Below are 72,089 nucleotides of genomic sequence, written 5' to 3' on the forward strand. Positions count from 1 at the left end.
ATTAACAAAACAGCACTGCCATATTAAGCTACCGGTCGATGATTTCAAAATTTGTATTATTTACTAATGTTACTATTATTGTGTACAATATGAAAAATGGGTACTTTTGACTAGTAAAAATTACCTTTTGACATTTACATTTCTTTGCACACAGAATCTAAGGTATTAGATATATAATCTCTTCTCAATAGATTTATTAATTATTATATTATTATTTAATATTATTATTTAATAATATTATTATTTAATATTATTATTTAATAATATTATTATTTAATAATATTATTATTTAATATTATTATTTAATAATATTATTATTTAATATTATTATTTAATATTAGAATTTAATAAAATTTGATGTTTTTTTGAAGTGAAACTTCTTTAGGCGCATGAGGGTAACATTTTTACAGATGTGACGTCACGCAGGAATGCAACGGAAGTGTCGAATAATTTTAATACAGCGCCATCTATGAGATTTTTTAATACTAACGTGCGTATGAAACCTCTTGTAGTGAATTTCAATTTAGGATTATACGTGACGTTAAAATATCGATTCACAGCGGGCGCTACCTCATACTATAAAAGGTGATTTACAATTATTTACTAATGACAAAATTTTACATATACTTAGACATTTAGGATAATTGTATTTTAATTTTTGAAGATTTCACTTCTAACACATGTGAATTGCACACATGTTTCTTTTTTTTTATTCCTGTGGTTTTGCGCATCATTTGTGGAATGGACTCGCCCGGTTAAGCTTAGCCTCTCGAGGTTACCAGCATCTTCAACCGATATGTATTTACCTTTTAGTTTTCTTCTATACAAGAAATTTGTGGCCTTTGGGACGCGCTGTTGCCATCGTCGCATGGATTCATTAGAACATATAATTGGAGTGTAGAAAAACTCACCATTACAGGCGATTTAATTTATTATATTTATATTAATTAAGTTTTATTTAAGCTAAATTCACTTAGGTGAAAATTATCTTCTTTATATGGACATCTTACAAATACAGCCCTGGTTCTCTTTCATTTACATGAATCCTACCTTGAACACAGATATGTTTAGAGTCGGAGCAATTTATTATTACAGTTTCTTTTATTTGTAGTATTTTCTTCGGTTTTCTATGATCACGAAAAACTGTAAAGCATTGAAAAGATCCGAAAAAAAAAAACAAATGACGGGAAAAACTCGAGTATACTCCAGAATTAATTTTAATTGTTTGTCTATTTATATGCACTAGAGGTCCCGCAGTAGTCGAAATTCGACTATCATTAATTGGAATTGTAAGTTTGTACACTATTATGATTGTATTTTATACTTCTATAATCACAAATTTCGCCAAGACTACACTATAAAAAATATTAACAAAGACAAACAATATTTAATCTATTCTCAATTTGACAACAGACGTCGAGAACAAAAATTTGACAATAAATGGTATGCATGCGTGTGTGCATGATATGTAGTGTGTGTAATGTTTTCTTTATTGATTAATGTATCTCTTATGCATTATTTTAAAAAAATATTACCATTGTGCACTTCTTCTCTATATTCTCTATAAGTGTGGAAAATTTCATACTGCTCCGTCCGCGCAATTTTCGTAAAAAGGGATACAAAGTTTTTGCTTCACGTATTAATAATATATGTACATATATTAGCAGAGCAGAAGTTCAGGAGAGGAATCAGGTTTCAAATCAGCAGCGCAGAGGCTTAGTCTTCGCTTGGAAGTTAGAAAGATACGGAATCACGCTCATTGATGATCACCTATACGTGTGTACACACGGCACACTTCTTACTGGATCTGCTAGTTAATTAATGTCTCAGTAATAAAATAGAAAAGCACATTTATTAAAGCAACGTCTAATCAATGATTTATCGTAAAAATAAAAAAAGATAAAATGCAGTCAAAACAGTTCATTGGCCCCAATTTATATTTTGTCAAAGATATTTTGACTAAATGTAGTTATAAATTATATTTACAGTTATTAAAACTTTTACTGATGAAGCGGCGTTAAAAACAGCTAACAAACGTCTAAAGATAAATGTTACGAGTATGAAGGCAATCATCGCGCGTGCTTCGAGTTTGATACCTTGAAGTTAGTATATTATGAGTAAACTTGTTTAATATATTATACATTAACCTGTTAATCTCACTTGTTAAAATTTGATAGCGGTTTTTTTGAAGGAATTTAAAATAACTGAAAATTACTAGTTCAATGATTAATTTCGTTTTTTTTCGCATCGATTTGTTGTAGCTTTTATAATTTCTACACTTCACAGTTGTATTACTGGTGGTAGGACCTCTTGTGAGTCCGCACGGGTAGGTACAACCGCCCCGCCTATTTCTGCCGTGAAGAAGTAATGCGTTTCGGTTTGAAGGGTGGGGCAGCCGTTGTAACTATACTGAGACCTTAGAACTTACATATATCTCAAGGTGGGTGGCTCATTTAGGTTATAGATGGGTTCCAGTAACTACTTAACACCAGATGGGCTGTGAGCTCGTCCACCCGTCTAAGCAATAATAAAAAAAAACTTCTCAGTTTTCTTGGTCAAGGACTAATAATAATTATTTTTATTGCCTTTGTAGGCAGTTGGCCCACCTGATGGTAAGTGGTTACCGTCGCCGATGGACGTCAGCAATGTCAGGGGCAGAGCCAAGCCGCTGCCTACCATTCAGTACTCTCCGCAAGCCTCGTTTGAAGAAGGACATGTCATAGCGTTCGGAAAACACCGTGGAGGGGAGTTCACTCCAAAGCCGGATGTACGTGGCAATTATATCGTAAGAGATTAGGTTAGATTACATCTATCAGCTGCAGGCCTAAGAAAATACTAGGTCTGTACTGCTTGTCTGACAAGGTATCGATCTCCTAAAGACTTATGTCCAGATGCAGAGTACCTAAGTCCTCCGCATCGATACCTTACCTATTTTTGCCTCGAAGAAGTTCTATTTCTTGAATTAAGCTGTGTGAAATTCGGTATGGGCATAGCGCAGAATCTATGTTAGTTACACATAACACCTGGTTAACTGCTCTATGACCTTTTGCTATGTACAAGTACTACATATTATTATATTATTAGAAGTGTTAGCATACTTAAAACTCGGACATGTTGCGAAATAGCGAACGAAACTGGTTGTGCGGCACTTGCTCATTACAAAATCATTGAATTTGTGAATTATTTAGATACGTACTGTACTTAAGTGGATCCTTTTTTAAGAAGCACAACACAGTAGAACTCAAAAGTGACTTGGGAGAGTTAGTAGGTTTTGTTAGACGGGTACAACCGGGCGCGACCCGCTTACCATAGGACCTTGCGCTCGGTAAGCCCTATTTTATAACTCAAGTTAAATTTGTGGATCCTGAACATTTTTACGACGCGTTTTCTTATCTATATTTATATATATAAAAATGAATTGCTGTTCGTTAGTCTCGCTAAAACTCGAGAACGGCTGGACCGATTTGACTAATTTTGGTCTTGAATTACTTGTGGAAGTCCAGAGATGGTTTAAAAGGTAGATAAATATGAAAATGCTCGGAATTACATAAAAATAACGATTTTGTTTTTCTTTTGATGTGTCGGACGGATTGTTTGTTTTAAATTTATTTTATACAAAGGTTTAGGCTTAGGCACTACGAAGTCTGCTGGGTCAGCTAGTTTACAATAAAATTTTGTATTAATAACATTCACAAATTAGTTTAGGTCATTTAAGGTAATTTAACTAGCTACTGAAATAAGTTTTTATTATTTTCATAATATACATTTTAGCAAAGCTCACAGGGAACTTACACTTTAGTGTGACTTATGCCTGTTTCTGCCATGAAGAGTTTTGGGTTATTAGTTATTTCAATGCAAAATTATTTATGGTTCTGTCTCACTGGCCCCACCATACATTGAGATGGTGGTGGCTCTGGTATCTTAACAGCATTTACCCTGTGCTCATTTATCTTTCTGCACATCACACTTCTTTACTTCTTCACTCTTACTATACCACAATAGTAAACATATGTATAAATTTAAACTGCAAAATAAATTTGATTATATACACAACAGTTACCTAGCTAACTATAGACAATTAATTCGTAATATTAAATAATCATAATTGTAAATTATATTATTATATTAATAGACAAAGCAATCAAAAGCTTTTTCAAGATTTTGAAATTAACAGTCCAACGTATGTATGTAGTGTTTATGTAAATTATATATTAATTTGACTTAATAAATAATTTATTTTTGGTTGTATTTTTTTTTGTTATTCAAGAACTTCCTTGTGGTTTGTATTGTAAAACAACGTCATATCTTATTATAATAAATATCTCATTTGGGGGACGAATCTATCATAAGGAAACTCTCGTGGTTAGTTTAGATGAACCTAGATGACCTTCATAAACAACACGTAAATAATTGGTCAATTTTACTGGCCTACTTCGGCTTTGAAGCCAACAGTTTAAAGTAACTTAAAAATAATAAATAAATAACTGGAAACATATTTTTTTGTTGCTTAGTAGGTGGACGAGCTCACGGCCCACCTGGTGTTAAGTGGTTACCGGAGTACATAGATATCTACAACGTAAATGCGCCACCCATCTCGAGGTATGAGTTCTAAGGTCTTAGTACAGTTACAACGTTTGCCTCACCCTTCAAACCGAATCGCAATACTGCTTCACGGCAGAAATAGGCAGGGTGGTGGTTGGTACCTACACGCGCGGACTCACAAGACGTCCTACCATCAGTAATTACGCAAATTATAATTTTGCGTTGACGTTATTCCTTCACCGTGGAAGTCAATCGTGAACATTTATCAAGTACGTATTTCATTAGAAAAATTGATACCCGCCTGCGGGATTCGAACACTGGTGCATCGTTACATACAAATGCACCGGACGTCTTATCCTTTAGGCCACGACGACTTCAAATCATGCACAATCATCCGGCCCCAATTTAGGATTATTATGGGTGTACCAGAGACTGACATACATTTATATACTTTTAAATATATGTAAATAATAAACACTCAGACAAAAAGCAAAAAAAAACCTATTGATCACACGAATGTTTGCCCGATGTGGGAATGGAACCAACGACCCTCAGAGCAACAGCCAGAGGCGCTAACCACTGCACCACAGAGTCACTTATTAATGAACGCATCATATAATTTATATACCCTATGATTTGCAAGCAAAGTAAATTGTCCCTTCGTAATAAGGTGACACTCTATAAAACTTGCATACGCCTGGTCATGACCTGTGCAAGTGTAGTTAGTGTTCGTTCACGCGGCCCGCGCTTATTTAAAATCCCATCAAAACAATTCTATCCCGTTTTTGCAGGATAGCCGTCAGCGAACAATATTTCCTAAGGAATGTGGATCTCCATGATGACCTGGAGCTTGAATCAGTCAGTAAGTATTTACAGTCGCCATCATTGCGCCACTTTGAAAAGGCGGCACGACATGAAAACTGTCGTAGCCGCTGGAAATTACATACTCGATTCTGTGGACGAATGGTAAACAGTCGTCGTCGTCCCAAACACGTCATTTCGGATCCTCCCGATCCATTAACGGTGGCTTTAGGTGCCACAAGCACCGGTCACCGTTCTTGTCGAACACGTCGCTTGCGACGAAGGGCTCGACGAGTAAATTAACCCATATACACAGCCCACTGAGTTTCTCGCTGGTGCTAGATCAGGTTAGAGTCCCGTGAGCTCACCTACTCATTCGGTGAATCTAGTGTGACCCCTCGAGGTCACTAGAATATGAAGCAAAAAAATAAAATAGAATTTAGTGAGATCACGTTTTAAAAGAGTTTTATTATTAGCGGTGTATTTAAATTATGGATTCTAATTAAGAAAATAAGTGTAATGAAGCTAATGAGGCTTGCTTTTCAACAATCTCCCACCGTACTTACTACCTGTACTGTAGATTCAAGTTAAGCTGTTTAGAAACTTTTATGCAATAAAGCATAGTATACATTCAGTGTGGTTATATTTTATACTGCACTACGCGAGAATGCCTAATGCGTTCGTTCCTTTTCGCTTTATTTAACTACTCTAATTATGTTATTAGTACAACTACATAATTGTTAGAGTGGCGATAAAAAATTTTAGACAAACTTGAGATGATTAAGCTCATTGCTTTTGATTTCCGGTTATTAGTGGTATGGCTGTTTGGAAGTAGTGGTCAAGATTATTTGGTATTCAATGACTACGCAAAACAATGTTGAGATATAAATAAATGACCTTGAATCTTAAAATATTTTTTTAAAAGCGATTTGTTGTAACTACGATTACAAACTAAGCCCACGTCATTTCGGATCCTCCCGATCCATTAACGGTGCTTTTAGGTATCCCAAGCACCGGTCATCGTTCTCGTCGAACCCGTCGCTTGCGACGAAGGGCTCGACGAGTAAATTAACCCTCAGACACAGCCCACTAAGTTTCTGGCCGGATCATCTCAGTGGGTCGCGTTTCCGATCCGGTGGTAAATTCTGCGAAGCGCGGCTCTTGCTAGGGTTCGTGTTCGCAACATCATCAGGTTTAAGCGTCGTGAGCTCACCTACTCGCCCGGTGACGCTGATATGGACTCTCAAGACCATCAGCTTAGGTAGAAAACAAAAACTAAACAATATTGACATGAAAAGTTATTGTTTCACAATTACTGTTACGTTTTTTATTGCCTTTGTTGGCAGACGAGCACACGGCTCATCTGATGATAAACAGTCGTTGTTGCTTATGGACATCAGCAATGCTAGGGACACAATCAAGCCGCTGTGTATTGCTGTGTAACATTGAATTAATTTACTTAAATAATATTTGCTATTGCCTTCTTCAGATAACTGTAGAATAGTCCTTGTTAGTAGGAGGCAGTTTGGCACTGTCCTTGGGCACTGTCGATTTTGGACGACTGGGACAGCTGACATTCACGGGAATTCAGAATTAGCTGCCCCCACTTATGAGAAAAACTAACTGTATGAAATTTTTGTATTTTTTTTAAATAAATTATTAATCTTACCTTAGATGAAATTTCGACACAATAAAAAAAACTTATTTAACACAATAAGAATAACAACAAAAACACATGGCCACTATTAGCGACAGCACAAATTTGAATGTGGACCTCAACTGAGGTTGTACTCCGTAGATGTTGAGGCCACGAAAAAAGCGTGCTTTAAATTTGCCGCTCAGACCTGCAACGAGGCGCCAAGTGGCTATCAGACCTGATGCACACCACGAGATCAACTCCGTTTTTGAGACATGAGGTCGAAGCTTCATTGGTATTCGTTTAAGAGCAAAAGGTCGGTACGATCATAATGTTCTTTTTGACTTTCTATTACTGAAAATTTTATTCAAAATTCAGAACTTAAGACCTAACATCTGTTTCTCAAGTGCATGGAAAGAAATGGCGATTGAACAGATATGTATGAGAGAGACAGATATATTTTTGTCATGAAGTCTCAGTTTCAAATGAATTCTTGAAACTAGAACTAATTGCTTCGAATTCTTGAAACTAGAACTAATTGCTTCGTTATACAAAAGCAGAATTGATTTTAATATTAAAACAGATTTACGAGATGTTCCATACTATTTTGCATTTATATCTCAACAAGAGCAATTGATTAAATTCCATTATAATATATTCTCGCCCGCGGTATGGCCACACCGCATGCACATAGCGGCATTCTATAAGCGTATTGTAGAAAGGCCACCACCGTCGATTGAACAGCGAGTCCTTCGATCATAAGTCGTGTATGCATAAAACACTTTTATTCTTATCATATTATTTACGTGTGGTGAATAATTTGAGGTTAAAGAATGACTCATGGCCTAGGTTTTGAGGTGAATTAGTTTATATAACTATTATAAAGTATTACAATAGGAGTATGTGTACAACCATTGTTTTTTTTTACTAAGCGGTCGTTGGAAATAATACATGATCGACGCCACTATGCTGAGATTCAAATGCATTAAAATATAATATCATAATATCGTTTACTTTTATTATCAATATAATTAAGTAAGACGTTTAATACATTATTTAGAATCACGTTCTAATTCATAGCAATATTCTAAATTTAAATCAAAATATGCAAATACAAATAAAGCTTTACTTTATAATTACAAAGTTTTTTTTCCTACCTAATCTGATGGTCTAGCTAGAGAGACCATATCAGCGTCACCGGGCTAGTAGGTGAGCTCACGGGGCTCAAACCTGACGATGTTGCTAACACGAACCCTAGCAAGAGCCGTGTTTCGCAGTATCTACCACCGGATCGGAAACGCGACCCACTGAGAAGATCTGATGAGAAGCTCAGTGGGCTGTGTCTGTGGGTTAATTTACTCGCCGGTCCCTTCGTCGCAAGCGACGGGCTCGACGAGAACGATGACCGGTGCTTGGGGTACCTAAAAGCACCGTTAGTGGATCAGGTGGATCCGAAATTACGTGTTTTGGGGCGACGTCTACATCACAGAGAAGACCATTCAATTGTGAATTCAACCTTATTCAGCTGAAATTATTTGAAATTGTTAGCGCTAACTAAAATCAGGTCGGTTTCTTCTTTTCGACGAGAGATGTCGCTACACGAACCATCATTTGAATAACGTAAATCATCACATCAAATCGAATTTGAACTGTGTATCAATCATGCGACGGAAATGGTTTTGTGCATACCAATGAGGAGTGTAGGGAAATCCGAAGGATTCCTATCGCTTCCTGCTGAGCGCGGCGAGGCTAATAACATTGTTACATTGGTATTATCGGGAATTTATGCGATTATGTCCTTCATGATTACAGTATTAGCAAAGCCACCGAAGATATTACTTTTGCGGTATGTGTGGATTGATAATTGTACTTATTTTTACGTATGTGAGTCGGAGAGATCATGCCAAGGAGTTTCCGAACCTTATAAACACAAAGCTACTATCCGTCCAACTTATTATACTTGGGCGAATGGCCCTTACAGTAAGTCATCCTGCAAGCCTGCAAGCAGACAAATGTGTCGGTACCACAGTGCCTTAACGCACAGAGAAAACTGTCTATAAATAGGCAAATAACAAAGTAGTCCAGTTCTTTCGTCTCTATTCTGTTTGCGAACCGATTTTTTTTTGTGTGGTATCTATTGACAAGATTTGGTCTTGTCAATAAGAAAATGAAGCGAGGTTAAAGTGACAGGGGGTAGGGCACACTGCTCGTAGAACAGATGACCGCTGAGACCAAAAAAATCTAGAATGGCGAACGGGTATTGGAAGACAGTGTGTCATCGGTCCACCTTGTGAGAGGAAGTCACAGGATTCCACTGGAGGTGGGCAGCGTAGGACTGGTGATAGGACCTCTTGAGAGTCCGCGCGGGTGGATACCACCACCCTGCCTATTTCAGACGTGAAGCAGTAATGCGTTTCGGTTTGAAGGGTGGGGCAGCCGTTGTAACTATACTTGAGACCTTAGAACTTATATCTCAAGGTGGGTGGCGCATTTACATTGTGGATGTCTATGGGCTCCAGTAACCACTTAACACCAGGTGGGCTGCGAGCTCGACCACCCATCTAAGCAATAAAAAAAAAAAAAAAGTCATTGTGACGAACCTCGAGAGAGGTCCATGTGTAGCAGCGTATGCCCGTGTGATGATGATGGTGATGGTGATAATATGTACATGCTCTCAGTATTCACTGATAAATGATGCGACTGTTTACCTCCTTTGCCTGTTACACATTTAGTGACAGTTTTATAGTAGTTTTTTTTTGTGTGGACGAGCTCACAGCCCACCTGGTATTAAGTGGTTACTGTAGCCCATAGACATCTACAACGTAAATGCACCACACGCCTTGAGACATAAGTTCTAAGGTCTCAGTATAGTTACAACGGCTGCCCCACCCTTCAAACCGAAACACATTACTGCTTCACGGTAGAAATAGGCGGGGCGGTGGTACCTACCCGTGCGGACTCACAAAAGGTCCTACCATCAGTAAAGTTCATGAGTAGTAAGTAGTTAAGTAGTTAATGAGTAAGCTCCAGTCCCATGTAACATTATTGCTATATCTACAAAAGAACCATGAAATATTATTTGAGCAAGTTAACAATGTACAATAACTGATTTGTTTTAGAGAAATGAAATATTTTTGGTAACACACAGCACAGTATTAAATAACCGTTTGATTAAAGTTCATTCTGTGCTCAATAACAGTGCATTATCTGATCCTCCATTTTTTAGTTCTTCAATTAGCTTAGTTGAGTACCAATATATGGGTTTTTACAGTATGTCCTACCGCCGGTACTGAAGACAGGATATAGGGAGAGCATTAGAGGTACTGAGGTTGGACAGTCAGGCGAGTACCACATTAATTTGCAAAACAAAATTCTGTTATGAGCAGTGCCAGGACGCTCACGAGGTCTCGAACTTCGTTTGAAGAACATTTGAATTCATTACGTTTCATTACATTAGTATGGGTCGCTAGTAAATAGGTACAGTACAGGGATCCAAGGAAAGGGTGTGATTAATATTGTTTCATGAGTAAAAAAGACAATCAGAGGCAACCTATTTAGGTCCATGAACGAACGATTTTATGCCAGGAAGAAGCATTTTTTATTTGAAATATGTTTTCTGTGGTAATCAGGAGGTTATGCCGTAGAGAGCCAAATCTTTAGCATAATTATGATTGCATGCATATGTTACGAACGTCTCCCAAGACGAAGGGATAAAGATCACATCTCGCAATGTAATATTGCAATAGCAGGTAGTATGTAGGACCAATTCTGAAACAGTCCCCTGGTTTTGAAAACGGTTATTTAGTTAGTAGATACGGCTATTCTAGTAAAAATACTGATAACTTTACTGGGAGACTCTAGCAGAACATTTGGCAATGTCTGAATTAAGCCGACAAGGAGAGTCGGATGTGTGGATACATTATTGTGAAAACAAAAAGTGAATTTGTTCATCTGGCATAAACACATTCTTAAAATCACAAATATTCTTATTCATGCAAATCCTTTTGGCCTTTTTGGTGCGAGCGCGGAGGTCGGGGCACCCAGATGGATTACATTCATTTTGATTAGCTCTCTATACATGTCGCCAATTAGTATTGAAGGTTGAAAACAATTCGTGTTTCTAGATATTAAAGTTAGTGTGAATAATTTAAGAGTTTCAATCTATACCGGTGTAATTGCTAAAAACGAAAAAGTAAGAATTTGTCGTTAAGGGGGTGACATGATGAGTACATGTATATTTGTCGGCTATTTTTTTTGACTATATAAATAGATTTACTCTTTTAGATAGACGAGCGCACGGCCCACCTGATGGCGAATGGTTACCGTCGCCCATGGACGTCAGCAATGCTAAGGGCACAGGCAAGCCGCTGCCTACCGTGTATTGGACAACACCTTATTACGAATCAAGATGACATGGTGATGTCAAAAAGAGAGTTGCCAAATGTACTTTTAAGCGTTCATACTGAATATTTAATGGACGTGTTAACAACGTCGTCTGGTTTGAGCCCCGTGAGCTCACCTACAAGCTCGGCGAATCTAGAATAACCCCTAAGGTTACTAGAATAGGTAGGTTTTTTTTTTAAGGAAAGTATAAAAATAATAATTAAATAGGTTAAAATAAACTGTACTGTTCTTATTTAGTGTATACTACATACATACACACGCCCGTGCATATGTAAATACAAAACAAGCGGCCGCAATATGAGTAAAATGACCAAAAGAACTAATACTTATATCCTTAATGTTTCTTGTGATCGACTAATACTTTCAATCAAAATCATCCTTCCAATTTCGTTTAAAACCTAAGTTATTTCAAATACGGTTCTAAAATACGTTGTGATTCTCACAGAACGACCATCAGGTGGGCTACGGATACAATTAAATAGAAAATGGTAATGAGAAATTTGGACCCCGAATTTTCTATTAGATAGGACCCGGTGACGACATCTGGCCGTGACGACTAGTGTTGTACCGAGTGGCGAATGATGTGCTTAAATTATTTCATTTCCGTCATTCATTTATTGCTACTTATTTTCTTTGTGACAAGCACAGCGCTAACTTCGTATGAAGTGGCAAAGTCCAGACAATCACACTATTATTACCACTCAGCTTGAGATATGTATATTGACTGGTCTGGTGGTTTTACGATGAAATAATCACGATGTAATTATACTCCAATTTTTTTTTCCTACCTAATCTGATGGTCTAGAGAGACCAGTCAGCGTCGCCGGGCTAGTAGCTGATGTTGCTAACACGAACCCTAGCAAGAGCCGTGCTTCGCAGAATCTACCACCGCGGGATCGGAACGCGGCCCACTGAGAAGATCCAGCGAGAAACTCAGTGGGCTGTGTCTGTGGGTTAATTTACTCGCCGAGTCCTTCGTCGCAAGCGACGGGTTCGATGTGAACGATGACCGGTGCTTGGGGTACTTAAAAGCACCGTTAGTGGAACGGGAGGAGGACTCCTGGGATAGCATGGAAAGACAGCATGGATGCTGCTACTCATCCTGTCATAAGACGAAGTCTCAGAAATCGCCGCAATATTACAATGATGGATAAGACACCTGGTATCCTCATATTGAGTTTACAAATACCACACCCCTATTTTTTCTAATCAAATACGTATTTAACTTATACCACTCACGTATCATTTCGGCGCTGAAGAAATTTATCGTGTAATCAAAATGAAATCCACAAAAACGTAATTACTGATGGTAGGACGTCTTGTGAATCAGTCCGGCTACCGGTCTACTCATAACGGGTATCCTTCAATCCGAAACGGATTGCTCGTCAGAAAGGATAAGGCTGGTGGTATCGATCCGCGGTGGCTTTCAATACGTTCTAATTAGAGACTGTTATTAATAGTTATAATAGTGATGTCTTAAATTATAATACTTTAAAATATTTAAAGAAAGGTCCCAACTCTAATTGAGTTTCATAGAAGTTTTCAGGAATTTGTGGGCTATTCCGAGCCGACCGTAATTATTGTATACCCCGCATTATGTTGATGAACTCCTTTAACTATTTTGATGAAAGTTCTGGACTAATGGATTTCATATCCACTGCGTTAATGGAATGTGTCCACGATCAAGGAACGATGTCCTGGGATGGAATGAAATTCGTTAATGTTGTACGTTCAAACAAGGTTTGACTGCTGAAGTTTATCTGATGGAATATTATCAGCATCATCGCTGTCCTGCTTATTTCTACAACGAATCAGTCATCAATTTTGGTAGCTTCATCTCATTTTCTCAATAGCCACAGCAATTGAGACTTTGACTTCGGTCAGGTAAGGACTTAGCACCAGGTAGACCCCTAGCTCGTCGGAGAGACGGGTGTAGTTAGGCGAGTAGAAAGAGTATATAATCAAAGTAAACACATGTTTAGACGTACTGTTAAACATGATGGTAGGCCCTCTTGTGAGTCTGCACCGGTAGGTACCACCACCCCGTTTATTTCTGCCGTGAAGCAGTAATGCGTTTCGGTTTGAAGGGTGGGGCAGCCGTTGTAACTATACTGAGACCTTAGAACTTATATCTCAAGGTGGCTGGCGCATTTACGTTGTAGATGTCTATGGGCTCCAGTTACCACTTAACACCAGGTGGGCTGTGAAAATCGCTACTGTGAACTCGTCCACCCGTTTAAGCAAAAATATGTGTTTGTGCAAGTCACACACGGTAGAAGTGAAACTTTTAAAATATAAAAATGATCGCAAGGGTCAACCACTCCGCATTGCAATGGAGAAATACGAGAACATCTATCAACTGTGTAACATCTCGTCACCGCGATTCAGGAATTGTTGAATTTACGTGCAGCGACATCTGTTGATAACAAACTAAATAGAAATAAAATAAACATGGCGCGTAACGGAAGAAATTAAGATGGCGCGTAACCGAAACACGTTACATACGTTTTTTCCTCCCTACGTCGATAAAGAAGTTTCACTTCAATAAAAAAAAACATGGATTTTCTTCCTCCTTTGAATTTGTTATAGTATTTCAACGACGTTAGATGACAGTAATGTACTCTTTTAATCCCTCGTCTTTATTGAGTAGCGTTTTCGAGCAGGACTAGAAATTTAATCGCGACTTTGACGTGTAAGTAACGTTATAATTATCGAAATTAATGCGCTGTAAAGACTGACGAAGCTTTATTTATATCTGTCGTTAAAGCTTAAGTAAGTTTGTTACCATAGAACTGTTGATGTGCAGAAGGGAAAAGTAAATTGTAGTGTAATTTGTCAAAATGTTGTGATCTGAGAAGCTGGTGTATTCGCACCGAGTGGTAGCAACCTTCTTCCGAAGCTGGGTATCAATTTTTGAAATAATCCATCACGGATTTTTTTATTGCTTAGGTCGATGGACGAGTTCACGGCCCACCTGATGTTAAGTGGTTAAAGGAGCCCATAGACATCTAAAGCGTAAATGCCACCACCTTAAGATATGAGACCTACGATCAAACCGAAACGAATTGCTGCTTCACGGCAGAAATAGGCGGGGTGGTAGTACCTACCCGTGTAGACTCACAAGACGTCCTAGCACCAGCTATGTGAGCTCGTTTCCACGTCGACAATAAACAGTTCAGGTTGTGCCTATTTGCGTCGGCACTGTGAAATATATGTTCACGGTTCTATAAAGTTCTCATTCTCTGTTTTAGGTTTATCCACGTAATGTCTTTATTGTAGGTGGGCGGGAAGATTATCTCCGTTTAGAAGTTTGTTATAACTATTTACGACCTCAGTATAGTTTATATTATTAATTTCGCTCGATTTAATCTCGATTTCCATTCATCAAGAAATAACATTTATTCAAATTATAATCTGCTTAGTGGATTTAGTTTATAGTTTGGAGAGTTCGTGATCATCATTACATGTAAATAAATAACTGAATTTACCTGTAAATGACTGAGATAGCCCCAGGGTTTGAAACTGGTGACTAGTTAACTTAGCGAGTATAACTTCATAAACAATAAATAAATAAATAATTTACAATTTTTTTTTTTTGTTGTTTCTTTTTTTGTTGCTCAGATGGGTGGACGAGCTCACAGACCACCTGGTGTTAAGTGGTTACTGGAGCCCATAGACATCTACAACGTAAATGCGCCACCCACCTCGAGATATAAGTTCTAAGGTCTCAGGTTCTAAGGATCAGTATAGTTACAACGGCTACCCCACCCTTCGAACCGAAACGCATTACTGCTTCACGGCGGAAATAGGCGTGGTGGTGGTACCTACCCGTGCGAACTCCCAAGAGGTTCTACCACCAGTTTATTTAGACAATTTTATTCAAAAAACATATTTAAAAAACCGACTCCAAGACTCCAAGAGTTAATTTAACTTAATATGACCACCTCGAGAGCTTAGCATTTATAGCTTTTATAGCTTTAGCGAAAATTATTTTCCGAACGCGTTCACAAATGATAGAGATTTGAACATACAGTCCAACATAGAATCACCTCTTTTTTTAATTCGATCTCTTCTTCTTCGTCGCTTCCTCACTACCGAGGGTCGTGACCACCTTGATCTTGTTTCTGCACCAGTTTCCTCCAACGTCACCTGCATTCGGCCTGCTTAATGGCGTCCGGGACGCTGGTGTTTGTGGCCTCCTGTACAAAGTCCGTCCACCTGGTTGCCGATCTTCCTCGACTTCTCTTTCCTTCCACGTGACCTACAACTATTAGTTTTTCCAAGTTGTCAGAATTTCGTCGGGCTACGTGTCCTGCCTTGATTGAACTCGGTAATTTATTCAAGATTTATCCAACGGCCCAAAAAGGAGGCAATCATAGCATACAATTAATAACTTAAACATAATGTAAAACTCAAAATATCCAACACCAACTAATGAGTCGTACGCCAAATTTGTGCACATTTCAAGCCAAGCACGTGTCGCATTACTTCGCTTGTTTATGTTCAATTGGTTTTGTTATATTATTTTCATATCTCTGTTGGACGTTCTTGATGTCTAAGGTTAAAATTACAGCTCTGAACCTAAAACACGAATTCTGTACTATTAATTTACTTGCAGCATCATCTCCACAAAAAATCACCTGTTTTTGCTCGTGTTGCGTCTTGGCCTCATGTCATGTAAATAATGCGATTTTTTTGCGACATTAAAACATGAGCTCTACACATTGCCTTATTTCCAAGTATTCTGATATATTCAGATCTGTTTCTAATTGAGACTCGAAGTCTCTTATATTGCAGTAAGGCTGTTTTACCGTTCAGTGTTATCAGACCGCGACGGGGCAACCCAAAGGCGCCGTTGCCCGACACAGGTCTTATCGGATCCCCCGAATTAACACTCGGTGCTTTCAGACCCTAAAGCATCGGTCACCCTGCTCGTCGAACTCGTCAATTATGACGAAAAGTTCGACGAGTGAACTGGCCCATAGACAAAGGCCACTGAGTTATTCGCCGGATCTTCCCAGTGGGTCGCTATTTCGATCCGGTTCTGCGAAGCGCTGCTCTTGCTAGGGTCAGTGCTAGCAAATTCTCTCAGGTCGAGCCCGTGAGCTCACCTACCCGTCCGGGCGTAGCTGGAATAGCCTCCTAGACCAACAAATAGGTAGAAAAAAAACCGTTCAAACCGAAACGAATTACTGCATCACGGTAGAAATAGAAAGAGTGTTGGTACCAAGGGTGCGGGCCCAAAATACACCCTGCTATCAGTAATTGCGTAAATTACACATTATTTGGGTTTGATTTTTATTGAACGGTGTTTTTTGTTGTGGAGGTCATTCAGGAATACGGAGTTGGGTTCATATTTACTTGGAAAGATTGGTACCTACTCGTGGATAGTCGCACCGTTTGCTACCAATACAACAAGGCCACGACAGACTTCGATGATATACATATATTTTTCAGTATTAGCATCTCGTTCAATCTAGTTTCTCGAATCAGAACCAGTGACACAGGAACTTGGCTTATGTCAAAGGATCTACGGACAAGATTGGCAATTTAGGCATGCGACTATAAAATCGATTTACTAATGAAACAGGGATTGTGTAGCTGGTCGAACGGCCAGTGAATGTGATAGCGTGAATCTATAGGGGTCGAATCGATTTTGTTTTTGGCTTCAGCGGCCTCGAAGAACTAAATCTCTTCCAAAAGCACTGCCGTGGAAGGATGCGGGGCCCCACCATGTGTATTTTCCCAAGAAATCCTCAAGAGGCTACGAGCCTCAGCATTGAGGATTATCGCAAGAAGGAATATGCTCATCCACGATGGGAGGCAACAAAGAAACTTGGGTAAGATAAAACTTAAACAGAAACATTATGGTTTTCTGTTAGTCATTATACAGGTAGATTATTGGTACGTTTTTGTAATTATATAATATTTTGATTTTATAAATGACGTTTTATTAAGATAGCTTGGTTTCCATAGGCTGGTGGGGTAGTATCTTTTTTATTCGGTAAAAATAGTCACGTATGATGGAGGCCATAATTGACGCATTATTACGAAAGGAAGGGGTACGTTGTATGATAAAAATAGCTTTTAAGTTATGATCGCTCACTGTTTTTATGGTACAATCAAATGAATAGGAAGGATGAGTTTCCGATTCCAACAGATATTTTTTATTTGCGCATTTTATGATCTAATTACGACTTCAGAAAAATATGCTTCGCCGAATTTATTACCAATATATTGTTGCGGTTTTTATTGGCATATGTATAAGTATATAGGTAGACTAGTTAACCGTCCAGCTATCGTTAAACAATTACCGTACAATATAGACAACACAAGGTGAACCGTCATTGCTTTGTGAAACTAGCCAGATAGTGCTACCGGCGTTTGCTTTTGAAGTGAAGATGAGCTCACGATCCATCTGGTTTTATGTGGTTATCAGAGTACATAAACTAAAGACCTCACTTGTTCTTCTACAATTAAACATTACATATTAAATATTTACTCGTGGTAGGACCTCTTGAGAGTCCGCGCGGGTAGGTACCACCACCCTGCCTATTTCTGCCGTAAAGCAGTAATGCGTTTCGGTTTGAAGGGTGGGGCAGCCGTTGTAACTATACTTGAGACCTTAGAATTCATATCTCAAGGTGGGTGGCGCATTTACGTTGTAGATGTCTATGGGCTCCAGTAACCACTTAACACCAGGTGGGCTGTCAGCTCGACCACCCATCTAAGCAATAAAAAAAAATATTAACCTAACATACTAACCAAGTCGCGCCATTTTTTTTCATTGTCGTATCACTCTTGTCAGAGCAGTCGTGGTCGTCATTTAGTATCATTGCTGTGGGCAGATATTATGCGCCTCACGAGTAATCGGATAATTGCGAGTGTTTAAACTGAAATGGGTTTCGAAAAACTGCTACTTATTCATTACTTCATAAATTTTGTCTCCCTAGAGTACATCTTCAGTACACCTCTATCTCCGGATGTTTCTCTTTACGCATACAATATTAAAAGGCGCTTCCGTGCTTTTATATCGAGGCACCAGGGAACAATGCATGGGAATAATAGCAAATATTATATTCAACTCTTTCTGTTATGTGTTCATTTAATTTTACTGTTATGTTTATGTTTGTAATTGCGCGGTTGCCTGTAAACTTTGCGAATAGGGTGAGTTGGTGACTTACTTCCGGAATTTGTTTTTATCATAATCTATATATATAAAAATGAATTGCTGTTCGTTAGTCTCGCTAAAGCTCGAGAACGGCTGGACCGATTTGGCTAATTTTGGTCTTGATTTATTTGTGGAAGTCCAGAGAAGGTTTAAAAGGTAAATACTAATGAAAATGCTCGGAATTAAATAAAAATAACAATTTTGTTTTTTCTTTGATGTGTTCCCCGTCGGACAGATTTCTTTTGTTTGTTTTAAGTTTATTTTATACAAAAATTTAGTTCTTTTATTTATCGATTGAGGCACTACGAAGTCTGCCGGGTCAGCTAGTACCAAATAAATAGGTTTCAGTTTTTGCGTTGTCTAATGGTAAAATGTATTTGAATGTGTGTCCAGAAAACCGTTGGAAAATCAACAGATAGATCATTGTCTTCTAGCAGGCGTTAGAGGGAGATTCAAACCGATTCATAAGATTTCGTTACAATGGAAACAGACAAACCCTTCGGGGCTTGTTATTATTTAAATTCGAGCCTTTCTATATACCCTGTGTATCCTTAGAATAAGAGCTGTCATTGGAGTTAGTCTGTGAGAGTAAGGATTACTTTTTATCACTGTTATTAGAGTGATCATTTTCCAATATGGTTTAAAACGCACTACGATATGACTGGACAGACCAATAACATTGGTAGATTGATTGCCTATTTCTGCCGTGAAGCAGTAATGCGTTTCGGTTTGAAGGGTGGGGCAGCCGTTGTAACTAACTATACTGAGACCTTACAACTTATATCTCTAGGTGGGTGGCGCATTTACGTTGTAGATGTCTATGGGCTCCAGTAACCACTTAACACCAGGTGGGCTGTGAGCTCGTCCAACCATCAAAGCAATAAAAAATAAAAAAGATTTTTATGATTTTAGGGAGTTCCCTTTTGATGCTCCATTTAAAGCAGTCATAGAGGTCAGACGAGCCCTTCAACGCAAGCGACGGGTTCGACGAGGACGGTGACCGGATGCTCTTATACAAATTGCCAAGGGAGGGATTTGGGATGCTACTCCTACCTCTATAGCTACTGCTACTACTACCTCCTACCCTAAGAGGCACCTAAGGGACCGTACAATACCGACGGTAACCGGACAAAACAAAAAAGCAGCGATTTCTGTGTGTACTGCAATCGCCAACCGGCATTTACTGATGGTAACAATATTTAATTTAAAATAATTTTACTGGTGGTAGGACGTCTTGTGAGTCCGCACGAGTAGGTGCCGCCTTGCCTGCTTTTGCCGTGAAGCAGTAATGCGTTTCAGTTTGAAGGTTGGGACAGTCGTTGCTGTATTATAAAAATACCATAGAACTGCTATCTTAAGGTAGGTGGGAGCATTTACGTCGTAAATGTCTATGGGCTCCGGTAACCACGTAACACTAGTTGGGCCGTAAGCTCGTCCACCTAATTCAGCATTATAAAAAAAAATCTTTACAGCTAGACCCTATTTTAACCGCGCAGCAGTTACGCGTTCTGTTTTATAATATGAGATAGTCGTTATTCAATACAGACTTCAATTTCGTGTTGAGATTGCGGTGGTTATCCGCATTCATGTCTCAGCAGCGGCTAAGTCATGATCACATTGAACCACGTAATTCACTCCAATATTGTAAACAATAAACAATGAAATTAAACTACAAATAATTATAAAATATAACGGTTTATTTAAAAAAAAACAATGACAATAAAAACTTTTCTTATCCAAATGAATATGGCATCACGAAGCGTGTAGAACAACATTCGCTTTTTAGCCATTTCAACAACTGCCCTCAATACTGTCCACAAATTAACATTTAGAATCTCTCTTAATTCAATTTGCTTTTTTATTATTGTTTTAGAAAGAAAAAAATTAAGTTGTTCTTACTAGAAATTTAAGTTTAAAAGCATCACATTATTTTTAGGTAAAACCATACTGTTTTTTATAAGCTCCAAATTAATTTATGAACAATACCGAAGTAAGGATTAAACCTAATTAAAATATTTACAATAAAATTATTAACAGATCTTTGTTCAAAGCACAGCTGAGCTCGAAGGTAAGCCTCCACATATTATTTGGAAGAAGTTCGAATTAGAATTTACATTACACTATTTACATTTACTTCAAGTCTCTGCTAAAGGCTCAGCTACAGGTCCCTTTAAGGGTTAAACAGGGACTCGGCATAGTTTCCAAAATATTGAACGCTAGGTGCAGTCAGTCCTGGCTGCTGAATGATCAATTCTGGGTTAAAAGCCTCAGATTGATCCGGTACATTAATAAAATTCCCCTCGCTCTCCGGTGCTGGGGTACTTGAAGGCTCAGGCCTGGGTGTCTGCTCAGTGACCTGGGGTGCTGGAGTAGACTGAGATTCCTGTTCCAAAGGTTCGATGGTGACTGATTGAGAAGATTGGCTCGTCTGAATTGTGGGAGCAGGGCTCGAAGATTGGGCTTCAAGGTTCACGTCGCTCAACAGACTCGGAGACGTTGATTGTGCGCTAAACAGTTGTTGACGTTGTTCGTTGCGAGGTTCCTGGGGGATGCGCACGAGAGGTAATGATTGTTGTTGGGCGGGCAGGCCTTGAGTTAGCCGAATTGGACGCACTTCAGATTGAATTATCTGGTTCTGGAAGTTGGGTAGCGGCCTGAGCGACGGCAGCTCTTGCAGCTGTACGTTAGGTATGGCTTGAAGTTCTAGTTGTGGTTGTGGCTCTTGAGGAGTTCCGTAAACTTGGATGAAAGGGGAGGGGACGTTCTGAGTGTAGGTGGCGTAGCTGACAGCTCCTGGTTGTGTAGCTTGAGCGTTGTAGTTCTGTAAATTCAAAGCCAAAATGTTATTGACGCATTTTTGGCTATGTGCAGCATCTTTGGATAGTTGAAACTGTGCGCCAGAACCAGTCGATCTTCTTAAAAGAGCCGGGATATGGTACTAGTTCCTCGTGAAGTGATCCGAAGCAGTGACAGACTGAATAATTTCATTTTGTTTTTCCTTTGTAAAACGTAGATTTAGTAATGATGCATAAGACCGGGCAGTGCGTTGAACGAATTAACACCATATCCATATCTATTAGCTAAGCTTAGTTCAGCTGATTGGTCAGTTATTTGCATACAAATTGTTTAAATGTACCTGTTGAGGAACCTGAACTTGGGCTTGTTGTTGCGCAAGACCGATTTGTTGCTGGTTTAAAGCGATTTGTTGCTGACCAGCGGCAATTTGTTGCTGTTCAAGCTGCTGTTGCGCATTAGCGGCCGCGCCCTGGGCGTTCACTTCTTGAGCATTCTGTGCGTATGACACACCAGGGATGGCTTGTTCGTAGCCTTGCTGTTCTACGTATTGTAAAGGATGGGTCAGACCCTGGTTCAAAAGGAATTGAGAATGGGCAAATGGGTGCAGAGGGTTTCTGAGAGCTAGTTGCGAAAGGTGCGGCGAAGTCAATGGGTGAGGGGGAATAGCTCCCACGACCGGTCTGATGAACGGGCGACCAAAGGCATTGGGGTACAAGTAAGGGTTGAGAAGATGCTTTCCATAGAAGATTCTGGGGTCCAGACCGTAGCCAAGGCCAGGGTACAGTTGTTGGTGTCCGAATAGATTGTGGTGGAGGCCTCCGTATGATGGGTAGATGTATTCCTGGTGGTCATAATCTTCGTCGTGATCTTTTTCGTTGTCTCTTTCGTGGCTGTTGTGACTGGAGTGTTTCGACTTGCTCTTTTGCTTCTTGGCCTTCTTCTTTGGTGCTGGTCTACGTTCCTCTTCTTCAGTTTCTTGTTCGCTTTCGCGTTGGCCGTTAGAAGATTGGGATTCTTCAGAATACTAGAAAGAGATGAGATAAACGATTTATTATTAAATTACAAGCACTAAGAAGATCTACTGAATTCAATTACGTTCTGCATTTGCTGGAATCAAAACTGTCAGCAAATATTTAATTCAGCAAAACAACACAATCGTTTCAAAAGTTTTAATGAAGTACGCTCAAATAATGGTAATTAGCGTCTCCATCAATAAACGTTAAGGGTTATTTCATGCCCAATGAGACGTGATCGACCCCAAACAAGCCATTTACAGAACAAAAACTTTTGGGACACTTGTTATCGGTTGCAAAACTTTTAATTGGACACTGGGTGTCATCTGTTTAGTGTAATGGTAGTATTGAGCTTATTATTAGAAGCTTGTTTATCAGATTTGCGTTGTCGATTGCAGTTGTAGAATTATTGTTGCTTGTAATGTGGCAAGCAGCTATTTATCAGATACGTAATTTGACATAAAGAGATCTGAATCATTAGTAATTATAGTCTTCAGAAAGCTATACAATTTAAAGCCAGGGATGCTGGTATCAATGATAATAGGTAATATGTACAACGTTTTCTTTAGCTTGGACTGTATCTATTTATGTGACAAAATCTTTCAACGTAATTTTCACATACTTGTAGATAATGTCCTATCAACTGGGTATCGGTATATTTTTTATTAACTTTGGCTTAATATCCTGAGAAAAAAACCAGAGTTTTCGATATAGATATATATCATCATTTTAAGTCTGGTATTTGTACGGCTTGTGCTACCGGAGATCGTAAGATTTAGACTGGGTCCGTACCTCAATGCTTGCACGAGTATATTGCCTTTTTATGTCTTTTATTCCATTTATAAGTTGATGAACTCACAACCCATATGATGGAAACTAGTTATTAGAGCCCCTGGTTATTAGATACATCACAAGGAGAATGCCGCCTACTCATATCCAAGTATCAAATTGCTTCGCTGCAGAAATGGGCAGGGTCGTGGTACCTAACCATTAGGTCTTCCAATAGGCTCTACGAATGGTAATTATCTATCTATCTTATCTTATATATATAAAAATGAATTGTTGTTCGTTAGTCTCGCTAAAACTCGAGAGCGGCTGGATCGATTTGGCTAATTTTGGTCTTGAATTATTTGTGGAAGTCCAGAGAAGGTTTAAAAGGTAGATAAATATGAAAATGCTCGGAATTAAATAAAAATAACAATTTTGTTTTTCCTCTGATGTGTCCCCGTCGAACGGATTCCTTTTGTTTGTTTTAAGTGTATTTTATACAAAAGTTTAAGTCTTTTAATTGTCGATTGAGGCACTACGAAGTCTGCCGGGTCAGCTAGTACGTTATAAAAATATATGTTTTGTGTTCAATTACCTTGTGTTCATACGGAGAACCGGGAGAGTAGAGCTGACCGGCTATGGTCGCGTGGAAGTGGGGACCCTCTCCTGTTAAGACGTCGGATATCTTGGGGCTCCTCGAATGCTGGTCGTACTGAAACAGAATAACCCAATTAAAAATTGCCAGTTCATTTATACTTTAAAGTTTTTGGAGCGAAGTTTCTTATGGGATGATGCGGAGGGGTACCCTAACCGGGAAAAAACGTCCATAACGTAAGATTTTTATTAGTAATGCACACAGTGTACTACTTAACTTTGTAATAACGTACAAATTAGTAATGCACACAGTGTACGACTTAACTTTGTAATAAAGTACAAAAAATAACATATTTTTTTATCATTCATTGACCACGATTTCAGAGCGTTCGTTTGCGCATTACACTAACTCTTATGCAAACAACCGTGAATGAAGTGTACCACAGTAAGTGCGCACGTTACCGAAAGACCGTGGGTTGTTGCGAAATCTCCAGTTTTATTTTCTTTATACCTCGAATAGAACTTAAAATTAATATTTGTATAATAAGGAACTTCGTTCCTATCCGGTGTTCCACGACACCACATATCTTTTTTTTTTTTTGTGCGTGCCTAAAGGTTCAGTTTATGTTAAGATAGAAATATCCAAATATAAAGCCGCAAATATAAAGCCGATGCCCTTTTGAGGACAAAGACAACTGGCAGTCATGCGTATGTTCAAAAATCACTTAAATCTAGACTTTATCGTAATTGGATAAACGATTGTACGAAATATCCGCTTTGGGTATCTTGTTATTGTTTCGGAAACATTATGTGATCTGTTAACACATAAGGTTAAGAGGGTTTTCTGTATATTACAAAAAAGTGCGACGAATTCTGTTAAAAAAAAATCTTTATAATAACTGTTGATATTAAAAAAAGTTAATCTGAAAACATCGGATGATGAATATTAGGAGTTTTAATTTTAGTGAGGCTTCTAAAAGAGTGAGCGAGGGGCAGCTGCCTAGCTCGGCAGTAATAATGAATTAAATTTCAGCGTCTCCTATAGCGGCACTATTCATTGGAAGTTCTTTTTTTTATTGCTTAGATAGGTGGACGAGCTCACAGCCCACCTGGTGTGAAGTGGTTACTGGAGTCCATAGATATCTACAACGTAAATGCGCCATCAAATTTGAGATATAAAATATGTTCTAAGGTCTCAAGTATAGTTTCAACGGCTACCCCACCCTTCATATCGAAACGTATTACTGTTTCACGGCAGAAACAGGCAGGATGGTGGTACCGATCCGCTCGGATTCACAAGAGGTCCTACCACCAGTTCATTGAGTTTCTCGCCGCATCTTCTCAGTGGGTCGCGTTTCCGATCCGGTGGTATACTCTGCGAAGCACTGCCTTTGCTAGGGCTAGTGTTAGCAAATTCTCTCAGGTTGAGCCCGTGAGGTCACCTACCCGTCCGTACGTAGCTAGAATAGCCCCTTAGGCTACCAGTGAATAGGTAGGGAATTATGTAGTTAATTTGTGTTTGACGGCAGTAAAACTGACACTCTTAGTGCAGTGACGTTCTTGCAATCGGCTCAAACGCAATCGTCAACTGTCATTAACAATAACAATACGTTGTCAGCAAGTTGCCACAAGAGAGCATTCTTTATTGCACAGATATCGTTCTGTATAATACAGCTTATGTATTTATATTTGGAGACATAAAAAAATGTTTACTTTAACGAAAATTTTACGATATTAACAGGATTGAAGTCACGGACTGTGCTAAGTATTTCAGTTGCGAAGACAGAAGTAATAAGGGAGAAAATATATAATTTCGCTCAATGCCCTCTCAGCTCTAAGTGGAAAGTCACTTTTACGTAATCGGCACACAAATCACGGAGCAGCCATGGCTTATTCATAGTGCAGTATTCGGAGATAAAAAGATTTTTTACAATGATTAATATTCGCTCGACTGTCGGGGCTTAACTCAGAAAAAGCGTCATCATGCCGGTGTTTTTATTTATTTATTGCTTTTCATTGACAGGTTGATGAGCTCACGGTCCACCTGGTATTAAGTGGTCACCGTCGCCCATAGACATTGAAAACATAAATCAGTCACCTTGAGATATGAGTGAGGGAAACGCATGACTGCTTTCATGGCAGAAATAGGCAAGGAGGCGGTACCTAGCCGTGCGGACTAACTTTGATTTTTGATTTGAAATAGATTTTCGTAATTATTGGTGGTACAGCGTGTTGTGGACCCGCCCGGATGGTTACCGCTATCCAACCTATTTCAGTTGCAAAGCAGTAATTCATTCCAGTTTGATGAAGAGTGGACGTTTCGTTATTCAATAAAATGTAGACTTCAACCTCTTGTCTGAAGGTGGGTGGTGGCATTGACTTTTGGACGCCTATGATCTCTGGTTATTACTGGCACGAGGAAAGTGAAATCGTTTTCCCATCTAGACTAGTAAATAAAATACAGCTCAACCTCCCTTGTAAGAGCGAGAACAAAATCTTGACTACTCATGCAGGAGATGCCTTGACACGTTTCTCTCCGGTGGAAAATAAAAGGCTCACACGCGAACAAGCTTTTCGCGAATATAACGCGAATAATGTAAATTTGCCGAAATTAGCATTTGCGAAAATTTTATTTTTGCTTATATCCTAACTGAAACTATGCGCTGGTTAATGGCAGTGTACCACTCATATACTTGTAATAAGGTGTAGTGTGAGCTGACCACGATAGGTACCACCACCCTGGCCACTTCCGCTTCGGAGTAATCGGGCGGAGAGCTATTATACCATATAACTGAGACTTAGACCAAATTTATCAAGGTAGATTGTGGCATTTAGGTTTGCAATTCCTATAACCACTTGGCATCAGATGGGACGTGTGCCTGTTCACCTTTCCAATAGCTAAACTAAACGAACATATCACTAATGCCAGAAATATTGACGATACAGTAAGATCGCTTCGACTCATAAACATAAAATTGTATGAAGTATTTTTAAGACTCAGTACAGTTAGATGAAGTCTTAGTATATTTTATGGCGCGATTCTGGAGATATCACAAAAATGGCGCCTTGGGACACAAAGCATGAGTTCGTACCAGTATGGGCAAGTACCGCCGTGCTGCCTATTCCTACAGGAAATAGTCGTGTGATATCTATACAGTCCTGTAATTATCTATACTAATATATAAATCTACAGTGGTTTTTACGGATGTTCCGTTATAACTACTGAACCGTGCATCCGATTGACTTGAGACTTGGTATTCATGTAGAAAATACATGTAATTAACGGATAGGCTAATATTTATATGAGAGTTGGACTCCAATAATAATGACAATAAATAATAATGTTAATTTAAAATGTCCAGAGAAACGGGCGAGTACGCCTAATTTAATATAAAATTGACTCTGAGCTTCTTCACTCCTAAAACAGTATTAATAAAACGAACGCTTCGTCTGTCTGTTTATCCCTATGAAATATTCAAGGAAGACGGAGACTCCAAAAAGCCGTAACACTAACACGAAATGAACCAGTTTTCAAATTAAATATGTATACAAAAAGTTCAACAGTGAAAGCTTATGCTAAAAAGTTCCCGAATACCTACGAGTATACCGCAAAGAATGTGCGGAGGGAAAAATCCTATTTCGACGGAACTCATCTTGTGTTTTATTAATAAATAATAAAAGAAGACAAATTTGTGGCGAAGTAATTCCACGAGAAAATTGGGGTTAAAAATATGTACAGGGAACGCAACAAGTCAAGAATTTGGTTCGGTTAAGGCTGACGCAAATTCGGTGAGACGGTTCCGTATGTTTAGCGTTGTTTTAATGAATACCAAGTTATCTGACTGTCGGCGGGCAATTTGACCGAAGTAGCTGAGGATCCTCTGGTAACAGATTGTTGAGAGCCTGACTCGGATGCGAAGCTGATCCAGTGATTGTGACGGGCAAAGTAGAAGGAAAGAGACCCCGCGGCCGATTACCTAGCCGTTGGTGTGATCAAGTAATCGCTCTAACTGGGTTGCCAGTCGCAACCGCCATACGAGCAGCTGAGGACCGGACGAGATGGAAACAGCTCACGAGACCGGCAACGGTCGAGTTTCAGGGACACGACCTTTAGCAATGAAGAAAGCGACGAAGAAGAAGAAGAAGAATGAATACCACGTGACTTTGTAAATAGTGAATAGTAAGAAATTTTCTCATATATTTTGAAATTTATGAAACCAATTGACCTAAATGGAACTTATCTCTGATTTAGTGGATTTTAAATGACACATATTTATTTTAAAATCAACAACATAAAGTGATTTAAAATTTAAGCCATTATTTATTTAATCGGTTCTTCCCAGAGACGATAGGTACTACGTTGGAACCATTGCATACCGAGTATTTTTGTTCGCTTATTTGGTTCAATAATAGATGACAAACAAACCTACAAACAAACACACGTTCCAAATACAACGGCGACACCTAGAATTTTAATCAGTATAAAGAATAACAAAGATTATTAAGAATGAAACTGATTCCGATGGGAATCGTATCATTAAAGTGCTCATTAGGTATATTAATAAGGCTATAATTAGGAATACAATATTATGACTGAAACAGAATAGATATTAAAACTGATAATCTTTTACCATTAATCAGATTAATAATTATTAAATTGTGTTAACATTTGTCAAAATCCAGTTGAACTCCAAATGTTACAATACAGATTAAAACTTTAACCCTAAATTCTAGAATTGCGGACTTCGTACCTAAAAGAACTTTTCGTATTACGCCTTCGAAACTCCGAAAGGAACTTATTATCGGGTGAAATATCTGCGCTATTCACACGTCGACCTTGAACTGTATTAGGATTGTGAAAGGACACGAACCACCTAGCTCCAATAATAGGGGTACGGACTAGTCAGTACTAGGCTAATATTAATAAGTATAGGTACTAGGTACTAATACTTTTTTTTATTTTTTTTATTGTCCTTTTAGGCAAAGGAGCATATGACCCATTTGATGGTGAGTGGTTACCGTCGCCCATGGACTTCAGCAATGCCAGGGGCAAAGCCAAGCCGCTGCCAACCACTAAAAAAGCACGACCAAATTGATTTTGTTTTAAAAGCTGTTTAAGCAGTCCATTATCTTTCTTGACAACATTCATGAACCGTATTCAAGAGTCTAGAAAGTCGCTTTGAAACTTTTCTTTGGTTAGAGATTTAAATAATATGTATATTATACCACCATTTATATATACCCAATTTTTTTATTGTACTGTATTTTAACTTTGGAATTGAAATGTTGTAATTTGCTGTATATTAAATAAATTAGTGAACGACTTCAAAATTTATGTGCACTATTAATATCTTAAATAATAATTTGGAATAGGAATAGGAATACTAGGTTCAACATAGATTACCTATTCTGACATATTATTTATTTACTACGAATGACCTTGGTCGAGGCGTAGACGTTGCGTCTTATCTTATTACTTTATGACTTGCGAGTGTCTGAAGGCAGGTCCGTCCTGAAAGGACACTGTCGATCTAGCTAGGGTTGGTGCCGTATTTGACTGTTACGGTATCACCTTTCTACCTATTACTGTAGCATTGAAAACATGCGTTCCGGTTTCAATAGTAAGACAGTTGATTTTCTGTTAATGAGAACTCGTATTCAGAAAAATGTATTTGTTTACTATTTACAACTAGTTGAAAATTGTGAATATTCTGATACATATATCTATACTTATATATAAATCTACAGTGGTGCATCCTATTGACTTGAAACTTGGTATTCATGTAGGAAATACATGTACTTAATGGATAGGCTAATATTTATATGAGTGTTGGACTCCCTACACCAGTTGCGGGGGCGTTAGTGATGAGGATCTTTGTGGGGGTGAGAAATAATAATGTTAATTTTAAATGCCCAGCGAAGCGGACGGGTACAGCTAGCTAGATTATAAATCTAGAATTTTGACTTGTAACAAATTGAAACCAGAGCTTTCTGTATCTTCATTAAGAACGAAGAGCTTTAGGGCTACAAGTGTACTACCCATACGTGTCTGTTCATAAAATTGAAACAGGTTTAATTTACAACAGTAAAATATTAAGTAGAATTTGGAGCAACCCTGCGCACTCGCGGCCGAGATAACGCTATTACTGTCATAATATTCTATGGAATGGTTCTGTATGTACAACGTAGGAATTTGTTAGTGAATTTTCACTATGTTATATCTCGGCTATATACAATTTAAACATCTTTATATCTATCTATATATATAAAAATGAATTGCTGTTCGTTAGTCTCGCTAAAACTCGAGAGCGACTGGACCGATTTGGCTAATTTTGGTCTTGAATTATTTGTGGAAGTCAAATGTATCACAATATGTTAAACCTTTTAAACATTCTCCTGTAAAATTAGTAAGTTTTGAGATTATACAATTTTAATGCGAGAAGACGATATGACCATACAGTTATTCTTTATCAGCTTGGAAACCAGCACCTGCAGCCTACGCCAGCAGCCTACTACTAAAATTCGGTGCTACTGTTGAGAAAGTTCCGGAATATTTTGATAACAATGTCAGGTAAACATATACACGGGGTTCATTGTTATCGGATCCAACTGATTTAAAAAAATTATACTATAAGATAATAGTTTGTTGATCGTTAGCGGTCCACTACATATGAAAATTTTACTTCCTCGTAGCCAAAATATACCGTTAATATTTTAAATAGGTTTAAAATTTTTGCAGAGCAGATCAATAAGTCATCCCTTATTATCCTACATCAAGATCGGACGTCATTTATCTCGCAGACAGAATCCTTTTCGTACAAATGATTTCGCATCGAGATAGCACAAAACCGGATTGGATGCTGTAAATCATTGACGTAAACGGCTGATCGGGGGATGTTGATTTGAAGAAGATTGAACGAAAGGGGTCGATGAAAAATGGCCTTGAAATTGTTACCAATTAGGTTACTAATGATCGGATTGGTTGTGCCTGATGTTGTAGACATTTAGAACGAAATTAACTTGAAGCGCTTTACCAATTTTGTTTGAGTTTCAATACGATTTTAATTCGTTTTTGGAACGAAGTTCCTTATGGGACGATGCGGAGGGGTACCCTAACCGGGAAAAAACGTCCGTAACGTAAGATTTTTATTAGTAATGCACACAGTGTACGACTTAAATTTGTAATAAAATACAAAAAATAACATTTTTTTTTTATCATTCATTGACCACGATCTCAGAGCGTTCGTTTGCGCAATACACTAACTCTTATGCAAACAACCGTGAATGAATTGTACCACAATAAGTTCGCATGCTACCAAATGACCGTGGGTTTTGCGAAACTTCCAGTTTTATTTTCTTTATACCTCGAATAGAACTTAAAATTAATATTTTTATAATAAGGAACTTCGTTTCTATCCGGTGTCCCACGACACCACACATATTTTTTATTTGATTACCGCCGATTAACTTGAAGCGATATAAAGAAGTCATTTACTGCTTTAGCTAGATTGACCAGCGAGTGCTAATTGGCTATCATGAATAACGCTATGTCGCATTGAACTATGAAGTAATCAGAATAACATCTCAAATGTTGCATAATAAGAAAAACTTTAGTCTAAAGTATCAATATAGATTTTATTCTTGTCTAGCTGACCCGGCAGACTTCGTAGTGCCTCAATCGATAAATAAAAGACCTAAACTTTTGTATAAAATAAACTTAAAACAAACCAAATGAATACGTCCGACGGGGGACACATCAAAGGAAAACTAAATTGTTATTTTTATTTAATTCCGAGCATTTTCATATTTATCTACCTTTTAAACCTTCTCTGGACTTCCACAAATAATTCAAGACCAAAATTAGCCAAATCGGTGCAGCCATTCTCGAGTTTTAGCGAGACTAACGAACAGCAATTCATTTTTATATATACAGATTTTCCGCTCCACAATGAACTATGAGAAAGCAATTAGCTGCACTGGCTTCTTTATGAACAATTAATGTATGTACATACATTATAACAATCTGCCTTCGACCTTTGAACGAACTGCGGCGGTCTGAGTTCAGTGGAAATTGAAATTTATTAACCTGATAATATAATTTCTGATGAAAATAAATGGGTCTTTACTAAAATTAACAACGTGCAAATAATTTTTGTTGGCGTATTTTTTTTTATTGCTTAGATGTGTGGACGAGCTCGCAGCATACCTGGTGTTAAGTGGTTACTGGAGCCCATAGACATCTGCAACGTAAATGCACCATCTCAGTATGGTTACTACGGCTGCCCCACCCTTCAAACCGAAGCGCATTACTGCTTCACGGGAGAAATAGGCAGGGCGATGGCACCTACCCGTGCGGACTCACAAGAGGTCTTACCACCAGTAAAGTAAATGAGAAGATAAACTCCTCACCTGAGCATCAGATACCGAAGCTTGAAGGCATACTGAGAAAGCGAATGCGCGGGCTAAGTTGGGCTTTATTCAATAATGAATGAATTTATATGAAACGAACAACGATAAATGGTAGGAGAAGAATGCGGCCCAGATTAGAACCATTATTTCAGCTTCAGCTCGCGATATAATTAAGCGTTCATTCTGCCCTTTATACGATAAAATAAAATGAGAAAATTTTTTTATTGCCCTTACGGCATACGGCCTACCTGATAGTGAGTGGTTACTGTCACCCATTGACTTCAGCAATGCCAGGGGCAGAGCCAAGCCGCTGCCTATCGCTTAATACTCTCCACAAGCCTCGTTTGAAGAAGGACATGTCATAGCGCTCGGGAAACACCGTGGAGGGGAGCTCATTCCATAGCCGGATGGTACGTGGTAAAAAAGACCTCTGGAAACGCACTGTCAATGAACTCAGTGGTTCTAGATAATATGGATCGTTCAGGATTGCGTTTACTTGAGGCCTTCCATGACCTCACCCAACAACCACTCCGAATGCTAATTTAATACGATGATCACGAAATCGTGATGACATTATCTTTCATCACTAGACTTGAGATATTCAGCAACTGTCATAATTAACATAATAATATTAATAATTTTATGATGAAATTTCAGAAACAACAATATTTTAATATTGCCAAATAAAATTGATAAAAGTGTTTCGGTGAAGCAATGGACATTTTGAATAATAAGATATTTGTCAATTACTACCCGTTCATAAATTTTAGAAAACTGTCAAGGAACGTTTGTGCAACAAGGCATATTATAAAGTTAAGGATTATTTACTAGAAGGCACTACGTGGGAATGAGGCGCTCGCTCCTGGCCTCTTCATTTTTCATTATTTTTTTTAATCGTATTTTTTGACTTGTTTTTTCCTTTATTGTAAATATTTTTATTTATTTAAAAAAAAAAAGTAATTATTTGAGAAAAAACAAAAAAAAGCCCGCTGAGTTTGCTTCGCTGGTTCTTCTCGGGACTATGGTTTTTTTGGAACCGGTGGTAGAGTTAACATTGTTATTTATATTTTGACATTCAACAAGTGTGTCCATACCGACATCTAAGTTGAAATAAATGATTTTGAATTTGAATTCGAATTTGTATGAATGTTAATATTAGATTTATAGTATTTTTAGATTTCTGGATGCCCCCGAAGGTGTATTTTTGTTTGTATTCATTTTGTTTGTATGCATTCACCTTATTTCGCTGTAAGTTTGTATGCAGCTAGCAATATGCTGGGAAGCTAACCATATTAAGTCGTAATAAGATGTCATGACAACTAGAACTGCTTCGAGAAGAGCATAGCGACTGAGAAATAGGGAAAGAGACTAGTTGATACTTCTAACGGACATCGAACTTGAAAGCTACCCAAAAAGCTTGTAAAACACAATTTAGAGTCATGAATCACGAAGCTCAGACGAAAGTTTGGAGTACGCCGGCACCTGACCAACAAAAAGTTCAGTTATTTATTACAAAGCTCGCTCGTTAAAGCTACCAGTTCAGCAGATTTATCCGCAGAGTACTACCCCTTCAGGAGTAAGTTAGAACGGTAGAGTAACATTCAGATCAGTTGTTTCAAGTTAAAGGTTCTGTGGCCGCTTTTCAATTCTCATATTTTTTTATTCGGTTCCACCTTTGCTAAGATAGAAGAAGAGTTAAGAGAAGTTACGAAAAGAAATGGCAAAACTCATTGCTTTTTGTTATTAATTTAGGATAATTGTTTTAGTTGTGTATCCATATATTTATTTTGTTTCATCAATTCTGCTATATTTGGTGTCATGATTAAAAATAATAATTAATTGTCTTTTCTATGAGACGTATAATTTGAAAATGATATAAAAAAATACAAAAAATTTTGTATTTTTGATTAATTGTTATGTTTTTTCGTGTTTATCTATTGGCGTATCGCTTTTTCGCTTAAGGTGAAGCTGGACAGTTGTTGGTCGCGTTTTATTTTTCACTTATAGTACTAAAACACGCTTGTGGATGGCGCAAGAATCGTTTTAAATAATATATGAATTTCACATAGATACTTCATGTTCGAGATCTTAATTATATTTTATAATGGTAGTCTCATCCTTCCAACCGTAGCATACGGCGGCAGAAATATAAAAATACAACCAGCAAAAACTTAAAACCAACCAAAGTTGAAAACTGCGTAAATTTTAAACATTATTTTAATTACGTTGCCTTACCGTTCTCCGCTAACAGTTGTTATCTCAGTAGATAATTACCGCGGCAGGGGCGTATTTTAATTTAATTTTCATTTTGTCGCCGACATCCGAAATTACTCGGAGTAAAAATTAAGACTTGAAAGATTTTTTGTTGACAAGATTGACAGATGACAGTACAATCTGACTGGGGACAAGCGTGCTTTTACTGTTTACGTATGTTTGGCCTTCCGAGGATTTGCACTATCATTCTGGCCACTTCTACTAAAAACAATCAAGAGTATTGCGCTTTGCTTACATTAATGAAAATCGTAATTAGCAAGTCGTAATTAGTAAGTTTTTTACTGGTGGTAGGACCTCATGTGAGTCCGCACGGGTAGGTACCACCACCGCGCCTATTTCTGCCGTGAAGCAATAATGCGTTTCGGCTTGAAGGGTGGGGTAGCAGTTGTAACTATACTGAGACCTTACAACTTATATCTCAAGGTTGGTGGCGCGTTTACGTTGTAGATGTCTATGGGCTCCAGTAACCACTTAACACCAGGTGGGCTGTGAGCTCGTCAACCCATCTAAGCAATAAAAAAAAAACAGAATTCAGATTTATGTTATTGAACACAAGTGAAGGCTTAAAACTATTCAAATGTGTGTAATAATTCAAATTGTGATCAGCCTTGTGCGAGAGCCCAACAATTAATTAAATTTAAACACCAAATAAAAATCTTCGAACCGTTTCCTTCAAGGCAACACAGAATATAATACCAATAAGGCATCTTAAAGCGTAATTAATGGCCTAATTAATTAAAGTGTTAATGACCCTTTGTTTGTCGGTAAACAGTGAATTTGTCACATTGTAAGGGCTATTTCTCAGGGCCGTTTAATTATGATTATTACTGTTTGCGGAGGGACGGACGTCATTTGATTAAAAATATACTAAAGAAGATTACGGAATGTTTTCAGAATTTTGTTTGTTGATTGTTGAATGAATGTTGTTGAGTATTGTTTTGTACAGCATCTTGGCTCGCTAGTACCACACTATTACGTAGGCTTGGACGTCATAATTCATTGTAATGGCATCTCTTTCCGTTATGCAACTCTTTTTTTTTAAGTGAAAACTTCTTTAGAATCGTTGTGATTTCAAACCGGATGCAACGGAAAAAACGACAGGTAAGAGACACAAATACAAAAATGTGTAGGATGAAGCCAGCAAAGAATGAGACAGAAATATACATACTATTTAATACAGCGCCATCTGTGAGATTTTTTAATACTAACGTGTGTATGAAAGCTCTTGTAGTGAATTTTAATTTAGGATTATACGTGAAATTAAAATATCAATTCACAGAGGGCGCTACCTTACAATTATTTACTAATGACAAAATTTTACATATACTTAAGACGTTTAGGATAATTGTATTTTAATTTTGGAAGGTTTCACTTCTACCACGTGTGAATTGCACACATTTTTTTTTTTTTTTTTATTGCTTATATGGGTGGACGACACCCATATAAACAATAAAACGACGACGCATGGTCGTCTGCCTACAAGGGGAATAAAAAAATCTCCCATTATGCAGTAATTCGTTCCTGCGCAATATAGAACAGTCACAACACTACAATAGAGACTTTGATCTCACGTCTTAAGGAGGGTGTCGGTGTTCACATTGTGACATCTTTGAGGTCCGATGAGTGGTTTTCGAAAGTATGACTAAGTGTTATAGCACATGTCTTCTGCAAGAAAGGTCATAGGTTCGAAACTAAGCCAGTACCGATTTACTGTGATTTTTATAAATGTCTGTGCTACGTACGATGTGTTAGCAAATGCTTGTCGTTGATGGCCCGGTAGCCATTGACATTGATAACAGCAGATCAGACTAAGTTGATGCATAGTCTTGAGTTTTATTACATTCATATTTCATTGCAGCTTATGGAGAATAAAGACTGCATGTAACTTTTTCGTAAAGATTTAAGAAAGTACCGGCTTCTTTTGCTGTTTACACGCTAATCTTTTTAGGGGTTGAAAACAAATCACTAACTATTATTATTGAATTTTTATTGCGTTTTGATGTTTTTAGTTAACATAAATTTTCATTTGATTCCGAAATGTTTACCGATAATAACATTCGAAAATAGCCATAGCGAGAATTATACAACTTTATCATATAAATACTTCTAAGATCAAAGAAATAAGGAAAATGGAATAATGATGAAAAGAAAACCATCATATATGACAAGACATTCCCACGTGGCCGAGGAATCCTCAGAATTCCGTCATATTCTCCGGTTTCCGTAATAAAAGCTAATTAAGACGTTATTAAGGAGAGAGACGGTGTTAGCCCGAGCCGCCAGGGGACGAAAGGGTACAATAATCGCGTCATCAATCATAAGTAACAGGGACGTACTTTGATACCGAACGGGGGGTCCAAGGTACTTTACAAGATCAAATCAAAATTTTATAATAGATGATGCTTTTCGGGTTTTTTTTTGTCTAACGTATTGAAACCGTTTTTACACTTTTATCATTTATTTATGTTACGATGCGCCTAAGATATCTATCTGTAGTGACAGTTTCCACCTCTTTTATTCTAGTGCAGCTAAATAAGCAAACACAACAGCTAATTACAATTTTCTCTTTTTTTTAAAACGTTTTTTTATATATCTGCTGACGTGTTTATTTGTTATCAATATAACATTTGTAGATACGCAATTTTCGAGTTACGAATCTTAATATTAAGGACTTTTTTTTTTTATAAAAAATGTACTTCTTTGTAAGTTAATTTATTAGAAGTTAACGATACACAAACAGGAATGAAGCCGGAGTTTCGAAGAGCTATTCTTTCGAAACGCAGATAAAATCCTCCAAAACATATGACCACGAGAAATGCTTGGTATAACAACGCAGCGCCACTGTGACCCCATTATACAAGGCTAGAATATCTAGCTAGGACATTAAAATCAAAAAGAGCCGACCCCAAGTAACAGTTAAAGGCGGGATAGAAAAAATAATAGCTTATCATTTGAATGGAGAAATACAGACAGCTTGATGTAAGACGAAACCCAATAACAGATTCAATAACTTGTCCTGACCATCGACAGTGACAAGAAAATGAATGAACAATTAGAGCGCAGAACTTATTGCCCCCGCCTATTTTCTGGATACACACCTGATAGCGGTCTTTTTAGGGCTCGCAATCCCACTACAAAGGGCAGATTCTGCGGATGCCTTACTAATTAATTAGATGCCACCTTGAATAGCGGGACAATCTGCAGATAACTGAATCCTTGCCTAATACATTTAGTGACTGCGCGCCACATTAATACGTATTCATATTCACACATATCACATACGTTTTCAGTGTCATCAGGAGTATGCAGCGTGGTTTATTTATTGTCTTGGGTTTTTTTCTGGCTGGATGCCGAACCTCCTATAAAGTATCCGCGCCTAGGGGTCACGCGGGGTATGTTTGACTTGACGGTCTGCAGATGTTGGGAGCAGACCGCGGGCCCAAGTATATTATTATCTTGGTAACCGAACTCGCAACCTATTAAGTGGTAAGTTACTGGAGTCTATAGGCATTATGATATGACTGCCGTGACCTATCTGGAACATAGGGCCGAAGTCCTAATTTGTTTAAGAGTGGTCTAATCTTTTGAACCGGATATTTGGTCAGAAATAAGCAGGTCGGTGGTACCTACCCGTAGGTGCTTACAAGACCCAGATCCTGTGGTACAGTAGTTGGGGTCACTAATCACTTGACGTGCCAATCAGGACGTACATTTAGTTTCTCACACATAGTCTGAAAAATGCTAAGCAACTTTCATTACCAGCTCCTTGAGAAAAGATCACAATGTGAAATCCAGGTGAAGTGCATTCTGATTCTCTCGGCTCCAAGCTTCACACCAAAAAATTCCGTTTCTTATAATTCTGATATTTTGAAATCCACCCCCTCAATTTATTAGGGCTCGTAATTAATTTTTAACGAGTATTATACGGGGAAGCAATTTAATCTTCCTCTTTCTTAGGGGATGATGTGATTTGCGACGTAAAAGGGGCTTCTATAAATATGCGTTGATTATAAATTTACTAAGCGTTCGCAAGCAAATCTTTTTCAACGAAACGTATTGAAGAGATTGCCATATGGCGATAAACGTTAGGCGGCAAAGATACAACAAATTATTTAAAAATAAAAGTTCTAAATATCTTAGGTTATGTTTGCTCTTAAGCTAATGTTTGTTTTAATGTTCTTTACCCTCAACGATCGACAATTAAGAAGATCACTTGCTTGTTAAATAAATGAATGTAACATGCAAGTTTAAGTGTGCGATCTTTACAACCGCCAATCTAGTTAGTTGGGAGTGCAATGCTCGTGAAGTAAGAGTTGAATTTTGGACAGTCATTACTAGAATCGAAATTTCGACATCATATTAATCACGTACGGTTTTTTATTGAATTCTAGATGAAACTTTCTCTCGTGGACAGTATCTAAAGCCTCCGTCAAACAGAACGCGTACTTAGCGCCGCGTACTTAACGTCGCGCTCTTCAAATTGACTAGATGAGTCTAACGCTCCTTGACGCAACGCATTCGCCAAATCATAGTGCCTTTCGATAGCAGTGTGAAAATTTAAAAGTATTAAGAAATCGAGTGATTCAGATGTGGCATTGTATAAGCATGAGTATTTTCTAACTATTTATATCATTTTTTCGGGCATTATCTAGTATTTTAATACACATTCACTCGGACGCTAAAATAAAATTTATAAAAAATTACAACGCTTGACGTCAAAGCGTCCTAACGCCGCGACAGAGCGCTGCGTACTTATAGCGCTGGCGCTCTGTCTGACAGTATGTTACCATAGTAGTACAACACATCTCGGCGTCACAGCGCGGCGTCAGTTTAGCTCCCTGACGCGCGCTAATTACGCGTTCTGTTTGACGAAGCCTTAAGGCCGCTATCTAACGTCAATTGTTATACAATTTGCAAACATCGGAATAAGGATACGTCCAAATCATAAGAGAGACCGTAAAGAAGCGCTCGTTACAGTGCCGTATGGTATTTGGCAACAATTATTATTATTATAATTTTTTATTGCTCTTGTAGGAAGGCGAGCATACGGCCCACCTGAAGATGAGTGGCTACCGTCGCCCATGGACATCAGTTAAGCCAGTGGCTGAGTCAGGCCACTGCCTATCTACCTATCTGTTGGAGCATAGTATGGTAGAACAGAACGGGACTCATCTGCCCAATTGAATAGAATAGGCGCATGAGGTCTTAGCGGAAATGCTTTTCAATCCCATCTAAATCTCCGCAAAAACATTAGATTGTACCAAACACGTGAAGAAATACTACTTCAAAATCTAACTAATAAAACTAAAAGTTAGTTAATCTATGTCACCAACTTAAATGGGAGTAAAGTTACATTTAAGTTATGTAGTCGCGGGTCTAAGTAATTCGTAAGTTTTATTCGATCACTTGAGTTCATTAAGATGTCGTCAAGTTAAGGCTTCTTTCAAAATCTTTATTTCTGTATTGAATTCATACGTTACAGTCTGCAACTTAGGATAACCCTTAAACAATGTGATTTGGACTTCCTCATGGTTTCATTTGGTTGACAGTATATTGTATCAAATCATTTAAATCATTTCTTTTGGACTCACAAAAACTAATTTAATTTATGGTATTTATAATATCTATATATTAATACGTGAAGTAAAAACTTTGTATCCCTTTTTACGAAAATTGCGCGGACGGAGGAGTATGAAATTTTCCACACTTATAGAGAATACAGAGAAGAAGTGCACAATGCTAATATTTTTTCAAAATAATGCATATAAGATATAGTAAATCAATAAAGAAAACATTACACACACTACATACCATGTATTTGACACACACACGCATGCATACTATTTATTGTCAAACTTTTGTTCTTGACGCCTGTTGTCAAATTGAGAATAGATTAAATATTGTTTGTCTTCGTTAATATTTTTTATAGTGTAGTCTTGGCGAAATTTGTGATTATAGAAGTATAAAATACAATCATAATAGTGTACAAACTTACAATTCCAATTAATTATAGTCGAATTTCGACTACTGCGGGACCTCTAGTATAGTTTAATGCTTGCTAGTCAAAATTTTCTTTTAATAAAATTATTTTTAATAATGGACAAGTGTTTTGCTGCTTGCCAGTAATAGTAATAGTATTATCGTGCTTTATTTTATTTTATTTTCTTTGTTGTTTCGTTGTAGGCTGCTTATAGGTTGTTATTACTGTGTATGCTTATGTATGTTTTATATTCGGGTTCACCATTTAATTTAATTTGATTTTTGTTTTGTTTTTTCTTATTTTTATACTAGTTTATACCATGTTCTGAGCACACTTACCTAGCCTTCATTCCCGCAGTGAACCAAAGGGAAACGGGGGTGACTGAAATCATCGCTCTTCGATTTATGGACCTTGAACAGCTTTAGCTGAGCCACCTCGTGTTACCTTTTTCACATTTTTTTTCTTTTCTTGTATTTTTTTTTATTTAATGTGAAAGGCAATAAATTATTTTATTATTATTATTATTATTCTGAGCAGTAGTCACTTGACACCAGGCAAACCGTCAGCTCGCCTGTCCATAAACAGGAAAAAAAACCCATCGGTACTTTGTCATGCCGCCATTAACCAACTATAAAATCTTTGTGTCATCTCTCGTCTGCCTACATCGGCAAAACACGTTTGATGAACAAATATTTAGGTCAAAATGTTTTTATAATGTATTCGATTCTAAAAATTATTCAAATCTGTTTTATTTACGTAAGACTTTATTTAAATTTGTCAATAAATATGCTGTATGGTTTACGCAAGATCACAACACATTTTGGTGAATCGTGTTTCATAACTTATAAGTTTGTCTTCTATGTAAATGATAAGTTTTTAAATATATATATTATTATAGATATTGGTAATTGTCTTATTTTGAATTAAAAAAAGACCCCAAAAGCTCCACACTAAATACAAACAAACTAACACAACCAGTGAGTATATTCTATTGTATCTATTCTAAGAAGAAAATGTGTACTGTTTGTCAATTGTCACTATGTACATACAAGGGTATTTCTCTGTCTAAAATTAAGAGGATGTTTTCACTTCACAATTTCTACTTAACTCGATTATCTAATAACGCTGTTTATAACTTTAGCGTGGTATGGACATGTGATGCGTAGAGAGAAGATGCATGTGACTAGGAGATGTATGGAAATGGTAGTGCAAGGTAGAGGGGGAAGAGGTCGACCGAAGAAGACATGGATAGAGTGTGTGAATGACGATATGAGAGAGAGAGGAGTGAGTGTTGAGATGACGGCTGATAGAAGAGAATGGAAGAGAAAAATTAGCTGTGCCGACCCCACATAGTGGGATAAGGTGGAGAAAAAGAAGAAGCTGTTTATAACTTTACTAGTAGTAAATCTTATCAGAAACATTAGGTAGTGTATTTTTTTATAATCTAATTTTGTTAACGTTCATTGTTTTGTCTTTCTCCAGAGATTTTAATTTAGAGTGTAGTCATTAGATAGACAACTAAAAATACTTATTAAATGGTTGCAGAGTTATTATATGTAACAAAAATATTAGAGGTAATGAGAGTTTTGAATGCCCTTTTTACGTATTGACAGTAAAATATAAATTGGAATCACCACACAATGTTATAACATTATATATTGATGGAATTTAAAAGTAGTCAGTGGTAGAATAGTGTTTGTAACCTAAATATAGGCGCATCAACAAAATAAAAAAAGTATAAATGAAATAGATATCCGACTTTATGCCTCTGAGGTCAAGAACTGATTCAGTTTGAAAATGATATAAAAATTACATCTGTACGAGATTGTGTCTTAAATACATTTAGGTTAAAATAGTTGAAAAAAAATGTATGTAGGAAAAAAAAGTTCAGTTCTTTCTTTATTAAATTTCTTAGCAAAATTTGTTGATAATTGTCGATTGGATGCTGAAATATGTCGGTCCCCAGTATACTCTAAGGGACCCGTCGTTATTCCAGGCTAAGCTTAGCTAAATATAGTCCCAGTGGAAGTAGTTAGGAGAACGAAAAGCAGCAGTTTTAAAAATGCACGCCGTTATCTTTGTCAAGCTAGACACAGACAAACTCATATTTAAATCAATGTTAAGGGGTAAAGACTCCACATCATTATACTAGAGCCTCCCTATTTTCAAATAGAGACATAAAATACACAGCGAATTACTCTGCGTTTCTGCTCTGCTTTTAGGAACGCTTTCGATTGTGATTTCGAGGCGGAAATGTCGATATTGAATAGATACAAAACATCTGTAAGGCTAAAAAACCTTGTTTGCCTCGTTAGCTTAGTGGCTAGTGATCCTAAATATTGTGTAGCAAAGTTTGGGCTCGATTTCAATCTAAGTCAGTTTGTTTTTTCCTACCTAATCCGGCTACGCCCGAACGGGTGAGCTCACGGGCTTAACCTGAGAGGGTTTGCTAACACTAGCCCTAGCAAGAGCAGTGCTTTATTGAATCTACTACCGGATCGGAATCGCGACCCTCTGAGAAGGTCCTGCGAGAAACTTAGTAGATTGTGTCCATGGGCTAGTTCCCTCGTCGAACTAGAGTGCATGTATCTTGTATAATAAGAATGATAATCATCCTAGTTCAAATAACTTTAACCGGTGAACTAATGTTAGCCTTTTAAAATTGATTATGCAAAAGGAGAAAAAAAATCCACGGTATCATATCGATTAGAATATAGTCAATTTGTTATTTATAGGACCTTTAAGGATTTAGACGTCGTATCAAAAAATCCTTCGCTTAAATTCCTTAGAGGTCTTTTTTTATTATCATTATACTTATTGTATCATGATTGTCTGATTGTCTGTCTACCTAACCAAAAGACACAACAAAAGCTCCTATGTATAGGATATGTCTTAAGATTAATAAAAAAAACTTTTAATACCGCATTTAATATTACCTTCTATAATAACTAATGTTTTATAAGTATCTGAGTCACGCGTGAAATCTAGTTTCCGGGCATTTGAAAATAACACTTATGTAATAAAGATCAGAAGTTGGAATTGCACAACGTGCTAAAACTAAAGATAATGTGATCAAATTATGTTCCAAACTTAAGCATAATGTATTCGAAAGTTGCGGAATCGTAAATTTAATGCGATTTTTATGTTATTTATTGATGAATTTACGTATCGAATGATATTAGTGTTGCGTAAATTCAAGAGATGATATATAGAAAATACTTAGTACAAGTTTCGAACCTATCGCTTTAGGGTTCCATTCCATTAGGCATGACGCCGCAGGGTTACGTGCAAATATGAAATTAAGCTAGTTTCTGAGTGTTCTCAGGATTCTTGTCGAAACAATGGTAGGACATTGGATTCAAGAGAGACATATTCAGGAGACGGTACTCACATTGCGGCCTTCAGAATCATCGGCAAAATCAATTTCTGGGTCGATTGATCGGAGGACTGAAACAAAAGAAAATGATGACATTTCCACTGTCAGTCCGACCGTTTGATACTACTTTTACCATCCAGGTTGTTTCTACCTCATAACAAGCTTGCGTTTCATTTTAAAGAGAAGAATGTTTGTTTTTTTTCTCTCTGTCTATGGACCCTGGTACCAAGTGGATGATTAGCTTGTCTGAAGGATATTTTGAAATGTTCTCTAATCCTGGCTAAGGACACACCTTCCTGATTATGATGTATAATCTATACGAATAAATAAATCTACAGTGGTTTTTACGGATGTTCCGTTATAAATACTGAAACATGGATCCGATTGACTTGAAACTTGATATCCATGTAGAAAATACATGTATTTAATAGATAGGATAATATTTATATGAGTGTTGGACTCCCTACACCAGTTGCGGGGGCGTTAATGATGAGAATCTTTGTGGGGGTGAGAAATAATAATGTTAATTTTAAATGCCCAGGACGGGTACAGCTAGTATTGTGATATAAATATACATCCTATAAACACACTATTCGTCACATAGCGCTGAATACATATTTTTGGAAAACGAATTACTCACCACTCTTGAAATAAGCGGTGTCTTCATAGCTTCCATCCTTCAGCGCTCGCTTCTCATTGCTGGACTCCGAAGCTTTAGCTTTCGACTTCTTAGGTTCCGGAGCGGCATGGCACAGGGCCAGCACTAAGAGAAGGGCCACCTGCAATTGTAATTTTTATTTAAGAACTGTTAAAGTTCAAACGTTATGCTACGAACGGAATACTTATGACCTTTATCTAGAAACAAGAAGTCACTTAATTCAATTTATTTTAGATCACCCATTCACCCTGTCTATTTCTGCCGTGAAGCAGTAATGCGTTTCGGTTTGAAGGGTGGGGCAGCCGTTGTAACTATATTTGAGACCTTAGAGCTTATATCTCAAGGTGTGTGGCGCATTTACGTTGTAGATGTCCATGGGCTCCAGTTACCACTTAACACCAGGTGGGCTGTGAGCTCGTCCACCCATCTAAGCAATAAAAAAAAAGGTTCAGTAAGAATGATTGAACGTGTTCTCGGACCGTCTCACATTACGTGGTTACTGAAGCTTTGGATCAGAACATAAATGATGTGGTCTAATTGTGTACTGGTAATAATTAGCCGGTAGAGCCGTGATCGAGAGGTGATTGTCGAAGATCTCGCAGCCAAAACAGAACACCAAAATTATAGAGATAATTTAAAATATATACTGGCTGTTTTAGGTTTGATTGTTTGTTAGTTTTACTATTGAGATCGAACTTTTCATTTGGTTTTATATCAGCAATGATATTTAGCAAACGCACACGTAAAAGTTTATTTAGGTTCTTTTTACGATTATTCCTTGTCTGTTGTATACCAATTTCTGTATTCTTCAATTAACTTAAAAAACGATCACCAGTATAATATAATATAAATTTACAATACAAGTTTAATAAAAATTAGTATGAAAAATAGTACTAAAAACGACACACGCTAAAATAAGATGTCTTTACATGCATTAGACTTGTTCCACTGTACAGAAGTTGAACTTCTTAAAAGAAACGGAGAAAGAAGAAAGACTACGTCGCGTCTATTACATTCAAATTATAGTTACGTTTTATTTGTTACACAGAAATATTTCACTTAAATTCGAACTTGCAATTTACTCTCATAAAGCTCAAAGAAGTTCCACTTCGAAAAACCACAGATTAATCACAGTAAAAATTTCACAGCTATTTAAATAAAACACTAACCGTAAATTTCATTTTCACAGGTTTAATGATAGCGCGTGCAAGCTCCGCGCTTTGTGAATCAAGAGTGTATCAAATCTAAGATTGAACCTTCTTTTATGCTCTTGAGCTGTGGTATAAATTATATCATTAGTGGTCAATCTGTGAATTGGCTGCTGGGTGATTTTTTTAGGTTTTTGAAAATGCTGCAAACATATTCAGTCAAAAAAAAATCTGTTATCAATGGAAATGTCGAATTCCGGCGTGAAATAGCGGCGGCTTTGTTGGCAACACTTGTGTATAAATATTGCCCAGAAGACGAACGATATCTGTAGTTAAATTAAACCTACAATATTTTATATTGTTTTATTTTCGTAATCCGTAGTAGAGGGCGAAGCTCTTACTGGTAGATGCTGTCACTTACCTATTTTTGACGTGAATTAATGTGCCTTGATATTAAAGATAGAACATTTGTCATTACAATGCTATTTAGACTAATACAATTTCTTAGATTAACAGATAAAACAGATCGATTATGATTCTTAGAATTGATAAATTAATTGACATATTCTTTTTCAAATTACGTTATTTAAACTCTTAAATTACTCTCAGATACGTCACATACCCTGGAACTTTATTAACATTTGAAAACAGTAAAATTTTACTTCAAGTACTCTCAGGGAATGTAGGTTTATTAAAATTTAAAGTCTTGGATTCGAGGTCATAAACTGAAATAAAAAAAATAATGGCTTTGCACAATTGAATACTGCTTTATACAGTGAAATTTCGATGTTTCGTTGTTTCTACGAACGGCTACACAAGGGGCTGAAGATTAGCCCTTTAAATTATTAAAGGGATTTGAATCCTCATAATTAATGCTGTTTATTATGTTTTGTTGATACGGCCGGAATAAGTCGGCACTTTATTCTTTGGCTTACGATAGAATTTTGTGTCTTCACAATTACTTTACAAAAGATTACTACATTTTATTTGTTGTCATAATACGCAGATATTAGCAGATTTGAGGGTTGCTCAAGTCTGCTGTTAAATATTTATACTGTACTGGTAATTCCGATGATAAAACTTTAGTCTCTAGTAAGTAAGTTGCAAACGAGTTTTATTGTTGATACTGTTGACCTTTATTCTTTGCTTAATAATTAAAACTATTATTTAAATGTTAAAATTCTAAGCAAGGTTTTAAGGCGCAGTCTGTAACCACTTTGCAGTCAGCTGTTTCGATAAACTATTATCTTATAAGGTAAAAAATATTAAGGCTAGTGTAGGTGTTACTAGTAAAAATAGAGAACGGCCAATACACAACATACGTAGTGTAAGGTCACCAAAGCTGTCGTTTCGTTACAAAACACAGAAAGTACATGCGAGAGTGTTACATATTATACGTTTTATTTATTTTATTGATTTAAATTGAATACTTGATATTGATTATCATCGATTTTTTTATCATTTAGTAATCCAAAGATTAATTGTTATTATTGTTGTTCGAAATCTAAGTCTTATCATCGGGACATCGTTCACAGTTCAGTCTTATGGAAGTTCAAATTTTATTTGATGCCTCTGATGTTTTCGCGACACGGAATGAGTTAAATAACGACCTGTGATTACAGTTACTCGTTCAGTTTATTTATTTATAGATCCTTAGATCACTTAAGAGGAAAAATTTCCGATGCTCAGAACGCTTCGCAGTCTTCTGCACGAATTATTCATATTAAATTTGTCATGATTTGACTCTAATCATTTTTATTGAGTTAATACTTTCAATTATTGGTTAGACTGTAGTTCGGACTACAGAGACGCCCTCTGAGACCCTCAGTATGTGAAAGAAGACGCACTAGTTATAAGATAAAATAATTGTAAAATAGCTGATGTAGGCAGCGGCTTGGCTCTGTCCCTGGCATTGCTGAAGTCCATGGGCGACGGTAACCACTCGCCATCAGGTGCGCCGTATGCTCTGCGCCGTCTGCCTACAAGGGCAATAAAAAAAAAAATGAAATTATTTTGCACATCGAATTAATTAGTTATTGTTGCCAATTGGCTGGTGGTGGGATAATAAACCCGCCAGTCACTATCTTACGAGGATCCGTTTTCATCACTTCAGGGTGTAGAATATTATTACTCATTATCATTACACTGTATAGCATTGACCTTGGTTAATAAAGCATAAATTGGACTACGTTTCAAGATTCTCTTTGTTCACGGCCAAGACTGTCTTCTAGAAGGAGTGATCTTTTCATATCTAAGCAGCAGTTCTTGATAAATCCAGTGCAGGTATGATAACTTGAATGATGGCCTGTTTTTTTTTTTGTTTTTTTTTTATTGCTCAGATGGGTGGACGAGCTCATGGCCCATCTAGTGTGAAGTGGTTACTGGAGCCTATATACATCTATAACGCAAATGCCGCCATCTAACTTGAGGTATAGTTCTAAGGTCTCAGTTTTTACGGTTTCAACGGCTGCCCTACCCTTCAAACCGAAACGCTTTACTGCTTCATCGCAGAAATAGGCAGGGTGGTGGAACCTAACCGTACGGACTCGCAAGACGCCCTAAAAGCAGTAAGTAACTGGTATGGTAGCCTTGACTTAGATGACACTGATATTCGATACATATTCTGAGCCTCGGGTCTTTAAGAACTAACAGTATCATCCATGAGCCCCAATTAGCTCTGTCAAACCATATTTGTTTCATTCCGAATTCTCTTTCAGCATTCTTCAGCATTGACGCCTTGTAACAATATAAGCTGATTTCGGAAGTTCACAAAACTATGTGGTCTTTGATAATAATATACATATTTTTATTTTAGTTATTTCTTCAAGACAGTTGTTATCGAAAATTGGTAACATTAAATAATATGCTAATGTAATAGAGTTTCTAATGGACTCTTTTGACTTTGTAATGAAAACTATATGCTATTTTCAATCCTTCTGAACTGTAGTTATTACGTAAGATATTGGAACAGAGTGTCGAAGAGGCGACGGCAGTGGTATAATATGAGTTTTGTCTCTGTCCATAATGGGTAGTAGAATATTAAATGTACATATTTTAAAGCAGACAGCGGTCCCAAGTTTGGTATGAACGCGCGGGCTATTTTTTCGATTTCTCATAAACTGACATATGTCGTAAATACAGGACGACTACGACGGTGTCGCGGTAAATTAAAACAGTCAATTTTATTTAATACAATTATTATAATTGTTGTTATTAGAAATAAAGTATTTTTTTGTCAAAGTTGAACATCACTACATACTTAAAAGATTCAAAAATATTATTACGTTTCCCAGTATTTTCTTGGAAATAGATCACTGACCTTGCCGAACCCCATAATATTTAAATGGGGAATGGGTGAGGCTGTAAATTAATCCGTGTGCTCACTTGCTAACGCAGCGTAAGCAGTTGCAAAATCCTCTACTTTTAATTACCCTTTAATCGAAGATAGATCAGATCACAGACCTTCTCGTGAGCTACGTGGCTCATGAGCTTCAATAATGAAATACCAAGGGAAGCAATGACAAACTATGCTGATCGCCTTCAAGCCGGAACGCGTGATGGATTGATCGATTTCCTCAAAATAGATAAGGTGGTGATACCAGACAGTTACCAACCAGCTTAGATTCACAATAAGTGACCTGTGCTTACGGTTGGAATCTGATTAACAGTAACCCGTAATTTTTTTAGAGAAAGCATTTTCCAAATTAGGTGATTACAAGTAATAGCATTTAGTACTACTAACACGTGCAAACACAAATATAGTTTAAGATATTTTTAATAAGGTAATTTTTATCTTAAACTTGTCTACAACGGAACATTCGTAAAATTTTCAGTTCTACTTATAAAGCTATAAAGTACAGTGAGACCAGATGAGCCCAGTTTGAAAAATGGACACTCCGAGATGTGAATACGAAAAATTTATCAATTTTCCGTTCGAATTTCTGACGTAAGTGGTGTCAGAATGTGCTGATCCCACGGACATCTTGTCCATGTTGTAGATTAAATTGGCTTGTAATCCCAACGCTAAAACTAAATTACATCTAGACTGTATGACGTCAACTCCATTCGTAGTGACCTAGGGCTATGAAATCTAGAATTTGCGTGATGCTTTAGCTAAAGATGTGTGTACCACAAACTAATGGGCTTTGAAATATCTGCGCCAACTATTTTAAATACGACAACATTCACTGACATTTTAATATTAAGATTCATTTTGTATTGGACAGTTTCACTTCTATTTATGAAGATGGAGAAAAACACTATCTAATATCACTTTTTTATTTATTGAAAACATCAAAAGTTGTCAATACTTAGAGCTATGAAAAAAAGAAGAGAAAATCGGTTAACAAATAGAAGAGAAACAATAATAAAACCTTTTGTTTTTACCTATTTATATAGATATATTTATATATATTTAAGTTATTAATCAGGTAAAGTATTTCTTAATTATACTTTTTACATCTTTAGTGCTGTAATGAGCTTTATTAGTTTATTACAAGTCTTGATCGTCATTTGTTTTCATAAGAGGAATCACTTGTGTTCATTTTCGTTTCCCTAATGGGCTAGTATGTTAATAAACTCTCATGATTATTAATTTAAAGACATTACTCTGAGCCACAGACCTAGATACATTTCAATAGGCCTATCCTAAATTTTAATATATTTCTTTCATGTTTGCATAACGGCAAAAAGATTTCACCAAAAAGTTGCTAAACTGCATATCATTGCGACCTTTGCATAGAGACTAACTGACGCGCGCAGGTTTGTCTGTTTTGGTATGGTTATTTTAGTGACAGAGTGGCTATCGTCTCTCCTGGAAGTCAACCGAAGCAGAATCAACTATTACTTCTCACTGCTATCATGACTATAGAGTCATGATAGATGACACTGTGAAATAGAGTACACTGAAATAGAATACACAATAGAAGACACCGTGAAAGGTAGATTTAAAGCTAAATGGATCTTGGCTCAATTGAGAAGGAATCGTAGGTCGTAAGTACTGCTTTTGCTGCAGAAGCTGAGGTCCTTGAAGGGGTATTTCTGAAACAAGGTCCTCATTGTTTGCTTTTATCTTTACTATCTTCAGTTTCCCTGATATCAGAACTAATGACCACTAGCCTTTCATTAGCATTAGCGAAGTTGTATGCCATTTGGAAATTCTAAATTATTTTCAGTATTCAGAACAAGTTTAATTTGCGTCAATTAAAACAAAAATATTTAGGACACAAACATCTAAAATGACACCCGAGTATTTTAATAGCTACTAGACTTGGTGCATTCAGAAAATGTTGAAAATGGGGCGCGCGTACTTATTTTGTGTGTAAACGTCTCACCATCAAATCTATTCCGTGAAGCATTTCTTAATTCCTGCTTGAAAGGTAGGATTAAATTTCCAATGCCTTTATGTCTTCAGGTAGACAGCGTCCCTTGGTGGCACTGGTGACCTCGTGCTCTCAGGTGAACTCTCTTCCCAGTTAATGCATTTAAAAACATTTTTTACTGACGCAGACAAATCGATACCTTCTTGTGGTATTGTATATTTGCGCCATCTATACTAATATTATAAAGAGGAAAGATTTGTTTGTTCGTTTGTCTTGAATAGGCTCCGAAACTTCTGAACCGATTTGAAAAATTCTTTCACTGTTTGGAAGCTACACTATTCCCAAGTGATATAGGCTATATATATGTAATCTTTTTTGAAAAAAATTAGGAATCCTTACTAAAACTCCATTAATGTAACCCAAGGTGTAATAAAATTACCTAAAATATTCTTTACATCGCGTGCCCTGCGAAAACTATTGATGATAGAATAAAATAAGGTACTACGACTTTGCAGAACACATTATTATTTACAAAAAGTGTCGCGACAGCATATTCTTAACTATTATAGTTATGCCGCAATAAGTGTTCTTTTATTTAAAAAAAAAACAACGTCAAATATCATTGAAATTTTTGTTAAAGACCCGAGCGGAGCCGGAGCGGGCCGCTACTATATAATATTTCGCAAATTTTCGAACGGAAAATCTAAGCAAAATTTTAATACGAGCGTGTCCATCAAAAAGCTTCCTCTCCGGCCTATCGGCGAATATCCGCGTCTGTTTCAAAAGTCTCATCAGAATCTGGTTTCATTGGTCAACGTGGTTTCGCAACAAGCGTTACAAAACAGATTGATTCTGTCTCAAATATTTCCTAAAAAAAAAAAAAAAACTAGTTCGTTCGTATATTAAATTTATAGAGAAATTTTATTGAATGTATTACATAGTCGTTATTAAAGAATATTCATGAAATTTAAGTAATAAATAAGGTAAAGCGGATTCATGCTCAGCCGGTTTTTCTTCTCTTTCGGTTGTGTTTGAAGTTGAGTGCGTGTGAAGAAGACAAAACGTGGTGTAACGCGGTATTCATAAATTCACCAAGCTTATTAACACGACCATCATTGACTTGGTTGACTTCACTTAGCATTAGGCCGAAGGAAATAAAACAATTTTAAGGAGACAGATCCTGTGCTATTCCAATAAAAATGGTAACTGAGCAATGATATATCGAGAATGGTGTTACTAGTTGCTTGTGAAATCGAATTATGAAACACCTTACTCAATTCCCATCGACGTAATAAAACGAATGACAATGAAAAACTATTAACTCATATAAAACTTTAATTAATTAGTTCTCACGGCTTAGTTCCAGCAAGTGAAGAACAAAGAAAAAAAAAATAGTTTTAGAACGAACGAGCTCCTTTGAAAAATTTACTCGCTTGCGGGATTCGATCACCGGCACCGTCACATCGCTTGATACGAGTCGGGCGTCCTATCCTTTAGGCCACGACGACTTCTTTAAAAAACTTGCGTGCTTATAGTTCTTGCACAAACCAAAACAAACAACACAGTCTTCGACAACCATTGCGTTTACGTTAAACCAAGTTACTCAACCAATATAAAGGAATAAAATGGCATATTAACGCAGTTATCATAACAGTTAATCGTGAACGTTGGATAGCGAAAACTCCAAAGCCCCTTACATGCAAATTGACTGGGTGACGGGGGGGAAGGGGGGCGGGGGAAGGGGGTGCCGAATTGTCGATTCAGTACAAATATTTACCATTGGCATTACGGTCTGCTTACGGCAAATACATTTTATTTTGTACATCGTGCTCTGCAATGGATTGGAGTACCTTGTTACATTAGCGTGGATGATCCTTCTTAAAATATACTAACTTTTAATGTTTTAATTTTTTAATCGCTTAGTTGGGTAGACAAGCTCACGGCCCATCTAGTGTTAAGTGTTTACCGGAGCCCATAGACATCTACAACGTAAATGCCGCCACCCACCTTGAGATATGAGTTCTAAGGTCTTAGCTTTTACGATTACAACAGCTGCCCACCCTTCAAACCGAAACGCATTACTGCTTCACGGCAGAAATAGGCAGGGTGGTGGTACCTGCCCGTGCAGACTCATAAGAGGTCCTACCACCAGTAATTATGCAAATTATAATTTTGCAGGTTTGATTTTATTACACGATGTTAGATCCTTCACCGGAAGTAAATCGTGATCATTTGTTAAGTACGTATTTCATTAGAAAAATTGGTACCCGCCTGTGGGATTCGAATACCGGCGCATCGCTACATACGAATGCACCGGACGTCTTATCCTGTAGGCCACGACGACTTCGAATGTTATGTCGTGTATCTAAAATAATTACGTTGTATATCTAGAACAAGGATGAATATGAAATTACTGTTAAATAATGCTCAATTTAGAAACTCTTTAAATTAAGTGCCTCCTCCTGATCCACTCCTGGTGCTTTTAAGCTCTTCAAGCACTGGTGAACGTTGTCGCCGAACTCGTTAGATTAAAAGTTCAACGTGCAACCTAACCCTCAGGCACAGACCACTGATTTTCTCGCCGGATCTTCTCGGTGGGTTACGATTCCGATCCGGTGGTAGATTCTGCGAAGCACTGCTCCTGCTAGGACCAGTGTTAGCAATTCTCTCAGGTTGAGCCCGTGAGCTCATCTACCAGTCAGCGCGTAGTTGGAATAGCCCCTTGGGCTACAAACGGCTAGGTAAGGAAAAAATAACATAATGACCTCATTGGAAAATTAAGTACTCGTTTTGTCTTATGTTTGTTTTGCAGCTAATGATTCTTAATCATAAAATTTTGATCTCATTTAAAAACTAAAATTTAGTTATATATATATATTTATGTACAATTTAGACAGTTAACTAAACGATGATTAGAGGTCCTTCGCGGTTGGAGATTTCAATTGATTTTTATATTTTAATGTACTGCCCCAGTTAATGCTATCCATGTTACCGCGAACCCAGTCTCGTAAGAAGGTACCGAGTTATTGTCGGTGACCCCACACAGACACGCTTACGCACACGAGCGCCACATGAATACATACACGCAATGATCGTTCGCACTAAGTTTATAAACGTTTTGGCTTTAAGCATTCTTCACGAGGCTTTTTTTGTATGTGATTATACAGAGCCAGGAAGCTTGCTGTGGTCCCCTGACAAATGTGCTTCCAGTTTGAATTACAGCTCATTAACATGTCTGCTTTGTGGCAGGGATAGATAGGGCGTCGTGACGACGCCTCTACCTTCAACACCCCAGTGCTAAGTAGTTCTTTCATGTTATTTAACCCAACGTTAAGGTAGCTTTACTGAGACCTTAGAACTTATATCTCAAGGTGTGTGGCGCATTTACGTTGTAGATGTCTATGGGTTCCAGTAACCACTTAACACCAGGTGGGCTGTGAGCTCGTCCACATACCTAGGCAATAAAAAAAAATGATTTCTGTCCAATTTCTGAAATAGTAAGAGACAAGTAGGTATTTTCAAAACGCAACATACTCTTTTTGAAGTTGGATAATCGTCGGACACAATATTTTATACCCTTAACAACTTGGGAATGTTATACTAAAATAATATACATGAAATGATTTTTGCCGGAACTCTCTCACTATAAAAGTAATCTGTCATCACACGCCCGTCTTTCTTGATAAATGCCTTATTTGTCATATCAGTATTGTAAATAAGTTTATTCAGTACTTGAAACTGTTAGTATCCCGTTATTTATGGTTTCACTTCTCATCAATTTACTGTTTCGCATTTTTAACTGGCATTAATGAAACTTTTAAATTCGAATTACAGTTTCGTAAAAATGTTGTCACGATATTTTCCTTTTGCTAAAATACTCGGACAAATTCACGGCATACCTAAACTTAATTTTTTGTTGAAATTCATAGATAATATCACAATCTGAATGCCGCCATTTCGAGATGCGAATTCGAAAACTAATTTATAATGAGTTTTGTTTTGTTATACACTCGTTCATTCTTTAAACAAGAACGGAACTGCTTTGCCGCATTCTTCTTCTTAGCCGTTACTGCATGCCTCATAACTGCGGATCGCGACCACACGTATGCAAGTATTCCACGAGGATCCGCTGTGAGGTGAACCGTTTGTTGGATGCTGCCTCTAACTATCCTCTTCATAGTGTCCGAACTTTTCGTTGCGGCTCGCTTCTCTCCCACTGGACCAAGACGATGATACTTCTGAAAAAGCTTAGCAAATAGTGCAGATCTATCTTGCCGCTTTGCCGCATAAACAAGTAATAAGCAAATAATAATAGTCTTTATTAGAAATTCTATTGGAACGAAGTTCCTTATGGAGGGGTACCCTAACCGGGAAAAAAGTCCGTAACGTAAGATTTTTATTAGTAATGCACACAGTGTACGACTTAACTTTGTAATAACGTACAAAAAATAACATATTTTTTTATCATTCATTGACCACGATCTCAGAGCGTTCGTTTGCGCAAAACACTAAAACTCTTAAGCGAACAACCGTAAATGAAGTGTACCACAATAAGTTCGCACGTTACCGAATGACCGTGGGTTGTTGCGAAACCTCCAGTTTTATTTTCTTTATACCTCGAATAGAACTTAAAATTGATATTTTTATAATAAGGAACTTCGTTTCTATCCGGTGTCCCACGACATCACACATTTAATTGTATTTAACACAATCACTCTCGCTTTTCACTTCTTTGGCAATAGCGGTCCATCGAAGGAGCACACGTGCGAATGCCCAAATAATAACCCTGTTTCAGGTTTAACTCATAAATAACGCGATAACTTTGACTCGTTGAATTATTCTCATTGTGCAAACTTGTATTGTAAATATGACGATATTGTTGATGCTGCTTACATTATAATCTTCGAGTCTTTGTAATTTATATAGACTTTGTTTGCTCAATCAATGAAAGGGTTGTAATCTCTGGCATTCAAGTTTCTACTATCAGTATATACGTGACAAACCAATGCAGACATGAAGAGCATGCCATGTAATTGCTCAGGATGGTACTTCGATAGTATTAAGATCACAGTCCTTTCTTACGTGGACATCTCAATAGCTACACACACTTTGGAAGTAGTCGTGGTGGTAAGGATTAGACCCTCAGTGTACTCGTGTCGAGTGATGTGGCTGTGCCGGTATTCAAATGCAGTAGGTAGGTTTTTTCCAATGAAATACGTATCTTTTTTTTTTTTTTTTTTTTTTTTTTTTTTTTTTTTTTTTTTTTTTTTTTTTTTTTTTTTTTTTTTTTCCCTTCCTATGCTGATAGCCTTGAGAGGCTATTTCAGCTTCACCCTAACGTAGTAGGTGAGCTCGCGGGGCTCAACCGGAGAGTTGCTAACACTGACCCTAGCAAGAGCAGTGCTTCGCAGAATCTACCACCGGATCGGAAACGCGACCCACTGAGAAGATCCGGCGAGAAACTCAGTGGGCTGTGTCTATGGGTTAGTTCGCTCGTCGAGCCCTTCGTCGCAAGCGACGGGTTCGACGAGGACGGTGACCGGTGCTTGTGGTGCCTAAAAACACCGTTAATGGATCAGGAGGATCCGTAATGACGTGCTTTGGGCGACGTCGACGGTTTACCATTCGGTCTACTGGGTCGGGTATGTAATTTCCAGCGGCTACGATGAGAGGGTTCTCATGTCGTGCCGCCTTCTCAAAATGGCGCAGCGATGCCGACTGTAGATACTTACTAAAAGAGTCGAGCTCCAGGTCGTCGTGGAGATCCACATTCCTAAGGAACCAAGGCGCTCCGACGGCTATCCTGCAGAATCGTGATTGAATAACCTGAAGGGATTTCAAGTGGGTGCGGGCTGCGTGAGCGAACACTACGCTTGCATACGTCATGACGGGGCGTATACAAGTTTTGTAGAGAGTTACCTTATTACGGAGGGACAGTTTGCTTCGACTACAAAGCATTGGATAGAGTCGTCCTAGAATAAACGCGGCGCGGTCGCGTACCGTTTTTATATGGGGACGGAATGTCATCCCTCTGTCGAGGGTGACGCCTAGATATTTGACCTTCGAGACCCACGGAATGGGCTGGCCAAAGAGAGTGATGGGACTAACGGCGGAGGTGTTTGCGCGCCTACTACGGAGTGGGATGCTCGAAGTGATGTTCGGAGGGCGACCCCTTTTGAAGAGCACCGCTGCGCTTTTCGTGGGGTTAATGTCTATTCGCCACTTCCGGAACCACTGTCCCATGGTGGCTACTGCGATCTGGAGTCGCCGATGAAGCAGCGACATCTTCCTACACGAGTAGTAGATAGCCGTGTCATCGGCGAAGAGCGCTAGATGGGTCTCCGGAGACCGGGGTATATCATTGATATACAAACTAAATAATAACGGGGAGAGCGCGGAGCCTTGCGGGACTCCGGCGGTCAGTTGACGGGGACGAGAACGAGTTCCCTCTACTCGATATCGAAACGAACGGTTCGACAAGAAGTCTCGTATGATGAGCACGAGTCTGTCTGGCACTCCCATGTTGTACAGTTTATAAATTAAACCGTTGTGCCAGACTTTGTCGAACGCCTTCGCGATGTCGAAGAAGAGGGCGCCGGTCGGGATTTGTTTATGCCTATTTAGTCCTATCAGAATGTGCTCCGTGAGGCGGTGCACTTGTTGTACGCACGAGTGTTTAGAGCGGAATCCGAACTGTTCGTCTATGAGAATTTTGTTCGCGGTAACAAAATCCCAGAGGCGTTTCCTAAGGAGCCGTTCGTAAATTTTTCCTATCGTCGAGAGGAGACTAATCGGACGGTAACTGGAAGTTTCGTTTGTCGGTTTGCCCGGCTTATGTATACCGATAACGTCCGCTTCTTTCCACACCGCGGGAAAGATGCAGTGCGTCATAGCGGCATTTAAAATTGTAGCCAACATTGCTATCAGTTGGACTGGCAAGAGTTTTAGCGCGCGGTTGTGGATGCCGTCGGAGCCGGGTGCCTTCCTAGGTTGGAGGTTGTGGATCGCGTCTCTAACTTCGTCAGTGGTAATGGGGGGTAACGCGTCCGAGGGCGGCAGGGAAGCTCTGCGCTCGACCTCCCTGTCGACTAACTCGGTGTGTTCGGGGTCCGCGTGTTGAGTGCTGGTGGTGCACTGCTCTTGCAGTGCATCGGCCAGCAGCTCCGCCTTGTCATCGTCATCGAATGCCGGTGGTTGGCCTGAAGGGCGTACGAGGGGAGGCATAGTAGCGGTAGTTTCGGATTTGAGAGTCCTAGCTAGTCGCCAGTATGCTTGGTGGGAGGGCGCGAGTTGTTCTAAATAACTATGCGAATTATCGTTACGCGCGTCGCTTAAGCGGGAGTGGACTTCGCGTTGTAGACGACGCATCCGAATCCGGTTTGAATGCGTGGGAAGACGATCGTAGGCCCGGATTGCCGCGTTCCTAACTCTTAAGAGATTCCTAAGATCGGGGGACAGTCTGATGCGGTGGAAGCTGTCCTCCACATCGACTTCTTTTGAAGATCTAATGATCGCGGAAGAGATGTGATCGGTAATGATGTTTATGGATTCGACGGTGTCCTCGGGGGATGGATTCGAATCCGGGCCGCAAGGGAGGATTGGCGGAGCGGCGTCGGCTAGGCACGTGCCCAGCTTATTCCAATCCACCATGGTCCTCGTAACAGTGACTGGGTTGTGAGGGCGACCGAGCTGCATAACGACAGGTCGGTGGTCTGAGTCGAGCTCTGACATTGCTTCGATGGAACGTAAGCGCAGAGTTACGTTCCTAAGCAATGCCAGGTCTATAGTGCTCGGACGGAGCGCGATGTTATACGGATAACATGTTGGAGTTGGGGGACCGACTATTTCAAAGGTGAGGTCGTCTATAAACGCGTCGAGACGCCTACCGTTGACGTTTGTACGATGGCAGTTCCACCTAGTGTGGTGGCAATTTAGATCGCCTGCCAGGATGACAGAGTCTCCCATGCCGAACAGTGACTCGATGTCACTGCTCAGAAGGGGCTTGTCCGGGGGGAGATAAACGGATGCGATGACGATCGGCTGGTGTCCCGTCAGCGAGATACGGCACACTGACGCCTCGATATGTAAGAGCGAGGGAGTATCGAGAGGGACAACGTGCAGGGCCCGTCTATAGTAAATGGCAGTCCCGCCTTTGGAGGCGGTGAGTCTGTCATTCCTAACCATGACGTAGTTCGCGACTTTCGGGTCGCGACGCGAGGGCTTCAGACAGGTTTCCTGCACTAATAGAATATCTACAAGATTATCGCGGAGGAATTCAAAAATTTGATCGCGTTGCCGCGCGAGTCCGTTAGCATTATAGAATGCTAACGTAAGGGAATACGGTTTTTCTCTACCTTTTTGCGCCATTGATTATCGGTAAAGATTTTATAACGTACGCGACACGGACTCGTAGACGTCCATGTGATCGAAAGCGGCCGCGAGCCGCTGTTCGGGGGTTACCGACCTACGTATCGCGTCTGCGAACGATCGCAGACGGTCGAAGTTGACTGCGGTGACGAAGTCACGCACGAGCGCGAAGTCGTTGACGGCAGAGGGTTGCGGGGGACGGAACGCGGGCGCGGGGCGAGGTGCGAGCAGGGGCTGGGGCGCGGGGCGTGTCACGAGCGGGGGCGGGGGTGCGGTTTCCGTTCCCGCCTTCGTATACGGCAGCGGTTTTTTCCACGCCGACACCGTGGGAACTGCAGCCGGCACGAAGGCGGGTTTCGGCACTGAAGGCGCCGAAGTCTTTGGGCCGACGGTTCGGGGGGCTGGGTGGGTCGGACGTTTTCGCGGAGCCCTAGGACATCCACGGTAGTTCGCGGGGTGCCCTTGCTTAAGGCATAGGACACAGCTTGGAGGTTCGGTCGCGGTTTCCCTAACACGCGAGCAATCTAGTGTGGCGTGGTCGCCGAGGCACTTTACGCAGCGGGGGCGCGCGTGGCAATTACGAGCCGAGTGGCCGTAAAGCTGACATCTGTAGCACTGCCCGGGAGTGCCACGTTTATGGGGGGCTTCGATGGAGACCCCGGATAGGCCGCAGACTGTCGAGAGGCATGAGATCTTTTTCTTGGCCTCCGGGGTTGGCTCCAACGCGACGAGTATCATGTTGTAGGGCTGCTTGCCCCGCCCGCTGTGCATCCGATGCACACTAACTATAGGGAGTGCCTGAGCGATCAGGTCCTCCTTAACGTAGTCTATGTCTAGCTCTTTCGGTACTCCGCGTATTACTACACGGAGCTCGCGGTCCTCCTGAAGAGCATAGGTGTGGAAACCTATGTTCTCCTTTCGGAGGTATGCTGAGAGGGCCCTATGGTCGCCCGGCGTTGCGACCTTGATCTGAATCCCATGCGCGACGTTACGCGCATGGGTGTAGTTGATTTTATTTGCCTGAAGGGCCTGGGAAACGCGGTTCCACGCAGTTTTTTCCTGGAGAATCAGCGGGGGCGGGGCAGCTGCTTTAGGGGCGGGCGCGGGCTTGGGACGCGGCGGCGGGGTTACGCGGCGAGCGGAGTCCGACTCCGGTGTCACGACTACCTGCGGGCGGGAGGCGGTCGCGGATTTTGTCTGCTTCGTCGTGGAGCTCCGGGACTCCACGGCGCGAGTACGCTTTTTACCGCGCGTTACGGTTTGGAACCCATCCGAAGTTCCAGGCTGAGGGCTTGACGCGGATTCGAAATCCATCTCCGATTCGGTATCGGAGCCTGAACTCGAAACGATCGAGGTCGCGACGGACGAGACGCGCGATGACGTAGTCGACGCGGGCGCGGGGGTGGGGGTAGCGCTAGGCGCTTCATGAGTCGCATCGTCGGAACGTGCGCTCGAACTTAACGCGGCGGCGGGGGGCGCGCGGCGTGCCTCCGAGGCACGTTTGAAATACGCGGCGACGGACGCGGGGGGGGAGGGATTGCCACGGGCGGCCCTATACTCTAAGTACTCGGCCCTAATTGACGGGTACCTATCCCGGAGGAACCCGACAATATCCCTAACATCTTCTTGCTCCATTTCTTCGGTCTTCTTGCCCGGGGGGGGCGGCCCCGGGACTTTTGTTGAACTCGCCGAAAGGCGAGGCCCCGGATAGGATTTGTAACCCCCCTGTGCTGCAGGACAGCAAGGAGCAGGGGGGGGGAATGCCTATGCCGTGAAAACGGCAATCGGCGGGGAAAAGGAAAGGAACCCGCTCGGGCTGTATAGTGCTACAGCAGGCAGAATCGCGAGCGGGGGTCTAGTCTTGAAAAAGACTGTTGTTTTGGGAAGGGTTAGGAAATCGCTAGCCTGTGAGTGCCACAGGAAGCCTGAACGTAGCGATTGGTTTTGCCTTGAAAAAGGCAGTTGGTAAGGGTGGGTTCGCGGTTACAAAACTTTAGCGCACAAAAATGGACTCCGAGACGCAAATCGCAAGCGACCAACGGATCGGCACGTCCGCACTACCGAATTGTACGCACGATGTATTCACGGTCACTACACTGTCGAGCACAACTGTGAGTTCAGAGACGCAGCTCGCAAGCGGGCCACGGATCGGAAAGCACGTCCGCGCACGACCGAGTCGTGAGCGAGAATGTACGTATCTAACACATATGAAGAACCTTATATCTTAAGATGGGTGGGTGCATTCACGTGGTGCTGAGTTCCGGTAATCACTTAACACCAGGTGGAAACTAGGAGCTCATTATTCCATCTTTTTTTTTTTTATTGCTTATATGTGTGGACGAGCTCACAGCCCACCTGGTGTTAAGTGGTTACTGGAGCCCATAGACATGTACAACGTAAATGCGCCACACACCTTGAGATATAGTTCTAAGGTCTCAGTATAGTCACAACGGCTGCCCCACCCTTCAAACCGAAACGCATTACTGCTTCACGGCAGAAATAGGCGGGGCGGTGGTACCTACCCGTGCGGACTCACAAGAGGTCCTACCACCAGTTAAAAGCATGTAAGTAAAGCATAAAAACATTTATTACCTCATTGGCCTGATCGTATAATACGAATTGTATTTGGCACCGAGCTGGAGTCGGATCTTTAGTGAAGGTACTTGTCATTCGGAGCGTAGTTGTACTGATAAATTTATTAAGGGAATAAAAACAGCGTGTTTTGGTCTTGTCACGTTTCTGTGTTATCGGTGTAAACAGGATAAAATTCCAAACTAGGACGGTGGCACTACAGAAATACAAACATCTAAGTCGATTGCAATCGTTGTCAGAGGTTTTCGGGCTCTTGTTCTTATCGCGTATGTATTCTTTTTTTCTTTTTCTTGGGTGGGTGGGCGAGCTCTCGGCCCACCTGGTGTTAAGTGGTTACCGGAGCCCATAGACGCCTACTAAGTTCTAAGATCTCAATTTTTACAGTACAACGGCTGCCTTACCCTTCCAATAGGCCTTCCTAGAAATAGGCAGGGTGGTGGTACCTACCCGTGACGACTCACAAGAGGTCCTACCACCAGTAAACCGCTATTGTTCTTATCTCGGATATATTCTACAACCGCAACATAGGTCCTAACTACGGCCATTTAATATGAAATGTTGTTGTCGTTACTTCATTGAAGGTAGGCTATTTAAGCCCGCACAAGTAGATACTACCGTTAGGTACATGACTAAGTGCTTTCTGGTAAAAATAGACAAGTGGACAGTACTCACGTACTTTTTAAAAATGATATCCGCATTAAATTAAAAGGTACTCGTTTACATAAATTTATTCTGGAACACGTCATCAAGAATTTCTATCGTAATAATTATGCTGGACATATCCTACACATACTTAATTGCCATAAACATTTAACCCTTACGAAATATTGTAGTGAACAGTATAGAGAGAAACAGTAACTTTCGATGAATATTAATTTTGAGAACCGGCGCCGCAAAAATTTAATGCACTGTGGAAACAGTGAAAGGGACTAATCTCTTCTAGACTTCATAATCTATAGCTTAATAGTATCGCACAAAGATCGCTGAAAGCTCATCTCACATGTGGAAGTGGATCCAGATAACAGGAATATTTTTTAATGGTGGTAGGACCTCTTGTGAGTCCGCGCGGTTAGGTACCACCACCCTGCCTATTTCTGCCGTGCAGCTGTAATGCATTTCGGTTTGAAGGGTGAGGCAGCCGTTGTAACTGTACTTGAGGCTTTAGAACTTATATCTCAAGGTGGGTGGTGCATTTACGTTGTAGATATGTATAGGTTACTGAACCTTAACCACTGGACTGGACCACTGGACCACTTAACACCAGGTGGGCTGTGAGCTCGTCAACTCATCTAAACGATAAAAATAAAAATGTTTATCGGTGATTAGTGGTTCTAACCACCAGAAAACCAGCCTACTGGTTTTACTGGTGGTAGGGACGGATTGTGGACGCTTGCATAGTTAAGTGCCATCATGACCATTCTTGCTCTAGGCAAAAACAGTCTTTCTTAAAACAAAGCTAATAAATATATTCACAGTACCGTTTCAATATTCATCGCTCGTAAATACAGAGCATATTATACTGTGTTTTTTTTTTTTTAAATTAACAACATGTCGCCCAGACTATTCTTATCACCTCCTAACTCATAATACAGTGGAGTTTTTCTGACCATGCAAATCCGAAATATTAAAAAATTAAAATTTGGTGTCAGAACAAATTTTATTTCCATGTCAACTTAGCATACTGTTCCATTGTGATATATTACTTTATTAATCTCACTGCAATTTCATGTCTGTTGTAGCGAATTCCCTTTAATAACTCCATCATTAAAGTCAGCAAGGGGTTCCTGACTTGCCATCGGTGTGTTACGAAAGGGCTAGAAAGTTACATTTATTCGAGGATACGTTTGATGTAAAGTGATACTTTAGACCTTTTACAAGAGAACACGAGACAGTTTTACTTAGTACTAAGCGATTTCCAGGGCATGTGAGTACCACGATTAAAATCCAGTCATATTTAAAAATATTAAATAAAATCTTTTAAAAAGAACGCATTAAGATCAGTTGAATGATAATCGGAATATAACGAAGTGGAAATTCTTTGAGGGTTACGGAGAGATAGCAATGTTTTTTTTGTAATGGAAGTCAATACACCGAAATGTGTTTCTGGAAATTACCTTACCATTGGGACTAAAACAAGATAATTTACATTTTAATAGTTATTCGTTTTACAAATCTTGAAGTCGTCGTGGCCTAAAGGATAAGACGTCCGGTGCATTCGTATCTAGCGATGCACCGGTGTTCGAATCCATCGGTACCAATTTTTCTAATGAAATACGTACTTAACAAATGTTCACGATTGACTTCCACAGTGAGGGAATAACATCGTGTAAAAAAAATCAAACCCGCAAAATTATAATTTGCGTCATTACTGGTGGTAGGTGGGCTGTGAGCTTGTGCATACATCTAGGAAAAAAAAAAAAAATCACACACACGCATGTCTCACGAAAGAAATCAATACTACAGACGTTTACCTCTGAAAATGAATGACACATGAAAATTCGATTTCTTTATTTCGTAAATATAAGGGACATTAGTGCTACGAATGAACTTGACTCATACATTCTTTCATATATCAAGTAAATTGAACTGAAAAAAAAACGTTATTAGGTTTTTGGGTGAAGCATGCTCTACACTCGCTCTGATCGGTAGGAAGAATGCGACAGCTGTGCTTATAGCGTCCTCTCTCCTACCAGATGGCAGAACAGGAAGGCCTGTCATCAGCCTTTTTTTTTTTTTTTTCGGGTAGAGGGCCGAACCTCCTACGAGGTCCCCGCGCAAAAGGGGCGCGCGGGGTATGTGAGACTCAACGATCTGCATGGTGTTGTGAGCAGACCGCGGGCCCAAGGATTTTAGGACCCACCCACTAAACGACTCCCCTGCACTCTTACACCCGACGTTCGATCCCCTCCGAGGTCAGAACCCGGATGAGGTAGGGGGGGCTACCGCTGTCAACACTACAACCAGACGGCGCGGCTCACCCCAAGGACGCCCAGCCGACGGAGCCTTCGAGGCGAATCGAAGGCTCTGAAACGTCGGCCGTCTCGGTACGGCAGCCCGTCGGGCCGCCCAAACGGTGCCGCTGGTGTCCCGGAATACCCCGCTGGACCAGAACCAGCCTGCCGGGTCGGGACGCGATACACCGTCGACCGGTCGCTCTATTCACTCCACGGCAGCGCGCTAGAGTGCTGGTAGCGCGCCGCGCAGCCTCACCCCCTCAGGTCGCCCCTTGACCTTCACCGGGGGGAAGCCGCCACCTACAGGGGCCGGGACGTACGGGCGTATTCCCGCCTCCGGCCCCCGGCTCGACGGCGACGGATCGGTGCGGAAAGGGAAGAGCTCTCCCTCTCTCGCTCCGCCGCCTCCTTCTGCGATATGGTGGACTCGCAGAAGTCGAGCATCGCCTTCCAGGACACGTCGCTGCCGAGCATCGTAGCCACGACGCGCGGCTGCGAGAGGTCCTCTCCAATGACCGCGACGAGGGCGGCGCGTTGCTCGTCAAATCCAGAGCAACGCGCCAATGTGTGTTCCGCTGTGTCTTCCTCGTCGCGGTCCGCGCAGTGGTGGCACTGCGCCGTCGGTTCCCTTCCGGCTATCTTAAAGAGGTACCGGCCGAAACAACCATGGCCGGTAAGCATCTGCGTTAGCCGGAAGGTGAGGCATCCGCGGTCGCGGCCCACCCAGTCCGCGAGAACCGGGCGGACCGCCTCGACGGTTCGGAGGCCGGCCGACGGGTCCGCCAAGCGGCGAGACCATGCCTCCAGCACGGACCGCCGAGAATGGAGCCTCCGCGCTCGAACTATACCTTCGCCGGGGCGCCCTTCCCCCCTAGAGCGGAGGTCGCTACGCCACCTGTAATCGGCAGCGAGCGCCTCCGCTTCCAGGTCCCAGGGTGGCGCCCCGGCGAGCAAGCACGCCGCCTCGAAGGAGACGGTGCGGTATCCTTGGATCGCCCTGACCGCGATCGCGCCCTGCGGATGTCGCAGCGCCGCGACGTTCTTGCGGGTCAGGGCGTGGCACCATACGGGAGCGCCGTATAGTGCCATCGACCGCACCACCCCAATGTAGAGGCGGCGCGCCACCTGATCGGGACGCCTGTCATCAGCCTTCTAATCGGTTTTTAATGGCGGAGGGTCGAGGTCTACGCCTTGAAACGGTACGCTCCTAAGAATTCTTATGTCTCATCAGGACCTGCCTGCCGCGTTAGCATATGGGACAACGATTCGGTGAACGCAATTTAAGGTAGCTCTTTTTTATTTATTTATTGCTTAGATGGGTGGACGAGCTCACGCCCACCTGGTGTTGAGTGGTCACTGGAGCCCATAGACATCTACAATGTAAATGAGCCATCCACCTTGAGATATAAGTTCTAAGGTATCAAGTATAGTTACAACGGCTGCCCCACCCTTCAAACTGAAACGCATTACTGCTTCACGGCAGAAATAGGCGGGGCGGTAGTACCTACCCGCGCGGACTCACAAGAGGTCCTACCACGAAGTAAAAGCTCTGTATTATATTACTCTTTTTTTTTCGTTCCATTGTTCTTATTGTCTATTTTCTGCCGTTATCTTTTTAAAAGGCAACAAACGGTTATTTTTTTCTTGTAAAGATAGCTTCCATTTAGTAACATCCAAAACACTCAAAATAGACCTAAATGTTAGGCTTGAAGTCTTCGCTGATGAAAGGGAAGTACCACGGTCTGTGAGTAGAGATATACTATTATATTATATGTCGGAGAAACCACAATTATTAACACCTTCGTCAGACATCTTAGGCGCGAATAGGGTGATCGAGCTAAGAGAAATATTGAATACACCAATCACGTTAGTTGTTTTAGAACAATTTAGAAATCTTCTCTTGACGTTAGTAAACGAAAACGAATGATAGTTCTTAGGACGGAAGCACCAATCTTCAAGAAGGCTGTTTGGTAAGTGTGTTGGCGTCTACGCGCCTCCATCGGCTGGGATCTGTCGTAGCACGAAGTTAGCCGAGTTCCGACGATACCGCAATCGTGCTGCCATCTCTCGGGAATCGTGCTGCGTTTCGATTAGCTACCAAACTAATGACAGTCTCCAACATATAAATATTTTACGGTAGGCAGCGGCTTGGCTCTGCCCCTGGCATTGCTGAAGTCCATGGGCGACGGTAACTACTCACCATCAAGTGGGCGGTATGCTTGTCTGCCTACAAGGGCAATAAAAAAATATCAAATTTTTTCAATTAATTGTATTACAATTATTAAATTACTAGCTTTTGCCCGCGACTTCGTCCGCGTGGAATAGTTACTTTGGCGTATACCTACGCCATATAGCGTAAACTCCCAAAAGGGAAAATACCCCGATTTTGAAACATTCTTTATTTGTGCTCCCCTTGGTCCTATTGTTCTTAGCTTGATGATAGCCTATAGCCTTCCTCAATAAATCAGCTATTTGACACTGAAATATTTTTTTAAATCGGACCAGTAGTTCCTGAGATTAGCGCGTTCAAACAAACAAACTCTTCAGCTTTATAATAATTATTAGTTTAAAATTATTTTATGAAACACTTTTCAATGCAGCCGAACTTTCTAAGCACATTACACTCAGGCGTGCTCGCGACGAGAATGTAAAACTGTCACTATATCGCTGGCAGTGACTTTGAGAAGTGTCACCCGAAATTTCAGGTCAAAGAAAAGTGATTTCCACAGAAAAGTCCCGGAAAAAATGTCACGTTCCCGCGAACATTATTGGAAATAAGTGTCATAAAGAGAACGTAATGTAATTTCGTTGAATAGTCTGTACGAAAGTTTCACCTGAAGATTTTATTGTATTATTACCATAGTGTTTACTGGTGGTAGGACCTCTTGTGAGTCCGCGTGGGTAGGTACCACCACCCTGCCTACTTCTCCCGTGAAACAGTAATTCGTTTCGGTTTGAAGGGTGGGGCAGCCATTGTAACTATACTTGAGACCTTAGAACTTATATGTCAAGGTGGGTGGCGCATTTACGTAGTAGATGTCTATGGGCTCCAGTAAGCACTTAACACCAGGTGGGCTGTGAGCTCGTCCACACATCTAAGCAATAAAAAAAATAGTGTAGCGGAAGGGAAATATGGATAGGTCTTAGTTGTTTTTGAAATGTTTTGACATAATTTCGGTGTAAGGATGTTAATAGTTAAGCGAGCAATTAAATGAATGTTTTGTTACATTTAATTGACGATATACATTCGGTCTGATTGCGATCAGTGTGCGTTGTACGACTTCATTATTATGTCAGAAGAGCAACAGGCAGCTATCGCTACAATATTCATATCTTACAACAGCAGCGAGATTTACTAGTACAAGTCTGATCTGAATATTGAATATATTTCCTTCTTAATCAACAAAAATGTTGTAGTATTATATAATACAAACATACTACATAGTAATATATAATAGAATGCCACCGTCTAAATTAAATAATAATACTCATATTGGTTATACATATAATAATGCTTTTATTAGCCTGATTTGTACACATTTATGTAACGTTATTTTCACCAATTTCAAGGCGTCCAATTAAAGTATCAAATTCATACATATCGAAGGCCGATGACGGCAATACGACAAGCTTAATACTTTTAGTCAAACGTCCCGACAAAGATGACATTTTTTTGTCAGGAGGATTTTTTTTTTTTGCTTTGATTGGTGGACGAGCTCACAGCTTACCTGATGTGAAGCGGTTACTGGAGCCCATAGACATCTACGACGTAAATGCGCCACCCACCTTGAGATATAAGTTCTAAGATCTCAAGTATAGACAACAGTGCCCTCGAACCGACCAAAATCTTCTGTCGCTCATCAACCCACTACTGAACCTCACATAAGACAGAACTCGTAAAAAGGCAAAGGGGGAAAAATGAAGCGTTTAGTGCGGAGCACATTTCTCCCATCACCCTCCCCGTGGTACGCCGGACCGGCGATCGTCAGTACCACGACCACCAGCCCTCTCGGTCGGCAGGCTATCCGAAGCCCGCCTAGATGGCGTCGATTAGAATGGATTATTCTACGGAATACCCCGCTGGGTTAAACCCGAGGGTCGAGGATAGACGCCCTTACATCATCCGGAAACTCTTGCGTAAAACGGGTGCAGAGCAGCTTGCACGTCGTCTTCTTAGGGCCCCCTCGCCGGCCCCCGACCGACATATGAGGGGGACCTGGAACACTTAGAGAGCCAGGGCTTGGGCGAGATCTGCCTCCCTGGCCCCCGCTCGACGACAAAGATGACTAAGTAAATTAAATTTGTATATAAAAGCGTTTTTTGTTTTTAAATTTCCGTATTTACTTATTTGCCTTTCAATTAAACATGTTTTTAATTTGATCTCAGCCTGAAGCATTGAAATAAATGTTTCAGGGAAAGGCAGCTAAAACTCTAGACCGGTTTACTTTCATATTTTTTCAGTCTCGTTTCAACTCGCTAAGGCAACTTTATTTGGGATCAGCTTAATTGCAGCAAAAACCCGTTGTTTTTCTAAGATAATTAATCCAAGTCGGTTGGTTTATCGGAATAGCTAATTTAGCTCTTTCGCTGTGTTATTTGATTTAGTTATTAATGAGTCATTGATTTCCGGTCGATGTACGATTTCTCGTCACAGGAACTAATTCAACCATAAAACAAATTAATTGCGGATTTATTTTTATCTTGTAATACGAATATACACATATATGACGGAGTGAGTGGTTCCATGGTGTTTTTAAAATGATGACGTCAGCAACAACGACTGATGATGGTGCACTGGCACCATGTTGATATTACAAATGATGATCTCTTCATTATTATCATAGCCTAGCATAGTGACAGTAATTAGGACTCACTTTTCCTATGAATTCCACTTAACACATTTCAAGTGTACCTACAATGATAACAATAGTTTGACTGCTCGAGTCGGAATGTGTTGTGAGCTTTTCCCCCCTACCTATGCTGATAGCCTTGAGAGGCTATTTCAGCTTCTCCTTGATGTGTAGGTGAGCTTACGGGGTTCAAGCCGGAGTGTTGCTAACACTGGCCTTAGTAAGAGTAATTCTTCGCAGAATCTACCACCGGATCGGAAACGCGACCTACTAAGAAGATCCGGCGAGAAACTCAGTGGGCTGTGTCTATGCTTGAGGAACCTTCACACCCCGAGAGGAGATCCCGGGAATCCGACAAGGCATATTTCGAGCGATAGCGGCTTTACGTTGCCTGTGTCGGATATGCACCTATTCCTCGATAGGTACCACTGCGCTACAATAGTCAGTACGACCCGTTTGAGCCCTAGACTCAGCTGTTTACTATAAAGAACCCAACACGACGTCACTGTCGACGTACTTCACGAATCTGGTAAATTAACATTAAATTAGCCTCCGAGATTTCACCGTGAACCCTCCTCGAGAAGTGTTACTTAAAATATAAGGCGTTTAGCCGGACGTCATCATAACTTATTAACCGAATTAAGTGAGCTAGAATTAAAAATAAATTTATTTATTAACTGAGCGAGTAAGTAATTTGTCGAAATGATTATTCGCAATTATTTAATCGCGTCCAACACAGCGAGCTGATTGCGTTTACCACCCATCTTGAGATGTGGCATCGAAATTCTCTTAAAACTTTGATTGTCGAATAGTAATATGCGATGTGTTACTGTTATGTACATGTCAAGTGCTGCCGGGTTCAAACCCTGGCCCTAGTAAAGTAGAGTATGCCTTACTGCACATCAGTCTAAGTCTAAAATAAGTACTTATGGAAAACATTAAATACAAATGTTTCTGGTTTTTTTTAATGCTTAGATTGGTGGACGAGCTGACAAGCCACCTGGTGTTAAGTGGTTACTAAAGCCCATAGACATCTACAAGGTAAATGCGCCACCCCCTTGAGATATAAGTTCTAAGGTACTCAGTACAGTTACAACGGCTGCCCCACCCTTCAAACCGAAACGCATTACTAATTCACGGCAGAAATGGACGGGGTGGTGGTACCTACCCGCGCGGACTCACAAGAGCTCCTACCACCAGTAATGTGCTCGCAATGCCAACAGTCGCCTCCGATGGAGGAACATCGCTCGGTGTGCGGGTGCCGTGGATGCCAGCGGTGACGACGAGACGCAACCCTGTCCATCGACAGTCACGACTACTCTGCCAAGAGTATCCGAAGAAATAAAAAAGTACAAAGGCTTGGTCTTATCACCAACTCTTCCAGACAACCATCGGGTGGACAACACTAATTTAAGGAAACAAATTTCCTCAAATAAATTCCTAAAATATTCCTTAAATAATTGAACAACTAATACGAGTTTATAAAGGGTTCCGAAAATATCGGGTGATAAAACTGCACATGCGAGATGTATAAATTCGGGTAATAATTTAGGAGATGTATATCGATCCCACGGGAATAGGTATCGCCATCATATTAAAATGTATTGCCTTTCTAGGCAGACGAGCATACGGCCCACCTGATGGTGAGTGGTTACCGTCGCCCATGGACTTCAGCAATGCCAAGGGCAGAGCCGACCGTACCTGTAGTGGTGCCTGTAGTTAGCGGTAGTTTGTCTACTAATTTGTCGATGTGGTGCTGGAGGTAGATGCTACGAATCCCGTGGACAGCATATCGGACTAACGCATCCATATTAAGACAGCTCAATATACAAACCAGGCTCTCTACCATAACAACCAAAATGGCGGATTTGCTGATTTTAGTTCCTAGTTTTGCCGCGGGACTTCTTTCGTGGCGCTAACTATAGAACTTCAATATTTGAGTTCACGTTCGCCTCAACAGGATATTTGAGTTCTTCGGTCACATTGCCAGAAAGAGCGGTGATAATCTTGAAAAATTTATACTAACTGGAAATTTTGCAGGCAAAACATCTCGTGGCCGCAATCCAATGCGCTGGTTCGACCAAATCCGCACTGATTCCATACACACCGCCGAAAACAGAGGAAGTTGGCGAAACATCATCCAGAGCAGGATAATGGGAGGAGATAGTCACGACCCTCAGACATAAGGATTGCGACTCAGGGGGGTGGATTAGCCACTGGGCCCCAGACATTGTTTTATTTTTTCAATGTTTCAAAATTTAAAAATTTTTTTTTTCAAAATGGACGGTAGTTACAAAAATGGCGACGAACAATACATTAGTCGTCCGTGACCACGAAATTGAATTAAATATTCGAAACTTCGGAAATAATAAAGTGAAAGTAGTAGATTAAGCCGTGATAATAATTTTAGCTGCGATTATGACCACTTAACATCA

General features: G+C 39.8%; 2 protein-coding genes across 2 annotated transcripts in view; both read right to left on the reverse strand.

Annotated features, from left to right (window-relative positions):
* The window catches only part of LOC114250048 (uncharacterized), an 11,677-nt gene extending 4,567 nt beyond the window's left edge, over positions 1–7,110 (reverse strand). The window contains exon 1 of the mRNA XM_028183786.2: positions 7,013–7,110. The gene's annotated coding sequence lies outside the window, so the exon portion shown is untranslated. The remainder of the gene's footprint in view (positions 1–7,012) is intronic.
* A 13,360-nt stretch (positions 7,111–20,470) lies between these two features.
* LOC114250050 (uncharacterized) lies at positions 20,471–45,642 on the reverse strand. The gene is made up of 6 exons (XM_028183788.2): positions 45,592–45,642; positions 44,405–44,543; positions 43,780–43,835; positions 23,727–23,843; positions 21,691–22,374; positions 20,471–21,375 (listed from the first exon to the last, which is right to left on the reverse strand). Exons 1-6 carry the CDS (start codon positions 45,601–45,603, stop codon positions 20,725–20,727), a joined length of 1,659 nt encoding a protein of 552 aa, XP_028039589.2. The 5' UTR covers positions 45,604–45,642; the 3' UTR covers positions 20,471–20,724.
* Positions 45,643–72,089: the final 26,447 nt, after the last annotated feature.

The sequence above is a fragment of the Bombyx mandarina genome, chromosome 18 (genome assembly GCF_030267445.1).
Source record: "Bombyx mandarina strain Sakado chromosome 18, ASM3026744v2".
NCBI lineage: Eukaryota > Metazoa > Arthropoda > Insecta > Lepidoptera > Bombycidae > Bombyx > Bombyx mandarina.

What these genes read in the sequence shown, in the direction of transcription:
- LOC114250050 (XM_028183788.2), bottom strand. An exon ending in CACCGCTTATTTCAAGAGTG is followed by an intron (nt 43,836 to 44,404) that starts GTGAGTAATTCG and finishes CTTTTGTTTCAG; the next exon opens with TCCTCCGATCAATCGACCCA. An exon ending in GTTCTCCGTATGAACACAAG is followed by an intron (nt 22,375 to 23,726) that starts GTAATTGAACAC and finishes ATCTCTTTCTAG; the next exon opens with TATTCTGAAGAATCCCAATC.